The sequence below is a fragment of the Centroberyx gerrardi genome, chromosome 23 (genome assembly GCF_048128805.1).
Source record: "Centroberyx gerrardi isolate f3 chromosome 23, fCenGer3.hap1.cur.20231027, whole genome shotgun sequence".
Lineage (NCBI taxonomy): Eukaryota > Metazoa > Chordata > Actinopteri > Beryciformes > Berycidae > Centroberyx > Centroberyx gerrardi.
This window is the reverse complement of record NC_136019.1, coordinates 2866635-2938723: the sequence shown is the minus strand read 5'-3', so window position 1 is coordinate 2938723 and position 72089 is coordinate 2866635. Positions and strand designations below refer to the sequence as shown.

Sequence of the window (72089 nt, the reverse complement as noted above, 5' to 3'; positions counted from 1 at the left end):
TAGAAATTCATTTTGGAACATTTCTGCTACCTGAAAATGATCAGCCAATCTTTCAAAAACTCACAACTCTGTCCTTAAAAACGATTTTATAGGCAAAAATATTAAGATGACTCATAACTTTAATAGTAACCCATAATTTGCTGCACTTACACAGAATGTTATTTTGTGATTTTATTGTAATGTGTTGTAATTTACTGTTTTTGGTGAACCCACTTTCCCTTAACCTGCCTCGTCTACTTCTACTGCAGTTAGTGACTTCCTACGTTTCCCAGAATGCCGTTCGACAACCCCCAGAGAACGGGCCTGAGCTGCTTCCCTTCAGCTGTGGGTGATATGTGAAGGTGGAGAGAGCAACATTGACAGACTGAAGAAGAGTTTTTCCAGTCAAGAAAAAGCGAGAGTCTTCACCCCTTCCTCCAAATCCCAACCTGTCTCTCCTGCTGCATTGCATGCTGGTCTCTCTCCTGCTCCTGTGGGTGGAGAAACTGGTCTCTCTCCTGCTCCTGCGGGTGGAGAAACTGGTCTCTCTCCTGCTCCTGCGGGTGGAGAAACTGGTCTCTCTCCTGCTCCTGCGGGTGGAGAAACTGGTCTCTCTCCTCTTCTACGATGGATTTCTCCCTGTATGATTGTTGAACGTCTCTCGGTGCAAAAATGGCGGCTCTAGAAAGAAGCCCTCGCTCTTTGATTCTGAGGGACTGACACCAAAACCTGACGTTTACCGCTGATGTTTTACATCCTGAAACATTTCTTTATATCAAACTGTATTATTGTTACACTTTAAATATCTCAATGTGACGTCAGATTGTCTACATTTGGTCAGTTATCCACCAGGAAGAAGAAAAATACACTAAACAACAAAATGGACCCAGGAATACAAAGTTCATCACCAATAGCCGATTTCCCTCAACAGTCTGACTGAGACATCTTGTCCCGTCCTTCCTGTAATCAATGAGAACCAAATTAGTTTTGACAGGAGCAATTCAGCCCGTTAATTAGGGAGTTTTATTTAAAAGAAGATATCAAGTCAACACAGTTGGCAAAACCCAACACACATCTTTTAAAGCAGCGTTCGCATTCACAGCACTACTTTCCTGAAATGAACACAGTAAAAATAAATCATTACAGTGTCATGTGGGAATCCAGTTGTAACGCTGAAATGGGGAAAGTTTTTCTGACAGAACACATTTCTCCTTAACACCATAACAGCTGTGAACTTTCTTCAAGAGTTTTAAGATGCTCTGAGACTTCATTCTTCCGAGAGGCTTGTGATCCTCAGACTCCTGTGACAGCCTGTCAGGCGTCTCACTGTTGTTTGGATGAACGCTCATGCACAAATCATGCTGAACCAAGCAAAGATCGGCTTGAAAGAACTTCAGTTTGATGCTCCACTGGCAGTTTACATCTATCCCAATAAACAGAAGTTCCACCAAACTCACAAATTAGAAACTCTAGGCTTCAACTATTCAAAGGAGAAAAAACACGTTGAACACACAACAGCTCTGTCTCACTTTTTACAGTGTGCTGAGAATGTGATGCGACCAGAAGCGAACCCAACTACGAGAAGCATTGCACAGTATGGGCTGAATACACAGAGAATTAGAGACGATGATCCACTAATCCATCTGATCCATGTTTGTTCATCCCAGAAGAAGAACTACCAGGCAAATTAAACTAAAGTAATGGGTAACACTTTACAATAAAGGTCACTAAGTTAAGGGTTAGTTAATGCTTATTAAGTATTAACTAACCCTTAATTAACAGTTAACTAATGTGTCTGGTAATCATTTACTAATGGTGTTCATGTTAACTAAGGTATTAATTTATACATTATTTAATAGTCATCTTTATAAACTATTAAATAATGTATAAATTAATACCTTAGTTAACATGAACACCATTAGTAAATCACACATTAGTTAACTGTAAATTAAGGGTTAGTTAATGCTTATTAAGCATTAACTAACCCTTATTAGGCATTAACTAACCCTTAACTTAGTGTACCCTTATTGTAAAGTGTTACCAAGTAATGTAGTAAATTGAACTATTGATGGCAAGTGGGTGAAATCACTTTGCAGCTTCATTAAAGGTGCTACATTTAGCATTTTGTGTTTTCAAAATTAAGACCACATTTCCCATAAACCCCATCGCTTCCTGTTGCAAACAGGATGTTGTCTCCTCTCCCCCTCCTAACTGTTGCTCTGTTTGTTTTGAAGAGCAAAAAGAAGAAGAGGAAGAGCCCATATGCGTTCTGACCAGGTCAGCTAATGTCAAGTTGAAAGCATGCGGTTATAATACTGAAACTGAAATAAAGTTGTGTATTACTGCAAAGTAAAATGGTTTCTGTGCTGTGCAGTAAAGCGGTCTCCCTTTGTGCAGTAAAGCAGAGAAGGCCAGTAGAAGCTCTAAATCTTCTTGACAATGGTCTCACTTGTTTATGGTCATGTGGTTTTTTTGTGAGGAACATTTTTTATTGTTTTTCACAGAAAGAAGTCTGCAGTACAAAAGTGAAGTAAAAATAAGAAAAGGGTGGGGTTGTGGTAGGGAAGGGGGACAACAGACAATTACATATCACAGATGTTAAACTATTGCCTAGAAATAAATTAGGAAATAGATGTAATAAATTCCCATGCATCCACAGTTGAAGGTTTTGCCTTATTTAAAGGTCCCATATGGTGTAAAGCAGGACTCCCCTTGCCTCTGTGATGATAAAGGAGTTGGATGGTCTATCTAAACATGGTGAAAGTATCAAAACGCACGGTCGCCAACTAAATCCACACAATCCACATTAGAAAAGCGAGCCTCTAAACGAGCCGTTTGGACTTCCGTAACTTTGTGACGTCACAAAGTTTCGCTCATTATCATTTCTGTAAGAAATAATAGACTAACAAAGTGTTTTTTTCAAAGCGGTCGAGCGGTCGTCATCGTTTATTACCGGAGAGTTTTCCCTACCTGTAGCCGCCGGGCCGCGGCGTCTCACGTTTCACTCTCGAAACGGTTAGCCAATCGGAACAGAGGGGTCGTTAATATTAATGAGCCTTAAAGACACGGCGACAGAAACGGCCTGTTCTTGGTAAGGCTCAGAGAGATGCTGGAAAATGAACGTGGAGAAATGGATTGAGAGTGTTTTTGGTTCATGACACCACACACACAGCTTTGAATGGACCTCAAGACACAAAATAAAACACTGGAAAGTGAAGGATATGGGAACTTTAATCTAGCAGTCATACATTCAAGATTAACAATGTTTAGAAGAGAGTGTATCCAAATCATTTTCATGCAAATATCAGGCGTAAACCAGTTACTAATGATAGTCTTTTTAGCAGCTGTAAAGCCAGAAAACAAGATATTTTTTTTCTATGTTTTTTAACTTCAGGTCTTTGGTGTCACTGGTGCTGATTTATTGATGTTAAAATGCGATTATGTAGCACCTGTGCTTTGTTTGCATGAACTGTGCCGGCAAAATAAATCTGTATTTCATGCACACAGATGAATCAAAACAAAAGCACGGCGTCTATCTCATGCGTACAACACCGTTTTGTCCCCATGTAGTAAACGACGGCCTTGGAATGTGTTTGTTTTGTTTTGTACCGACAGGAAACGTACGGAGCGAACAGGAGCAGCCGATGCTTCCTCCGCTCTGCCGGGAGAAAATACGTGAACGCAAAACTCTGCAGCGCTCCGTGATCAGAGGAGGAAAAGTGGGAATTCAGACAGCAAACCTTGAAAACGAGAGAAAACCTTGGAAAAGAGAGGGGGAAGAAAGAGAGGGATGGAGACAGAGGGAGAGGGGGGAATGAGGTGAAAGAGGAGGGAGAGAGAGTGAGGTGAAGACAGAGAGAGGGAGACGGAGTAAAACGGCGAAGTGGGTGGGAAGGCGAAGAAGAAAAAACGTGAGAAGAAGAAAAGAGGAGGAGGCCTGAGTGTTAGAGGTGAGGTGAGGGAGAGGGATGAAGAGAGAGCAAGAGGGGGAAGGAGGAGAGGGAGAGGGAGGGAGGGGAGGAGAGACATGGGAAGAGGGGAGGAGAAGAAAGATAGAAGGGGCTGGGCAGAAAAGGAGAAAGAGTAAGGGGAAAGGTGAAAAAAGAGAAAGGGGAGGAGGATGAATAGCAAGAGGAGAGAGAGAGGATAAAGAAAAAGAAGGAAGAGAGTTAGGGATGGAGAGGAGAGGAGGAGCGAGAGAGGAGAAGGAGAAAGAGGAAGAAGAAAGCAAGAGGAATGAGAGAAGGAGCGAGTGAGAGAAACAGGAAGGATGGAGAGGGAAGTAGAGAGGAGTAAAAGAGGAGAAATCGAAGAGGAAAGAAGAGAAGGGAGTGAAGGGAGAGAGAACAGAGAGAAAGGCAGAAGGTGGTAAAAAAGAGGGGGATGGAGAAAGAGAGAGAGAGAGAATCAAGTCAGTTTATTTAGAAAATGAGTTTAACAAACAGAACTGTCATTTTACAGAGAAAGAGAGGAAGAGAAGACAGATGGAAACAAATTAATACAAGAATGGGAGGAATAATTCAGTTTGAGGAAAAGAAAACAAATTGGATGAAAGGAGGAGAGAGGGAGGTGAAGAGGAGACAACAGAATCTGGAGTTGGCCTCAACACCAAATTAGATCACTGTGCCAGAGTGTGTGTGTGTGTGTGTGTGTGTGTGTGTGTGTGTGTGTGTGTGTGTGTGTGTGTGTGTGAGAGAGAGAGAGAGAGAGAGAGAGAGAGAGAGAGAGAGAGAGAGAGAGAGAGAGAGAGAGAGAGAAGTCTTTCCTCCCTCCGGACACATCACATAATGAGGAGAGCTAATGAGCAACGCAACAGCGCCTATGGGATGCACACACACACACACACACACACAAACACACACACACACACACACACACACACACAAACACACACACACACACACACACACACACACACACACTCAATACTATTTTCTATTGTACTTGAGCTTTCTTTTCGTAGATGAGCCATATTTTATTCATGGTGCAGCGTTGCTATTGGCCGCTTCCCTCTCCTCCTCCATAAGTCAGAACCACAGTTATATTCACACAAACAAGATCTTTTGTCAAGACTTTAGAAACCTTTTCAAGTCATCAAAGTACAAGTCAGAGTCGAGTCCCAAGTCACCAGAACCCAAGTCAAGTCGAGTCTCAAGTCTTCTCTTCATGCATCAAGTAAGTCAAGCAATTAAAACTGTAACTCGAGTCCAAGTCATGTGACTCGAGTCCACACCAAATGGTTTTAATGACTTGGATTGAAAGTGCCGAGTCATGGGACTTGAGTCCAAGTCATGTGGCTCGGGTCCAAGTTATGTGACTCGGGTCCAAGTTATGTGACTCGAGTCCAAGTTATGTGACTCGGGTCCAAGTTATGTAATTTGAGTCCAAGTCACATGACTCGAGTCCAACTTATGTAATTCGAGTCCAAGTCACGTGACTCGAGTCCAAGTCATGTGACTCGAGTCCACACCAAATGGTTTTAATGACTTGGATTGAAAGTACCAAGTCATGGGACTCGAGTCCAAGTTATATCGCTCGGGTCCAAGTTATGTGACTCGGGTCCAAGTTATGTAATTCGAGTCCAAGTCACATGACTCAAGTCCGAGTTAGTTGACTCAAGTCTGAGTTAGTTGACTCTAGTCCAAATCACGTGACTCGAGTCACATGACTTGGACTCGAGTCTCCACCTCTGGCTACACAGGGAATGGAACCCTTCTGAACCCTGGCAGTTCGTGTCATGATCAAAGCAGGTTTGCTCCACAAAGTTTTTATTGCTGTAAACGTTTCAGCTGAGTTGGTCTTTGTAAGTGTGTTTTGATGAAGGTCAGCTTGGTCGAATCGTTCTTTCCCACAATAAAAAATGGATGGAGCGAGACTTTTGTGTGGACCTACTTTGATTTTTTGAAAGTTAGTCCTTGTGGAGCGCCAGTGGAAGATGTGCTTTAATTTATCCAACCCCCCGAACTATACAGCAACACATTGATTTCTCAGTATGGGTGGTCCCAGTAGGTGCCACCTCAATTATCCAGCTGGCTCTGTGAATCTGCTGCTTTGCTTTGCTGTGATTAGTTCATTTATAATGTAAAGGAGGCAAAGTGGAGCTTCCCGGTGTTTGAAATAAGTTTAAAGCTGCACTAAGAAGACATTAAAGGAAAACACCGGTTAGAGTTACAGCCCATTTACTTCTGTCTACTTTTCTAGTTTACATTTCCCCCAATCATTTTACAAAGCATGCTGTGTGTAATTAGATTTTTTTAACATTTGCTTTTGCATTGTTTTTAAAATCCAAACTTCACGGTGTCAAACTTGGCTTGAAATGAACCGCTGTCCCGGCTAACAAAGACGGCCAAAAATAAAAAAAGACATGGATGTGACAGTAAAGTGTTTTTGGAGGAAACTTCCATTTCTTCCTGTGGGTGTCAGCTGATGACAGCAAGCAGAGCGGAGCGTAACGCAGCCCTGAGATGAAAAACACTCAACTCAGCTCAGTGACATAATGATAAAACAGAAAACTTTGGCAAAACCTAATTAAGGCTTTGTGTTTGCTGTGAGGGATCATCTCGCCTGGGCGAATGTCAAATCTGTGGAAGTTGTTTCTCACGCTCTACAAGGATGAACGGCAGCAAACGGCTTCTTCTGAAGGAGGAAAACGAGCGCTGATATCTCCAACTATGCTGACTGTGTTTAGACACCAGCAAGAAGAATGGGAAGAAGGACCCCTTATTCAGTCCACATTAGAGCCACGGACCCCCATTTGATGAGATTTTGTCTCTCGGACCCAAATCTGAGAATATTTTTATTGTCAGATATGATTTTGTCCTGAATCCCATGACTGTCTGTATTGTAGGTAGAGAGATAACAGAGAAACTATGATCAAAACAGTCATTCGTCTACATTCTCTAATTGCGTTAACTTCTTATAAATGAAATAATGGTGAAGTTTAACGATTCATCAATTTGCTGGGGACCCCCTGGTGTGTCTGTCGAGAGAGACGAGAGCGTTCCACATTCACTTTCCCCGCTCAGCTGGTTCCAGTTCGTCGACATCATATAGAAACCAGTTATACATGATGCAGTGGGGAAAAGACGGGTCTTTGCATGTGAAATAATCGAGTTAATTAATTAAAAGCGTGCATACGAAAGAGATCAGTAAATGTAATTTCACAAGAACTTCAAAAATGTCCGCCTTCAAAACGAAAAAAATATCAAAGGGCTCAGCCTATGGATGTGTGTGTGTGTGTGTGTGTGTGTGTGTGTGTGTGTGTGTGTGTGTGTGTGTGTTGTTGCACGACTTATAATGATTGCACAAGTCTTGCCAATTTAGCCCGAGGAACCGCAGTGTGTCCATGCTGTACAAGGCTCAGAATTTATTCCATGCTTTTCCATCCCATTTTGTACAGCAGGGTCACGGTGTGTGTTGTCTTCAACGCATAGCAAACACACACACACACACACACACACACACACACACTGCTAGAGCGTCCGTCTCCACAGCTGCTGCTACACTGAAACCTTGCCATGCCGCCTCCACACACACACAGTGACTGAAAGAGGAGGAAGGGAGAGAGGGGAGGAGAGACAGAAGGAGAGGAAGAAGGAGAAGAGAAAAGAGGAAAAAGCATGAGAGAGAGAGAGAGAGGGAAAGAGAGACAACAAGAAGAACAAAGAGAAGAAAAAGGACGATGGGGGAGAGAGGAGGAGCGAGAGAGAGAGAGAGAGAAGGAGGGAGAAGAGAGAAGAACAGGGATGGAGAGATAGAACGAGAAGAAAGAGAAACAGGAAGAGAGGAAAAGGAGAAAGAGGGGAGAATGAGGGAGAGGGAGGGAGAGAGAAAGAGAAAAGAGAAGGAGGGAGAGAGGGAGAGAGGAGAACAAGAAGAAATATGAGCTATGTCTATATGTATAAATCTAAACAGGTCTTCCTCACACAGCTCTCCTCCTATTAATTAATCCCTGCAGTGTGTGTGTGTCTTACATTACTGAAAGTGTTCTCTTTTCATAAATTAGTGTATTAATTAAAATACAAAAAGACTTCTAAAGCATGTATGGAAAGCCTGAAATCCCCCAAAAACTGATCATGTAGCTCCCTCTAGTGGTGTTTAGAGAAGTGTTATGTAAAAAAAATTAAGTATAATCAATAACTTGATAGATACTTCTTAAGTGGTTGTATTAAATAGTTGAGGATATTTTGGTAACCCCATTCTTGCTATTTTAGAGGAGTTTTTATTGATTTGGCTGAATGAATGACTTCCACTGTACTTCCACTTTTCATACATGCATCCATACATACATATTTTACACATGGATATGAAAAGTTAATATTAAGGATCAAGCATCTTTACAGTGCTAATCATAAAGCATTCCCATGAACTGGTGGCCCAAAAGAGAAATGTGTCTGCTGAAACAGAAGAGAAACCCTACAACTGTGATAAAAAAAAAAAACCTTCAAAATCCACATGCAAGTCTGTATGGGGGAGAAACTCTACGACTGTGACCAGAAAACGTTACATCTGTTGTGTTAGTTGATGTCACAGAGATGAGTGCACACCGCAGAGAAACCCTACGATTGTGACAAATATGGGACACTTTAGTTATTATAGATAAGAATGGCGTGACGTTTCAAACAGGCCACGCCCACAAAGTGCGGTACAAGTGATATGCCGTGCTCTATTTCTATAGGCAAAACAAAAAATCTACGTTTTCTGTGGTTGCTTTTTATGCATTCTGATAATTTATGTGAAATGTATATGGTGTAAATAAGTTGCCGTTACCTTTTCACAGTTATCAAAGAACTCCATTATCATTAAAATGTTTTTTTCTGGAAGCCACAAAATGCTAACAAGCTAGTAAACTTCTGTGCAAACTTCCGTTCAAGAGCAGAGACATGTTAACATTTTGACACTACAAGAAAAAAACATGTTAATGATCTTGCTGAAAGCAACCGCAGAAAATGTGGATATATTGTGTTTTAGAAACTTAATAGGGTTTCGCACTTGTACCGCACTTTGCAGGCGTGGCCTTTATGCCGCGTCATCGCCATTCTCATCTGTATGGCAGGAGAAACCCTACAGTTGTGCCCAGCAGGCAGAGGGAGGCCACATTCATGTCATGCTGGAAGAAACAAAGGAACAGGATGACGTCTCATTGCTGCAGCATGGAAGCATTCACGAGTTTAACTCCAAATTCCAACTTTTATTTGTGAATTTAAAATCAACTATAAACAAACTGCAGCAGATATGACAGAGTTGATTCTATTGTTGTGAATCTTAACTGATTATTTGGATTTTGGACATCGGTGGGTTTGCCGCCTGTGTGTCAACACGTTCTGCAATTTGTGACGCCACATGGGAGAAATCGGAACCTACAAAAAATTCCCACAACTTGTAATTTCCCCCAGGTGGCTGACATGAACGTTTTTTCCCAGTCAGCAGCTGATATTTACGATAAATGTGACATGAGTTGAACGCAGCAGAAGCCTGCAATTGCGATAAAAATGCTTAAAATTAAAGTATTTTAACAGATACAGATTGTTGTTGATGCCCTTGTGATCTATAAGTTCTTGATTTATATAATTTCACGTAAGTGATTATTTTCATCTTTGACTTGTGATTCAATTTTTTCCTGATTTAGTAATCTCAAACTTCAATGTTTTTGTGTAAACTTTAATGTGAAAGTCAGTGAAGTCAGAATCATGTAAGTTTTCAAGTACAATAGATATACAACTATTTATCTTGGTGATGTTGGTGCAGAGACATATCAACATCTTACATATAGGGACATATGATAAAATAATAATTATATAAACTTTTTTTATATAGGCACTTTTCAAATCAGAAGTTACAAAGTGTTTAACAAACAGGTGGTAAAACGACACACGATACAAGAAACAGCAATAGAAAGGGAAACTAAAAAAAAGAGAGGTAGAGAGGGACATAAAGAGATTGAAGTCAGACAGGAAAAGCGATTATCTCTCCTTGTCTTGACTCACTGGACTATTGGAGGAGAAAATCAAGTGTCGTTCACGCAGCTGGACTGAAGCTTCAGATGACAAACTGAGCTCAGAGCGCCGCGAAACCAGAAACCAGAACATTTCTGTCCCAACAGAATTTATTAAGTGTAGTGTGTGTAGGCAGAAACACACAGGACAAAAGAACCACTACACAGCTGGCTGGACTGAGGTCATTAGTCCAATTAACCAATCACAGCATAGTCTTTTGAATCATTACTGTTGGTTACAAATGGTACACACCAATACCAGAAACTACAACATTACATTACAATTTTAAGGAAAGGTCTAAATGTTTATCCACATAACCAATCACAACATCATCTTTCAGATCATTAATATTGGTTACAGATACCAGACATCAATATAAAGAGTCTACAGCATTACATTGAGGAGAAATTCATCATTCAGACCCCTTGGCTGGATTGTTTTAAGAGTGAAAATTGTTGTTGTTTTTTTTTTATTTTAACTTAATAATAGATAATAGAGTGGACTAGAATTACTACAAAACTAAACCCCTTAATTTTAGCCCTGAAATGTCCCTTAATTTCTCCATTACATAAACATTAATTATCCATTTAAAATAACATAGCTTTAAAAAAGTAAGGTTAGTATCATGGGTTTATAAGGGATTTATTCATAGTTTTTTTTAAGGATTAATTAAGTTTTTTTTTTTCATGCCTTCTGTGCAGGTTTACAGAGTTATTAATGGAAAGTTCCTGTCTCCCTGAATTTTACGTTAAATTAGAAAGTAAGGAGTCAAACATTAAGGGCTGTTTAAAGTGGTTTTGATAGGGTCTCTTCCATTAATAACTCCCTTAACTCATTTTAAGGGGTGAATTAATGTAAATGTAAGGGTATTTTAAGGGATTACTGGTTCGTAGAAAATATAATAGAATGTAATGATTCATAGTGATGATACTAAAAGGCATTCTCGTGAGATTTTTATGCAAACCATACTCTAGACAGTTTGTAATTTTTCCTGATCATAGCTTAACATGATCTTTGAACATTTTTAAAGGGGCTTGTTAAGTAATCTAGGACTTTTAGTAATTGCATCGACAAGTCTTACAGTCTTACAGTTTTACTACGGTGGCCTGTAGTTGACAGAAATAAGAAAGTCACATTTTCACCCTAGAGAGCAGTAAGCTAACTGATTAGAGCAGAAACAGCTATCGTGACGTTAATGTCTCACCATGCTGAACACTGGAATAATAAAACTGCTTTGTCATTTGCTTTTTCAGCTTGAGAACGAGACTTTTTAGCCTTTGAAGGTGAAATGTGTTGCAATGCTGGTGACTTTCTCGTAGCACCGTCCTCCATTTTTGAGCAAGTGGAACTTCGAGGAGGGTTGGGAGTGTCTTGAAAGTCTGACGGGCGGGGAGTTTTTGTTCCAAAACAGGGCTGCTAAGTGATTTTTGGAAACCGGAAATCTCTAATTGACACGAACATTGAAGTCACATTTCACAATAGAGAGCAGTAAGCTAGCTTATTAGAGCATAGAGCCAGCAGAAGCGTCTAGTGAAGAGCTAATGTATCATCATAAATACTGGAATAATAAAACTGCTTTGTCATTTGTTTTTTTGTGGCTTGAGAACAAAGAATAAAAAAAACAACAACAATTTTCACTCTTAAAACAATCCAGCCAAGGGGTCTGAATGATGAATTTCTCCTCAATGTAATGCTGTAGACTCTTTATATTGATGTCTGGTATCTGTAACCAATATTAATGATCTGAAAGATGATGTTGTGATTGGTTATGTGGATAAACATTTAGACCTTTCCTTAAAATTGTAATGTAATGTTGTAGTTTCTGGTATTGGTGTGTACCATTTGTAACCAACAGTAATGATTCAAAAGACTATGCTGTGATTGGTTAATTGGACTAATGACCTCAGTCCAGCCTTTGTTTTGAAAGCTGAAAATCTCAGCAGCTGGCAAAGTGGTTGAGTCTTCAGTATTGATCAACAGCTCTATCAACCCCAAGATATATATTACAGTCTTTTTGTGCTGTGGGGCAGGAAAAACCTTTACCTATTGCACCTTTAATTGTCTCATATAAATGGTTAACATACAGGATGCTTAACATAAAGCCGTAAACAACATGACAAATGATCTGTGAAGCCTGGAATCACAGTTAGTGAAGCAAAAAAACAAGTTTCTGTTATGTTTATTGTTTCGTATGTAGTGTGTCTGCTTCACAGGCCTAAATTTGCTGTGACACCTACGTTATATGTGTGTGTTGTGCAACTGGGAGGAAAACAAGGAGTAAAATAAAAAAGTTCTTGATCATGTTTCCACAAGTAGGCTAGCTTTTAATTAACATATGGCCTGCCTCACAGACATGAATCTGACAACTTCATGGTTGCATGGTATTAAGCCGTAGGCCGGCTGCTACCTTTTGTTCAATGCAAGTTCATCAGTCCTTGGATTTAAAGTCTGATCTGGGGCCAGTTGCAGTGAAAACTGTGAAAACTTATTCGATGTACATGTTAGTAATCCACATTCTTTTCCCATTGTTCGAACCATGCATACACTTAATAGGCTATGTATTTACCTTGTCTCTGTCTCTGTCTAAAATACGTTTATAAAGCCCCACAATTGTTTAAATTTATCATTTTGCTTCATTGGTTTATACTATTTTACCAGTTTACTTCTTAGTCTATACACCAGTTGTGTGCTTGTAGTAATTTTGCTGGTAGTGCGTTTTACAAATTGCGTATCGTATTCGTAATGTCCTTAACGGGTTGCCGTCTCCTCTCAACCTAGCGACACAGTGATTGGTGCAGAAACTGCTATAGAGCCCGCCTCGTCCTTACACTCTCGGAGCCCATTGGTTTAAAACGCTCGCATTGAACTAACCCGGAAGAGCAACACTGGACTCTTGTTTCGTAAACTTTGCTTTGTTTCCATACGGCTCTTCCATCGACACATATCGTTTGAGAAATTAATCTTCAGACGAACAGGAATGTGTTGAGACTCCGCATCTGCATTTACTGTGTGGAAAGACCAGACCTCTATCCGCTGGTGAGGCAAACTGCCCATCGTGGACAATAAAGGTTTACTCTGTTCTATTCTAATCTACTGGTAAGCGCTGGTTGGATTATAGAAAGTTAAAATATCTTTTTATTTCCACTTCATGTCTAAAAATACATGCATACAGGCCAGATGTTTTCCAGGCCATGGAGAGGAGAGGGGTGGACAGAGCTGAAGTTAGCCGCAGGCAGCGGCTTGTCACACGGGACGCGGCAGCCGCATGCGGACTCGCACCGCCTCTCCGCGGCCGCAGCGCACAGCTGTGTAGTCTACAAGATGATGCTATATCGCCAGCTAGCTAGCTAACGTTTGCGTATGTTTACATAGCCATATACAAATACTGAACTGTAATGTACATGCCGAATACACCCAGTCTGCACCGACACTGTGGGCACTTCTCTCATTAATGTCCCGGTAGCTGCTTAGAAAGCAGTCATGAAGTTTTGGGAAATCACAGACTGCAGGAATGAAGTGTTCCTCCTCCTGTGTCCTGTTCAGAAACTGTGACTTTGACTCAATATATCTCCAAGGCGTGGGAAAGAAGGAAGAAATCCTTATTTATTTTGAATTGTGAATGAGATATTAGATACTACGAAACTGAATTTCATTGTAATGTAATTTGAAAGTGAATTGTTAAATTCAATCAATCAATCATATATGAGACAGGATGCTAATTGTCGCCTTTCTTTTAAATTTACATGTTAATCTGCTGTGTTTTTAGGACTCTTCTCCTTTGAGATTGACGCCCCGTTGATTGGCTGCAGTGGGGAAGATGACGTCACCCAGAAGCCCCTCGCTGCTGCGGCTGAAGGAGCTGTCCGTCCGCCTGGTGGACTGCATGAAGACACCAGAGGGGCTGAGAGGAGCCGTGAAGGAGGAGGCAGGAGGTGAGGAGGCATGAGGGGAGGAGGCAGGAGGTGAGGAGGCAGGAGGGGAGGAGGCAGGAGGGGAGGAGGCAGAAGGGGAGGAGGCATGAGGGGAGGAGGCAGGAGGTGAGGAGGCATGAGGGGAGGAGGCAGGAGGGGAGGAGGCAGGAGGTGAGGAGGCAGGAGGGGAGGAGGCAGGAGGGGAGGAGCTGGCAGGAACATACATCCTGGAACACACTTGATGACAGTATGTGTTAGTGGAGGGAGGATCACTTTACATTCACTTTCCCCCAGAGGTGTGACCAAGTCAATTTTGCTCGAGTCCCAAGTCAGTCTCAAGTCTTGAAGCACAAGTCTCAAGTCAAGTCATAAGTGTTAATATGGATCACCAAGTCAAGTCCAAGTCATTAATGTCAAGTCTCAAGTCTAAATGTAGAACAGCAAGTCAAGTCAGAACAAATCAAGAGTCCAGTATCAATTTAATATCTTAAAGAAAACTAAATATCTAGGACTTTTCAATGCAATATGGTTTTAATAGGATAAAAACTTGGTAAGAGCATCATGAGTTTGATTTCTATAATCAGTTTCAACTTCAATAAATTCAATCATTCCATACAAATTCAGAAAACAGAATTTAAATTCAGTCGTCCGCTGGAACAAATCTCATCACTTTCAATCTGAGTCATTTACACAAACACAAGATCTCAAGTCAAGACTTTAGAAACCTTTTCAAGTCATCAAAGTACAAGTCAGAGTCAAGTCCCAAGTCACCAGAACCCAAGTCAAGTCAAGTCTCAAGCAACTGAAACTGTGACTCGAGTGCAAGTCATGTGACTGGACTCCCCACCGCTGCTTTACTGTAACGCAGCCTTTAAGACCAGGAAGAAGTCACATTTTAGTTATTTCACAATCTAACAATAACCAAAAGTCTGATAACCCAGACGATATCTAGTCTCAAATCACAATATCGATAATATACAATATATTGCCCGGCGCTAATCTAAAGTGAACTGATATTCTCTGTTCAGCTTCCCCAGAGATTCATCAGAGAAGCCTCTCCCTCCTGGGTCTGAAGGAGCTGTCTGTCCGCCTGGTGGATTGCATGAAAACACCGGGACGGGACTGTCAGAAGAGGCCTCCGGACCGCACGGAGGCACCGGAGCGAAGCGCCGCCAGCATCAAAGTCGAGTTAGAAGAGGAGGAGGAGCGGTGGGAGGAAGACGGCTGCTTCGTGAAGCCGCCAGAGTCTCCGCCGCAGATCAAGATCACGTCCGTTTACGTGGTGAAACCCGGGCTAGACCAGCTGGAGTGGTGCGACGGCGGGATCGAAGCAGAGAAAGACTCGTACAGAGAAGAGGATGACCGCCTTCCGGAAGCCGAAAGTGAAGAAATGGGCGAGTCGCAGCTGAGTTACGCGGGGATCGATGTTGAGCTGGAAGCGTTCGAGGAGGACGGCGGTTGTTTGGACGCGATCACAGAGCTGATCCAGGACTACACTCTGTCCGAGTCCCTCAAAACGCCCCAGCTGAGCGACGCGGGCGATGAAGCTGATGCGGAGCCGGACCAGGAGGATGCAGGCCACTTGGATGCAAAATCAGCACCAAGTCCGGACACCTGTCGCTCCAATGGCGTCGAAACACCCGAACAAAGGGCTGCAGGAGCTGAAGCGGAGCCGGATGCAGATGAGGCGGCCGCAGATGCCGATGAACCTTTGTTGGGAGACGGAGGTACATTTCTGAACGAGTGTGCACTGGTAGGCAGTTAGGTCCTTGACACATAAAGTTAGGGTTAAACCTCTGTGTAACTCTGGTAGTATCTCGGGTTGTGTATCTTCCTCCATGATAAAACCCCAAAATCAGTGATTCTGTGATCTGTTCCTCCGGTAGAGCAGACTGGAGAATTGTGTTTTTTTTTTCTCTCTCCATTCACTGCCATTGTATGGAGGAACAGTCTGAAAATCACTTCTAGCACATAAAGGAACGCCGACAAAGCAGATTCTGACAATATATTAAAAAACTAGTACTGTCGCTGAATTGTTTTTAAATGAATTGCTTTCTTTACGTTTATTAAACCTTTAAGTTTGAACAAAAAATAGAGCGTTTACCAATAACTGTAGGTGAAAAAAAGTGAGAGACTAGTTTTTTTTATATATTGTCAGAATCTGCTTTGTTCGCGTTTGTTTATGTGCTAGAAGTGTGATTTTCAGACTTGTTCCCCCATACAATGACAATGAATGGAGAGTAAGTAAATAAGTATAGGCCTCATTGTTTTTGCTCAGATAATGCTTGTCTGGCTTTCTGGACACACACTCAACACATGTGCGCGCAAGCACACACACACACACACACACACACACACACACACACACACACAAACAAACATTGTTTCCTGCTTTTTCTGTTGTACAGATCCTCCCACCTAATATAGGTAGGGTTGTATGCGCTAAAGATATGACATTATCTATAACCTACAAAAAAACATGTCGTAAAAATTACTCTTTTTCTCCTTCTCTGTCCCTGTCTTCTTTCTCTCTCCTTTCTTTCGCTTTCCTTCCTCTCCTTATCTCTCTTTCCCTTTCTCTCTCTTCTAACCTCATCTGCCCATCCAAGCACAAACATGCATCATGAATGGTCATGAAGAAAAAAGAGTGAAATTTCAACTGTCCATGTCTCCCTTTCTTACTCTGTTTACCTTTATGTTTACCTTATCTTTCTTTTTTTTTGTCTCCAATGCCCTTTCTGTCCGCCTTCAACCACGGAAAATGCAACAGAGCAGAAGAGTGAGCGGGGGGGTGTGTCCAAATCCAAACTTCACTGCTGTGAGCAGTGTGGCAAAGCCTTTCCCAGGAGGAGCAACCTCATCAGACACCAGCGCTGCCACGCCGCACAGAAACCCCATCGCCGCAACCCTGACGGAGGCGACAAAAGCGCGAAGCGACACTCGTGCGACAAATGCAGCAAGACGTTTCGGACGGAAAACGGTCTGAAGCAGCATGTGCGTTCTCATACGGGGAATACTCGAAAGCAAGCGCACGCAGGAGCGGCCAAGAGCGCTCCACGGGAGAGGCGGTACTCTTGCGATCAATGCAGGAAGACGTTCTACGCGGTGTACCACCTCCAGCAGCACCTCCGCACGCACACAGCGGAGAAACCCTACAGCTGCGACGAGTGCGGGAAACGGTTCACGCGAGAAAGCAGCGTACGGGAACACCAGCTGATCCACACCGGGGAGAAACCGTTCCAGTGCGACCAGTGCGGCAAGAGCTGTGCCAGGAAGGGCGACCTCCGGATACACCAGCTCAGCCACTCGCAGGAGAAACCGTACAGCTGCACGCAGTGCAAGAAAAGCTTCAAGCAGCTGGGGAAACTGAAGCAGCATCAGCGGGTTCACACGGGGGAGAGACCGTACGAGTGCGACCGGTGCCACAAGCGGTTCAGTCACCAGAAAACGCTGGTGACGCACCTGTACAGCCACACCGGGGAGAAACCCTTCAAGTGCACCTGGTGCTCCAAGAGCTTCAGTGACAGATGCAACCTGAAGAAACACCAGACGATCCACTCCGGAGAGAGACCACACCGCTGCTCGCACTGTGGCAAGACCTTCCGTCTCCTGCAGCACATGACGGTCCACGAACGCATGCACACCGGGGAAAAACCGTACCAGTGTGGTAAGTGTGGGAAAGGTTTTGCCCAGTCATCGTCGCTGAAAGTACACCAGTCTACTCACAAGGGGACGATGGCGCTAAACTGCAACCTGTGCGGGAAGCAGTTCGGCGCGCTCTCGGACTTGGACGCGCACCAGTGCGGCCAGACGGTGGAGAAACCGTACCGCTGCCACCAGTGCGGCAAGTGCTTCGCTCACCGGGTCAACCTGAAGAAACACCGGTTCGTCCACTCGGGGGAGAAACCCTATGACTGTAAGGAATGTGGGAGGCAATTCAACGACAAGAGCAACCTCACCAAACACGAGCGCATTCACACCGGCGTCAAGCCCTTCGCCTGCGAACACTGTGAGAAACGCTTCAGGCTCTTCCAGCACCTGGCAAGCCACCGGCTAACACACAAGAAAGAAACTGTGTCAGTTGAGTCAGGGGAAGGAGCAATTCATGAATGAACTCATCAATTCTAATTCAGCTGAGGAATTGGAATTGGAATTTGAAAAATCCTACAGGAAACAGAATTGGAACTGAATTGGAATTTCAGGAAAGTGAATTTAATTCAATGAAATTCTGTGAAATTCCATGTTTTTTTGTTTTTTCTCACCACAGATCTGAGATTACACGTAGTGTTACATATTATCAATACTGAATATCATAACATGTTAAAGGAACCTGTCAGGTGATATTTGATGCAGAACATGTAATCATACTCCATACATTATGATTGAATGTATTTGATTTGTTGAACTGTCTTTTATTTGATTCATAATGTTTAGCGAGTCGGGACAAACTCTCTTAGAAGTGGAATTTCATGGAATTTAATGGAATTCAATTCTGTTTCCTGTCATTCCAATTCAATTCACATTCTGTTTCCTCACAGCTGGGAGACTTTCACATTCCAAGTCCGGAGGGGTATTCCAGAAAGTGATTTTTTTGGAAATTCCACGTTTTTGTTGGTTCCTATAGAATACATTTTGATTAATTCATAATGAGAACAGAACTGGTTAAAAATAATGTATAGCCATGTCTATACATGCCCAAATACAATGGGGGTCCAGCTGCTGTACCTCCAGGTAGAGCTGGGCGATATGGTTCAAATCAGTATCACCATAATCTTTAGGGTTTTTTTCCATATCAATATATATCACATTATGACTCACGTATGCAAAATCACATGTTAAGTAATCAAATTAATGTTCATCCCACTGAACCGAATGGTAATGTTTGGTGTGATGTCAACACTGAAATTTTCAAATAATATTCCTACCTCATTTTACCTCATTTTGTCAGAGTTTTTAAATAAAATGTGCTTGTTATCATCAGTTTAGACAGCAGAATTGTATGTCACAGTATGCCAAAATCACCACATTATGACGATCTAATTCCACTGAAAGATGATAAATGATAATATTGAATTATCGCCCAGCCCCACCTTCAGGTTTCTGGCCAAAAATCCAGTCATGTTGACATGTTGACATGGAACATGGATCAGTGTTGTCACTGTACTGAACCCCCAGCCAGAGGGAGCTCACACAGGTACACAAGGTATTTTTGTGCAACTAGGGACATCAATGGAAAGGATCCAGTCAAAATGTTCCCGGGTAAGGAAATATTGGCTTCTAATTCCTGGAGTCAAACCTAACAACACGTTAAATAAATAAAATTGCACCATAACCCTGTGCCTCTGCCATCATCGCTTAAATACAAATAAAACATAATTGTAGTAAATTTCTAAAGCAAATACTGCTAAAATAAGTAAGTACAGTACAATATGGATTCCATATCAAACATTGAGAGTAGGGTCTTCATTAAACTGTCAAAACAAACAACAGAACAAGAACAACAGTGTGTTCACTACCAGTCAAAGGATTGGACCACCTGACTGAATGTTCTATGTTTCTCATTCTCTTAAAGCCATTTTGATCTAAAGGCTTCTGCTTAAATGCTTGAAATTAGTCTCTTAGACAAATATAAACAGTGAAGTTGATCCTATGTATGAATTTCTTTCCAAAGCCTTTTGCCTTTCCATCAAGGCAAAGGGCGGCTGCTTTAAAGAATCTAAAATATAAGATAGTTTGGATTTGTTTAACACTTTTTTGGTCGCTGCATAATTCCATTTGTGTTATTTCATAGTTTTGATGTCTTTACTACTATTCTAAAATGTGGAAAATGATAAAAAATAAAGAAAAATGTGCAAACTTTTGACTGGTAGTGAACCTGACAGATTCTCGATGACTAGTTTAACTGTAGGTGGCGCTACAGCTGCGTCTTCCCCAGCAGTCGCCTTGCAACACGCTGCAAACCCACCCGGTCCAAACTCCAGATGTCCGTCACTGTCGGGAAAAGCCAGCTCACCTATCGAACCCTGACCAGCGCAAACATGGTTGCACCAGAATTTGGACATGTTTGCCTGTGTGAGTGTGTGTATGTGGGTGTGTGTGTGTGTGTGTACAAGGTAAAACTACATACAAGGTCCAAAAAATCCTGAGGAGGATAGCATGATTGCCTGGAAATGACTTGTGGGGACGTTTTGGCCAGGCTTCACAAGGGAAAAGCTTATTCTTGGGCTTTGAGTTAGAGAATTAAGGTTAGGCCTAGGATTAGGTTTAACACAAAAGAAATAAGTTACAGTTAAGGTTCGAGTCGAGCTAGAGGGAAATAATTGCATGTTATTGAAACGCCTTCATGATAATAATGCGAGTGTGTAAAAATTCATGTTGTTGCCGGTTCCCTGCTGCTGCCAATGTTGCCCAACCAAGATTGACTCAAAAAATTGCCAACGATGCCCTGAGATGTGTTGGCCTTACTGGTTTTTCTACATTTTAATCACTGGATTGATTAATTTTTTTTGTTTTGTTTTGTAAGAATTGTTTTTATATTTTTTTGCCATTTTTGCCTTCTCTAGTGAATAGAGACAGGAAAGATTGGAGAGAGAGAGGATTCAAACCCAGAACACCAAAATTATTCGTATTTTAAGTCAGTGCCTGAGTTATTAGATTGATAAAGTTTTTGGCCTCCTTTCATTGTTATTATCAATGTTTTTTGTCATCATTTGCTTTGAGAACACAATGATTTTAGGTAAATAAATCCTGTATGAATTGACAGTGTTTGCGTGTCTCTTTCTGTGTTTGTTGTCAGAGCTTTAGGACACTTAGCCCGAAAACAGCCTGTACATCGATCAATATTAGCAATTTGGCTTAGTCAACTAAAAGCTAACAGAGATAGAAGTTGCTCAACACTGATTACTCAGAGGGAGGAGAGGAGGAGAGGAGGGAGGAGGAGAGGAGGTTACCAAAACCTGATGAGTCAGAGTTTTTCTTCAAATTAACGGACACAGACAGGAGACAAACATTCACCAACAGACATTCACAGAGAGAGGAAGAGAGAAACAAAGATGGAGAGACAGAATACACTCGTCTTTCTCGGCTTGCTGTCTGTGGCTTCGACTCTGGTAAGTGACAATTCAGATTAAATGAGAATAAAATATCCACATTTTGGGAACAGTAACACCTTACAAAATGATGGTACACAAATTATGGCACTTTTGGGAGGGTTATGTGTGACTTCGACAAAATCATAACAAAATGATGACCGGATCCTCAAAATTTTCAAAGATATTGAACAATAAACTATTTTTTTTTTCCAAATGGGTATATAATATTTAGAAATGAATCCATTGGAATTAAACTTAATTTGGAATTAAAACAAAATTTAAATGGATTAGATTTGACAGAATTAAATTTGACATAACATCTATCATTTTTTTTAATACAAATTACAGTACAAGGTACTTTATTTATTTTTTAATGTGTGGACCCAGTGAGAATCACTGAAAAGAAAACTCATATCTGAAATGTAGATGTTTTTTTCATTCACTCTTTTCTTTTCTTCTAACTTTATTGTGGCTAAAGGTGATTTTGCAATGCCTCACCATTACAGAATCACTCAGGATAAAAAAAAACATAAAGGATAAGAGCCTCAAGTAATTATGGGTAATTAAGAGAAGTGAATTTTAACTCTCTCGCTCTCTCCCTCTCTCTCTCTTTGTCTCTCTCTCTCTCTCTCACTCTCTCTCCCTCTCTCTCTCTCTCTCTCTCTCTCTCTCTCTCTCTCTCTCTCTCTCTCCCTCCCTCTCTCTCCCTCTCTCTCTCCCTCTCTCTCTCTCCTCTCTCTCTCTCTCTCTCTCTCTCTCTCTCTCCCTCTCTCTCTCTCCCTCTCTCTCTCTCTCTCTCTCTCTCTCTCTCTCCCTCTCTCCCTCTCTCCCTCCCTCTCTCTCTCTCTCTCTCTCTCTCTCTCTCCAGGCCCAGTTGTCTGTCGACCCCAGAGGAGCTCGTCCCATCGAACACGGCTTCAAGGCAGATAAATGCGCCACGCAGAAGGAATGGCCTTTCTGCTCGGATGACGACTGGGTGTGTTTCTATGGTTTTTACCTCCTGCTCTACTCTCACTCCTTCTCTTCCTCCTCTTCACCTCTTTCTCTCTCTCTCTCTCTCTCTCTCTCTCACCTGGTTCAAATGGAATAGTGAGTTGGTAATTGCAGTCGGTAAAGCAGAGTTTACATAAGTGCTTTACATAAACATTAAAACAATAAAAACAATACACATATAAAAAGACAATTAATAAAAAGTACACAAAATAAAACAGTAAAATAAATAAATAAAAATACATAAATAACTACAATTATAAGAGGGTCAAGCATAATCAGACAGATAAAAGGGCAAGACAACTGATGATGATTCTAGCACAATAGTTTTAAGTATTTCTAATGTTACATTTGTACACTGTACTATACATACTATACTATTTTATTGTATGCAGCATTTGCATACTCAAAAATATTAGTAATAGTAGCAACAGTAGTAGTAACAGCAGTAATAGTAGTAGTATACTATATGTATCCATGAGCTTTCACTAGGGAGCCAGAAAAGGCAGTTTTCTAGAGATTTTTTAATAAATCAAATATTTTTTTATAAAAGTAAAAGTGCAGGAATTTGTCTTAGTGGTATTTGTGCCAAAACATATTGACAGCTGAGTGAGTAACACAAATACTCAAATTCTTTAGTAAAAGTAGCAATAACATAATGGAACAATACTTCATGAACTTTTACTAATAAGTTGCGGGCATTATGGAGCATGGACATTAAGTCCCGAGGCTAAAGTATCTATCTCTCTCCCTCCTTCCCTCCCCTCCTCCCTCTACATCTCTCTCTCTCTCCCTCCTTCCGTCTCTCCTCTCCTCCATCAGCGTCTTAAATGCCCGTCGGGCTGCAGGATCCAGGGCCTGATGGATAAATACGACCACACGGTGCTGAAGAAGATCAGAGACATCCGAGATGCCCTGACCAGGAACCAGGCCAAGCACCGCTCCGCCGACCTGACCAGCAAGCAGACCTACGACTACCTGAGGGACAAACTCACCACCGATGCAGGTGAGTGAGTGTGTGTGTGTGTGTGTGTGTGTGTGTGTGACCCTGGGTAACTCAAGGGTTGAGCAAGGCACTAACGCCAGGGTTAGGGGTTGGATTCTAGGGATGGGACGATATATCCAAAATCAATATATCACGAAACAAAAACATGACAATACGTATCGTGAATGGTGATATCAGCTCCATGTTATTCTGCTGTAGTAATCACAAATGAGACACTTGACCGTCACAGTTTCACAAACTCTCCATCCAAATTATATTATTTGCAGAGATTTTTTTTCTGATTCCAACGGCATCACTAGAAAGATTTGTGGCTCAGAAATGCAGACATTTGTTGTCCACCAAATAGCATAGGGGTCTGTGTGTGTGTGTGTGTGTGTGTGTGTATCTGTCTATCCTCCCATCAATCTTTTCCCCTGGTAACAATAACAGCTACCACTAGCTACCCAGCAAGCATTTGACGGACAAACAAGAACAAGATTTTACAATATGATATTATAGCAATAGTAAAAATTCATATTAAAACAGATTTGGAAACTGTTTTGATCTAGTTGATCTTGGCCTTTTATTAAAAATTAGGTATAATTGAGGTTAAGTATTTTCATATTTTTTTCAGTATGCTTTGCCACCATTCCCATGTTTTCATGGACTAGCTGGAAATTGGCACCACCCAACCAGAAGAAGGATATATGAGGAAGTGCACTTGCTGTACATTTTTCACTTCTTTTGAACTGAATTTAGAAAGATATTTAGGCCCCAATTTCACAAAACTTTCAACATTTCAACGTTGGTGCAAGCCATTGTATCAAAAACTGTTCACTACTGTCAATATGTTTGCTGGGTTTCTATCCATCTGCCTGCCTGCCTATCATTCCATCCATCCATCCATCCATCCATCCATCCATCCCTCCATCTATTCATTCCTCCATCCATTCATTCCTTCATCCTCTCTCCAGGTAACGACAACAGCTACTATGACTTGGCCCAGACTCTGCGTCAGCGCATCATAGACATGAAGATTAAGATCGACAGACAGCTGAGGGTCCTGGCAGAAATGAAGCAGCGGGTTAAAGACCAGGTCATCGACATGCAGAGGCTGGAGGTACGGAGGCATGTCATGGACAAAAAGCACAGGATGCACTTTTAAAATACATATATAGAGACTCAGGGTACAGCTAGTTTTCCAGCAGTACCACCAGTCTTTCTAATGCCTGTTTCAAAGTTACTGATTCTACTAATTCTAAGCAGACAGGCAAATATACAAAATCTGACATGGCATCAACATCATGATGGGCATCTTATGGCAAAAGATCTCCAGGTTTTGGAACTTCCAGGATTGGTTGATCTGAAAGTAGATTGATTGAAGTTCAATGTCAAACCAAACGAGCACAAAATATTCACAGTGTGATATTATAACCAGTTAAAATTTCATATTATACCAGCTTTCGAAACTGTTTTGAACTGATATCAGAAAGATATTTCTCAAAATGATGCAGGCAGCAGCTCTGGACTACAAACGTTGTCTCAGCATTCGTTTTGGTGCAAAATTTTCCTGGGTGTTAAACATTGGTGCAAGCTATCATATCAACGTCAAAATGTTTGCTGGGTGGTGCATGTGAACGCGCTCATTAGTAAACCAGAGAGCTTATTTCTAACCCTCTGCCTCCTTTCTGTGCTTTTTGTCAGGTGGATATTGACATCAAGCTGCGCTCCTGCAAGGGATCCTGCCAGGGCTACGCTGAGTACACTGTGGACCAGGACAGCTACGTGGGGCTGAACAAACAGGTGAGGACAAGCGTTGCACTTTGCAAAGACATTTTTAAATTGCTGTTTACATTCTAGCAAGCCAGTGCCACAGCTAGGAAGATTTGTGGCTCAGAAATAAACATAAATCTGCGTATAACTTTTATTTATTACATTGTATCGTGGTTGTATCGTATCGTGAACCCCATATCGCATATTGAATCGTATCGTGAGATAAGATCCCATCCCTAATTCTTAGTGATCTTGTGAGGGTTAAAAATATTAAGTAGCATACAGTGAATTGAAAAGAATAGATAGAAAGATTCTTTCTTTATTGTCCTCTTAGAGGAAATTGGTTTCCACAGCCTGTACACATACAAATATAAAATACAAAAAACAACATCCAGCAAATACAGAGACATGGGGGGGCACAGAGCCAGTCACAAAAAACAGAACAAAGCCCTACAGAGGGGGGACACAGGAAACAAGAGCATAAATCTGAAAATGACTGAAAGTGCCCTGAGTGCCCCGAGCCCTGAATACAGTTCTCTTTCTCTCTCTGTGCACGTTTACATGCACGGAGTAACCGTGACTATTGGCCATACTTATTCACTCTTAAGATCAGGTTAAGCTTTTCGCATGTGGCTTTGATACCCTGTGATTGAGTCTCTTTTTTACAATGAATAAACCAGATAACAGATAAAAAGATAACAGATACAAGTATGAAAAAGATGCAGCTGTCAGCTCCCCCCTTCCCTTCTAATACAGGGGAAAGAAATGACGATCCCGGTTGTAATAGTGGCAGTGAGTACTGTTTGCTGCCATGTTTTTTTGTTGACAACAAAATGTACCCACAATGCTGTGCCAGTGTGCACAGACGGTGAAAACCAGAAGTGAAAGGTGTCAGATGTTTACATGCTCCAATAACCTGTTAAATATGGGAGTAAGCCAGCTAGTGACAAGGTGGATTGGCCTTCCCTCTCACTTCCCTTTTGAATTATTTGTTGCTATTTTTCTGCAAGAAGTTGTAGTAGAACAGCGCAAGGTACAGTTGATGCTTTTATCACCATCCACCCCTCCATCCGTTCATCTCCGTTTCCCCCTCTTCCCATTTCCCAGGTTGACCAGCTGGACGCCCAATCAGCCCAGAGCATCGACACTGCGGGAACCCTCTATGTGATGAAGAGCAGGGTGCTGAAGGACGTGCTTGTGGACGACAGGTTCAAGTCCAAGCTGGACATCGACAGCGGAACAACAGGACAGGAGAGACAAGAATTGTTCGCTGATGTAAGGAAGCAGAGGATTGTGTAGTACTAGTAGTAGTGTCATTAGCTGTAGTAGTAGTAGAAGTGATAGTAGTTGTAGGACAGCAGTAGCAAAACCTCGTACTTCAGGTAATGAAGGAAGGGACTGCCAAGTGTCCATGTAATGTATTGTAATATAAATGTGAATGTATGCACACACACACACACTAAAGTTCTTCTTCTCTTTCTCTCTCAGGTGAATACCGTCCAGTTGGTCCTGGAGCAGGAAGGCTCCAGCGTCTCATCCCCAGCAACCATCTCCAAGGTCCCAGGTACCTACTCAACATCCTCCTCCTCCTCCTCCTCCTCCTCCTCCTCCTCCTCCTCCTCCTCCTCCTCTTTATCCTCGCCCGCACCCGGTGTTAACGGCGGGCCCACGAAGTCCCTCACTGAGCTCGGGGGACGCGGGGACGGCGATTTATTTCATGGTTTGGGCGGAGGGTTCGATGCCTTCAGCCAGCCGGCCACATCCCACACGTCCACCAGATCCACCTGCACTAAGAGAATCCGGACGACCGTCGTCCACACTAAGGACGGGCCAGTGGAGAAGACGGAGGAAGTGATGGAGGGAGGCCCCGAGTGTCAGAGGATGACAAGCCTCACCAGTGGAGGGTTGAGCTCCTTGTTCCCCTCCCTAGGCCACACTTCCTCCTCTTTGTCCTCCTCTTCGTCCTCCTCTTTGTCCTCCTCCTCTTCGTCCTCCTCTTCGTCCTCCAAGGCCGCGCACAGCAGCGGTACAAAGGGAAGCATCTTCGGTGATTCCAAGACCGGGTTTGGAGGTTTCAGCACTGACCTTGGGATGGACCTCGGGGGGTTCCTGACGGACCATGCCGAGGACGACGTTCCCGATTTCCACGCCCGGAGCGTGAAGAGCTCGCGCATCGAGCGCCAGGCCGATTATGTGGGAAAAGGTACCACAACATCAGACCTGGAATAAACAAAAAAAAACATCTACAAGGCCCATAAGCAGCCGTTCAGCTAGACAGCCTGCTAGCGTCAGCTAGCTCGCTAGCTAGCCATATGTACCGAAATGAGAAGTGAACAGAGTAATTGTTATTACTGTTTGTTGTTGGAAATAAAATACCTTTAGCATATTCAGGGTGTGATGTAATTGATTGCAGACATGTTAAGATCTACAATTTACAATTATTTAGACTGAATGTGTTCAAAAAAAAGATTTGACACAATATGCTCTTAGTTTAAATACATACAATACAAATAAGAAACTTTATGGAAACAAAATGAGGACATTTTGGGCTGTTTTTGCTTTATAGATCTAATCAGCTATTGCATCTTGTAATTAGGAAGAGAATTGATCAAATATTGACATGATATCCAAAAAACTGGATAGGAAAGGTCTTTCTCTTGTGCCACACATTCCAGCTGATTTTCCAAAGGCACATAGTCAAAAAGATTTGAAATTAGAAAGGGGGAAAATGGAGCAAACACTGGCATACTATTTAGCAGTTTTACAGGGAAAGTGACTTTGCCGCTAGCGCTCTTATCGCTGCAGTACATTTCAGCTCACCAAGCCAAACAACAAGCCCGTCCAAGCTAACTCGCGGCCCCCGGTGTGCCCCTCTCTGTTCGCAGATTGTGCCGACATCCAGCAGAAACACCTGAAAGGGGAAACGAACGGCCTGTTTAAGGTCAAACCTGGCGGCTTGGACTCCAGCAAGGTAGTGGAGGTTTACTGCCAGCAGGAGGGGCTTATGGGCGGGTGGCTGTTAGTCCAGCAGAGGGAGAGCGGGGCGCTGAGCTTCAACCGAACCTGGGCCGAATACCGCGACGGGTTCGGCTCGGTCGACGCGCAGGGCAAGGGGGAGGCGTGGCTGGGCAACCAGAACCTCCACCAGTTGACTAGTCAGGGCGAGACCATGCTGAAGGTGGAGCTCGAGGACTGGGAAGGGGGCGTGGCCAATGCCGAATACACGATCAGGGTCGGTTCCGAGGCTGAGGGGTTCCCGCTGAACGTTTCTGGGTACACGGGGGAAGCCGGGGACGCTCTGGTGAAGGGAGAGTCCAGTTTAGGGTCTTTCCTCTCCCACAACGGGATGAAATTCAGCAGCTTTGACAAAGACAACGATAAATGGGAGGAGAATTGCGCTGAGATGTACGGGGGCGGGTGGTGGTACAATAACTGCCAGTCGGCTAACCTGAACGGGATTTACTACAAAGGCCAGTATGACCCAGGCAGCAACACTCCTTACGAGATCGAGAATGGAGTCGTGTGGGTGACGTACAAACCAGCCGATTACAGCCTCAAGACGGTTAGGATGTTCATTCGATCCGCAGCTTTTTGACGGGACACGTGGAATGACGGAAAGATAGAGAAGGGAGATGGGAGAAAGGGGGAAATAATAAAATAACATACTATTTGGTGGACGCTTTTATCCAAATACCATCAGTCCATACTTTTTAGTGTGGGCGGAAAACGCAAAATTAGCAACAGGTGGAACATATTGAGAGGACGAAATAGGACTGAGGAAAAGAGAGGGGCTCATGATAACAGAGTAAAAAAAAGATAGAAGGAAAACAAGATCAAGGGTGATGAAAGAATTTACAGACCTTGGAGATTGTTGATCTGTTCGTAAATCATTGTGGGATTTCAAAAGCATGTCAAACAATGTCACTATGTCGCCATGTTGTTGATTCTTTTTTGTCAATACTGTCTGTAAACGACATTGACCTGACCTGATGTTCTAGAATTACCTAACCAGTGTTCTTAGAATGACCCGAGTGTTCCGGAATGTTCCGGAATGTTCTCCCTGTTGCTCAACCCAGGTAAACAACCACAGTGACCTCTGTACAAACCAATTATTCAGCTGCTCAGTCAATAAAGATTAAATGTTCACTTCAACTTCTGTGTTTTTTGGTTTTATTTCAGCATAATATTGAAATTAAAAAATAAAAAAAAAACTCAAAGAAAAGTAAGGGTCATTGTTGAAATTAAATGTAAACTTTTCTTAACATTTAGAGTTGCTCCAAAAAAACATATCCACAGTTTGAAAAAAAAAAAGAAAAAAAAATGACCCCTCCTTTTACAAAATAATAGGGCATGAAATAGCACATAGATGGATTATCTTACACCCTTTGCCTATAAAGTAGTTACGTCTTTGACTATAGAATCATTTGTGCTTTTGAAATATTTACTGATGAATTACAGGTTGGATTTTTTTTTCCCCAAAACCAGATATTATAGCATTTTAGGATGAAACAGTTTACATTCAGAATACGTTTGATTAATACGCCATACCTATAACACATACAGCTTTAAATGGTTTTCTCCTGGAAACAACACTCTGTAGATAGATAGAAAGCACAGATAGCATTTGATTCTTCACATATATAAGGAAATGAATATATATTAACTGAAACTTCATCGCTGGTGTGTTATATTATGTTGCCAGTAAATGTGCACATTTGTTAAATTTTGATATAAATTGTGTTCCTACTATCAAATACAAGTATCAACTTCTTTTGCATTTATATTTCAGGCATTTAGCTGATGCTTTCAGCCAGAGCAATGTACAGTGAGTGCAACAGTAGAATTAGATTCAATTTCTAGATCACTAACAACCAACAGTAGAAGTTGGAAGGCATGTTTTGATGACAACAGATTAATAAAGTGAGTAGGGGATGAAGATGTGGGAAAGGGAGGATGATAAAGTGATGAAAGGATGATCTTTCTTGAGGAAATTAGTTATCAGCCAACGACAGAAAATGTGATGTTATGTATTCATATCTGACTCTTGGTATTGATTTCAATGGGTTGTTTTAGTGTCACAAAGTCTAAATCTAAAGCTTACACTACCAGTCAAACATTTATTGAATGTGCTATGTTTTGCATTCTCTTAAAGCCATTTTGATCTAAAGGCTTCTGCTTAAATACTTGAAATATGTTTCTTAGACAAATAAAAATAGTGAAGTTGATCCTGTGTATGAATTTCTTTCTTCCTTTGCCTCCTTTGTTTAACACTTTTTTGGTCGCTGCATAATTCCATTTGTATTATTTCATAGTTTTGATGTCTTTACTATTATTATAAAATGTGGAAAAATTTCACTGGTAGCTTTTTAAACTGTCAAAAACACTGAATATTGAAAAATGTTTCCATGAGTCATCAATTAATACACAGTGATTACAAGAGAGTCTATTTACAAGTTGAATTAACAGAGCTGAATTGAACTGAGTGCTGCCCTGTTTTGTGTTTCCAGTGTGTTTGAAGCTGATGCAGCAGAATCAAGATGGCCGACACTCCCTCAGTCACACGGGAAGAGACGGGAGGAGACAGTGTTCTGCTAAATCAGACTACCCTCTGTGTTTAGATGACGACTGGGTGAGACACACACACACACACACACACACACGCACACACACACACACACTCATAATAAGCCTAAGCCAATTTACAAAGAGATTTACAGCCAAACCGTAAAATGTAAAAATGTACCTACACATATAGACATGCATAAAAACACAGAGATGGGCTAAAACACACTCACTCATGCACACACACACACACACACACACACACACACACACACACACACATTCACTTAGATGATGGAATTTAACGAGGGGTGTCACCCAATTTAAGAATTATTGTATGTTATTCCTAGCCAGCCTTCCAGCCTGAGTCAGTATATAAACACAACTGTATGTGTGATCGCACCCTAAGGCAGAGTGACCCACCACACCTAGTCAATGGTAGGTGAAACGTTAGGCCTTTCAATGAAGAATACATTTACAAATAACATTATTGAAGAATGACATGAAAAAATAAAATGTGCAAGAGAAATAAAATTTCACTGCAGGTTTTACAGACTTTTACGGAGGTTTTTCTGCAGCTGCGGCCAAGGAAGAACCTCCATCATATCGGAGGTGGACAACACAACACAACTATCCGTCCAATATTAGCAAACTGATATATCAGCAGTACCTGGTGGTACACACACTCACACATACACGAGTAAATGTTTCTATCCTCTCCCCTCCCAGGTCTCTAAATGCCCCTCCGGCTGCAGACTGCAGGGTTTGATAGGGCAGATGGAGAGACAGGTGGAGAGCAGACTGAGGAAGGTGTGTGAGAGAGCGAAGACGTTCGAAGATACAGCCGAGGCGTCCATGACAACGACGACACACGTCTACAACTCCAACCGACAATTCATAGTCAACACATACGGTGAGAGACACACCGACAATCTGACATCTGTGGGTTGGGTTTTATGAAAGAAAGAAAGAGAAAGAAAGAAAGAAAGAAAGAAAGAAAGAAAGAAAGGCAGGAGAATTGAAAGAAAAAATAAAGAAAGGCAATTGAAAGAAAGAAAGAGAAATGAAAGAAAGAGAATTGAAAGAAAGAAAGAAAGAAAGAAAGAGAATTGAAAGAAAGAGAAAGAAAGAAATAAAGAAAGAGAACTGAAAGAAAGAGAATTGAAAGAAAGAAAGAAAGAAAGATAATTGAAAGAAAGAGAAAGAAAGAGAAAGAGAATTGAAACAGAAAGAAAGAGAACTGACAGAAGGAAAGAAAAAAGGAAGAAAGACAGAAACAGAGAAAGAGGATTGAAAGAAAGATAGAAAGAAAGAAAGAAAGAAAGAAAGAAAGAGAATTGAAAGAAAAAGAAGAAAGAAAGAAAGAAAGAAAGAAAGAAAGACAGGAGAATTGAAAGAAAAAATAAAGAAAGACAATTGAAAGAAAGAAAGAGAAATGAAAGAAATAAAATTGAAAGAAAGAAAGAGAATTGAAAGAAAGAGAAATAAAGAAATAAAGAAAGAGAACTGAAAGAAAGAGAATTGAAAGAAAGAAAGAAAGAAAGAAAGAGAATTGAAAGAAAGAAAGAGAAAGAAAGAGAAAGAGAATTGAAACAGAAAGAAAGAGAACTGACAGAAGGAAAGAAAAAAGGAAGAAAGACAGAAACAGAGAAAGAGGATTTAAAGAAAGATAGAAAGAAAGAAAGAAAGAAAGAGAATTGAAAGAAAAAAAAGAAAGAAAGAAAGAAAGACAGGAGAATTGAAAGAAAAAAGAAAGACAATTGAAAGAAAGAAAGAGAAATGAAAGAAATAAAATTGAAAGAAAGAAAGAGAATTGAAAGAAAGAGAAATAAAGAAATAAAGAAAGAGAACTGAAAGAAAGAGAATTGAAAGAAAGAGAATTGAAAGAAAGAAAGAAAGAAAGAAAGACAGAAAGAAAGAAAGAAAGAAAGAGAATTGAAAGAAAGAAAGAGAAAGAAAGAGAAAGAGAATTGAAACAGAAAGAAAGAGAACTGACAGAAGGAAAGAAAAAAGGAAGAAAGACAGAAAGAAAGAAAGAAAGACAGGAGAATTGAAAGAAAAAAGAAAGGAAGACAATTGAAAGAAAGAAAGAGAATTGAAAAAGAAAGAAAGAAAGAAAGAAAGAAAGAAAGAGAATTAAAAGAAAGAAAGAAAGAAAATTGAAAGAAAGAATGAAAGGGAGAATTGAAAGAAAGAAAAAGAAAATTGAAAGAAAGAATGAAAGGGAGAATTGAAAGAAAGAAAGAAAGAAAGAAAGAGAATTGAAAGAGAAAGAAAGAAAGAAAGAAAGAAAGAAAGAAAGAAAGAAAGAAAGAAAGAAAGAAAGAAAGAAAAATAACAAATTAATGCAGTGTGTGTTCTCCAGTGTCAGAGCTCAGGTACGTGGAACAGGCCGAGGGTCTGGCCAGGAACCTCACGTCGCTACGGAAACGATCGGACACGTTGTCACGGCAACTCAAGGAGCTGCACGGGGAAGCCCAGAAACAGATAGAGGAAGTGTACCGAACAGAGGTGAGGAGTGAAACAGAAAGAGAAGAAGAGAAAGAGAGTCTGAACCGAGTAGAGATGAATAGAGCCCAGGAATCAGATAAAAAGCTCCTAAACATTTATCTCATGTAAAATAAAGGAACTTTTTCTAGAGACTCGACATAATTCTCCTGTTTACTCCATCAGTTAATATTAATATTAAGTTGTGGGCCTGCAAACAAATATTTTAGCTTATAAACCGATTCAGTTGAAAGTCCATTAAACCTGAACTTTGTGGTACGCTTTGTGGTACTTGGTTGTACTTTGTGGGTCTTTGTGGTTCTTTATGGGTCTTTGTGGTAGTTTGTGGTATTCTTTGTGGTAGTCTGTGGTATTCTTTGTGGTAGTTTGTGGTATGGTTTGTAGTAGTTTATGGCATGCCTTGTGGTACTTTATGGTAGTTTGTGGTATTCTTTGTGGTAGTTTGTGGTATTCTTTGTGGTAGTTTGTGGTATGCTTTGTGGTAGTCTGTGGTATTCTTTGTGGTAGTTTGTGGTATGGTTTGTAGTAGTTTATGGCATGCTTTGTGGTAGTTTGTGGTATTCTTTGTAGTAGTTTGTGGTATGGTTTGTAGTAGTTTATGTCATGCTTTGTGGTAGTTTGTGGTATTCTTTGTGGTAGTCTGTGGTATTCTTTGTGGTAGTTTGTGGTATGGTTTGTAGTAGTTTATGGCATGCTTTGTGGTAGTTTGTGGTATTCTTTGTGGTAGTCTGTGGTATTCTTTGTGGTAGTTTGTGGTATGGTTTGTAGTAGTTTATGGCATGCTTTGTGGTAGTTTGTGGTATTCTTTGTAGTAGTTTGTGGTATGGTTTGTAGTAGTTTATGGCATGCTTTGTGGTAGTTTGTGGTATTCTTTGTAGTAGTTTATGGCATGCCTTGTGGTACTTTGTGTCAGGTTGTGGCAGTTTATGGCATGCTTTGTGGTACTTTGTGGTAGTTTATGGCATGCTTTGTGGTACTTTGTGGCAGTTTATGGCAGTTTTTGGAACGCTTTGTGGTACTTTGTGGCTCTGTGGTACTTTTGTGATTAGTTGGACCCTCTGCAGATGGACATTAGTCCATTGTATTGATCACATCACTCTCTTGTTTACCCTACCAGGTGGACATTGACATCAAGTTACGGACGTGCCGTGGGTCCTGCCGGTCGGCCCTACCCTTCAGCATTGACCATCCCAGCTATCAGACACTTCAGACCCACATGGACCAGCTGGATAAGGCTTTGAACCAGAGAAGGAAGGCCGCTCCGCCTCCCGAAGGCATCCCGCACATCAAGCTGCAGCCTGTAGACGTTGGCCTGGTGCCGTCCGGAGAATATAAAACCATCCCGACGGTTCAGAGGGAACTGCTGACCCAGTTTGAGGACATTGGACAGAACCAGGTAGTTCTGGAGGAGCTGCTGGAGAATTCTTTAGATATGGAGCTTCTGGATCGCCCGGACCTGGAATGAAAGGAACGACTGAGGAAGATTTAGACAGAGTTTAGGGGATTAGTTTAGAGGACAGAAGGAAATCAGTTTGCTTGGATGAAACTACCTGTTCATCATAGTTTCAAAACAGTATAAGTTAAAAGGTACTGAATGGGATGAACAGGTAGTTTCATCCAGGCAATCTGATCGGGATTCCAATTGTGCTGATTATTTCCTATACAACGCATCTAACCATGCTTTTTCTAAACTCTTGTAACCAGGGAGCTAGCGATCTTGCTAGCTTGCTTTTTCCCATATTGTTTTGTGGCATAAAGCAGTTACTCTTAAACACTGATCATTACCATTATTACCATCATTCCCTTGTAATAGTACATGGCTAGGCCACCCTCACTTGTAGGTGTGAAGAAGCTCCCAAATACACTACACTAGTGACCATAAAATAAGTAAGTGGAATAAGAGGCAGATGTTACAAAAAGGCAAATGTTTATTGAGTTTCAACAAGGTAAAAACCTAGGATAGGATTGTTTGGTGCTGTGGCAATGAAGACTTACTCAAAACGAAGAAAACCAAAAAACAAATGGATGGGTACAGGAAGTAAACTTAGACTGCTTCACAGTCCCAACATGTAGTACTTAGCAAACAAGGCCCGATCCCTGCATTAAGGCCTGTCAACCCGGGTATCTCTTTGCCCAATAAACATAAAGCCCTTCACTGTCACTTTAAAACTGTTGTATATGGGAAAAACAGTGATAGGCAAATAACAGGTAGATTCAACACCTGTTGCTATGATAAAAATACACAAACATTCGTTTAAGAAGACATACACCAAAAGGTTCAACGATATAAATACCAAGGAATAAAACTGTTAACGTCACCAAAATTCAGAAAGCACAGTATACCTTTTTGTGTTTTTTCTTTTTGTCAACCAAGATGCCCTTAGAGTGGGTGCAGGCCAGTGACTGGAGGCTAGTGTGATTAAGAATAAGGGACATTAAGGGAGATTAAAAGTCAAAATATGGGGTAGGTACAATCATAGCGTACCGTGGTTGCAGCTTCAAGCAGCTTCTACCAGACATCCTCAAGAGTTGTCTCATGGACCAAACAGCAAACATTGCCCAAATGCATGGGCTTCCAAAAGCTCTTTCTCCCTCCCAAACACTGAAGTCAGGCTTGATGCACAGCATGGAAATATTATACTATCAATGCACACAGGAGGGACCAAGCCTCTACCTTCTTTCTTTCTGTATTCCCTCTCCTACTCCCCACGGTCCTGGAGGCTTACCTACTACATCTTTTTCTTAAATACATACACTGCTCTGAAGAAAACATTTCAGACAGTACACATGTATTGGTAACCATTGTATAAAAGCCATAATACTCTAGAAACGTAATGCTACGTTTACAAATTCCACTGAGAACACACTCCTCATTCTTCCTTTGGTACATTATTTATTTTGTTCATGTTTCTGATTCACCATGTCCATTTTCCTACAGTTATCTTGCCATCTGTAGATTTATAGACCAATAAATAAAAATGTGCTGTGTGTGAATGGTTGCAGAGTCTTTTAATAAATTGTAATATGTATAATTTCTCTTATGCTTGGCTTATTCATATCCTCCTTATGTGTAGTTTCTTATCACTATGTTTCTGCACTAAAATTTAATACAAGTTTGACTTTCTGTGATGAAAGGAAAACCTTTCAGTGATAATTTCATCTGTAGCGATCAGCTGCATTGTGGTCACCTCATATTTGTCTTTGACATATGAAGACAAGTAAGTATTGAAATCAAATGTGTTTCTTTGCATATTCCTCCATATGTTAATGTGTGCATTTCACAAGAAAGGTCAAAGTGCAGAGGCAGGTAGGGGTTCAGTGTCTTGTTCAAGGACTCTTAAACAGGGATGTAAATATCAGCTTTTGTAGATATATATGTATATCTTTTACCTTCCGGGTACTGGACAGTCTCTTTAATCAACAAGTACTACTCTAGCACTTGAAATATATTGAAATAACAACCAGACTGGACAGAAAGTAGGTTCCTCAATGTGTTTATTGAGTAGCAGAGGACAGGATCAACTCATCACACATAGCAAGAGGAGACAGATCACATCACATTCATTCACAACCACAGAGTTTCTCTCCTCATCTGCGGAGATTACAATTTTATCTCACATTACACCATCTTTTAAATACAGCATCTTCTCTTTTCTCTCTCTTTTCTTTTTTTTTATTAAGTTTCAAAGAGCTTCTTGCTGCTCAACGTCATAGCACTTTTCCCCAAAATTAAAAAAAAAAAAAAGCCAGTCAATTTAAAAATACGTCTGTTTTTCTTTTCTTATTTGCTGAAATGTTGACATATTGAAGATGCATGTTTTTGGTCCGTTTCATCACATTTTCTACATCTTCTTCCTTTCTTGATCTCTTTTTCCAGACCCCCTGTCAGTTGTGTGTGCGTGTGTGTGTGTATGTCCATCAACATACAGGTTACTGCCAAAATAAAGGAAAGGCTTGAGTAAATGATGAAATAAAAAGAATATTGAAAGCAGGTTTGGTCCCTAAGATAATGAAGAATTTAACATCCCATGATGCTTAGGGCCAGACATCCCTCCATTAGGATCTTTGACATGTTACGTTGGCGTTTCCTTTATTTTGGCCTGGTACCTGTATTTGTTACGTGTGTGTGTGCCTCGACTCGCTCCTACATCCTGCCTATTTGGAGGCGAAGTAAGGCCTGATCTTCATGCTAATGGTCTTGAGGGAATACCAGCTGCCCTTCCAGTTCATCCACACCATGCCGTCGTCCGTGCCGTGCTTGGCCATCTGACGCGTGTAGGCCCCGCCCATGTAGTATCGGCCGTTGGGATTGGCCGAGTGGCAGCGGTTGTACCACCAGCCGCCTCCGTCCTCCTTGGAGCACTGCTTGGCGGGATCACCGGGGGTCCTGGATCAGGCAAACAGAGGGAGAGGAGAGAGGCGTTAGAGATGTTTTGAGGTGGTTTCATGTTTGCCTGGTGAAGGTCTTATTGACCGAAACGCATTAAAACAATGCAAGTGTAGACAGTGTGTGCGACTATATTTCTTTCTCAGTTTGGTTTTAGTTTTTGTCCTACACACCTGTTACTCAAATACCTTTAGGTGTGCAAAAAAAAAAAAACATTATTTACATCCACTCTTACAAAATGACTGCATTAAAGTGAAGCACATCATGGGTGAACCTTCAGACTTTTGTTTACCTTTTGTTTACCACATTGTCATCCTGTTAAAGATGGAACTACGTGTCTGTTTGCAGTAATTAGAGATTAATTTCAGGCTGCAGTTTTTCCCTAAGAAGATGATTTTCTAATGAAACACTTCAAAAGTATCTATTTGCATTTGAAATGTGCTTCTGAATCACAGGACTACATTACCACTAACAACTGAATGCCTTTATGTGCAACCTAGGCCTATCGCTTTTCAGTTCTATCAAATGTTAAATTGTGAGGGCAGAACAGACTTTGACTTGTTAAAGCACACAATACACACACACACACACACACACACACTCACACCACATATACAGTACGCTCGGCCTTCGTCAAGTATTATCTGCAAAAAATTCTTCGCATTTGCTTGTTCTTTACCAGATGGGTGGGGTTTGTCACTGTATTACTGTAATCCTGTGTACGTGTTCACACATCACAAATACTCGTACCACACACACACACACACACACACACACACCGCAAACCCACCAGTTGTCGTTGTCTCTGTCGTAGGAGCTGAACATCATGCCGTTGTGAATGGTCATGGTGCGGTTTTCACCAAACAGTTCTGTGGATCCTTCCAGGAAAGTGTTGCCGGCGGTACCGGAGTAGCCGTCCACCGCCAGTATGTAGTTGGACGTCTCTGATTGGACGGTGAACTGGGTGTACTGTGCGTGCACCTAAACAACGGTGGTAATAATTTTACATGGAGTTTCAATCCAAAATGAGATCAAATGCTTTGCATATTGTTAAAGTCAACTAAGGGAAATTACTGATGATATTTGCTACATCGTCTTGTTGATATAATCTGTGCTATGCTTATTTTTAGGAACCTTGTATGTACATATACCTTTTTAAAATGGTCTTTTATGATTTCAGAATTTTTATGTAAAATTTTGCTCTGTCAAAGTCGATTAAAGACCTTTGCTTACCAAACTAACATTTTAGAAGGTATAGCGGTTGGAAGTAAATCCTTCACATGATGATAATCATTCTACATGAATGCATTAAAAATATTAATGCATAATGTTTTTCATTAAACTTCAAATTCATTAGACTTCTACTACTATTACTATTACAATCACTACAACTATTACTACCCCTATAACTACCAATACCACTACTACTACTACTACTAATACAACTACTACTACTACAAGTACTACTACAACTACTGCTACTATTATTATTAATAATAATAATAATAATAATAATAAATGGTGGTAGAAGGCCTTTAGATTGGCTAAAGTTAATAAAGAAAAGTCTAGTTCATAGGTTCTTGTGCAATAAAAGAAAACTCTTAAAACCCCATTGAGGGCTGAGGTGGAAACTTCGGGGACTCACCTTGGTTCCGGTCCAGTCACCCATCTCAATGAGGACCTCAGTGGGGCCCATCTTGCTCAGCTGACTGATGCGGTCGTTACCCAGCCAGTATTCACCTGTCACATGACGAGGGAGAGAGGCGAACTGTGAGTGTGAATATACAGGTAACTGCCAAAGTGATGGAAAAGCTCCAGCAAGATCGCTAAGACAGTGAAGCAATTACCGTCCCATCATGCTCAGGGTGTGGCGTTCTTCCAACAGAGTTCAGACACTTGTAATTTGATCCAATAAAGACGAATCTCCTGTTTCTTACCGGGAGTCTCACAGTGGCCCTTGCCCACGTCGAAGGCGATGTTGCCGAAACCGCGGCGATAGTCGTCCCAGCGACGGCCGAAGTCCACGCTGCCGTCCAGCCTGCTCTGGATGAGGAGCCATCCTGGGGAGGGGGCAGGGGGGGAGAGAGAGAGAGAGAGAGAGAGAGAGAGAGTTTAACTGAACTGCTTGTGTATGCTGCTGTTGTGCATCTGTTTTGGCAATGTAAGACAAGTCTTATGAATAAAGCTCTTTGCATAAAAACCCTATTTGCACAGAAGTAGCATTATGTGGGGATCTCATGTAACTAATGAATTACCCCCCCAAGCTCTGTGTTTCGTGAAATGCATTCGAATAGTGAAATTAAAATAGTGCCCCAAAAGCATTTAGCAAAGTTTGATTTGCATTGGGTTGGTATTTTCAAGGGACCTCTGTCTTCACCAAAATACAGTAGGTGATTTGCACTGGAATTTCTGCTTTCCACATGACAGATATGGCAGTTTCTCACGTAATTAAAATCACAAACGACCCACGCAGTCGTTACAAATCACTGGACGTTCCCAGGTAATATCAGTCCAGAGCGAGTAGGGCTCCAGAGACTGAGAGGGAGGGAAAGTTAAAGGTGCAGAAAGAGAGACAGACAGGATTCTTAGATTAGAAAAACATCTCGAGTGTCTTTGGTGGCTCACCTCCGTTCTTGGTGGTCTGATCGCAGAAGACCTTGTATGGAGGGTAGAAGGAGTCCGGCTGGACCATGTACATCTGGGAGTCTTTTCCTCCACGGCGGAAGATGTCCTCACACTCCTTACCTGGATCACAGAGGAGAAAAGGTAAAGACACGTGTGTAAAATGTATGAATATATGTCCTGAATGGGCTTCCATACAATTTAGTTAGTACATTGTATATCCTGTGATCTTGTGTCTTTTTATTGTGTTTTGTGTCAAGTTCTTTTGTCGAGGACCATAACAGAAAAGTGTTTTTCAAGTAATACTTTCATCTGTAGTCAAATATACATGAAGTGTTTATTATGATGCATTTTCTTTTTTTCTATTTCCCAAATCAAAACAAACCCCCACACTTACCAGACACCACTGGTATGGGACATGTGGTCTTGCACGGCTCCTTGCACTCCTCCCTCTGGGCCAGGATCGCCTTCTCCAGCTTCTGGATCTTCAGCCTGATCTTGTCCAGGACGCCCTGCGACCAGAAGACATTAAATCCTACATTAGATTCGGAAAGAGCTTCATCTATTGATCCCTCTCAATTCATAACAATGTTTTTTCATATTACATATTTAATTCTTCTTTTCTATTTCTGATGAGATCTTTGAGATATTTCAATGCTTAAAATCAAGATTGCCATTTATCAACTTCTGAATTCCTGGTGATTTTTCCAAGGTATTTTCAGCACTTTAAGTGGTAATGTGCAATTTTTGTATTTATTTTGAAGACGTCTTTGGTGCCAAAACAGTCATTTTTGTGGTGTTTTTGCACTGCACTTCCCAGACACGACTGAATCCCAGACTAATGAAATTCTCTTATAGTTTGCAGGTCTTTAAGGCGGGATGACCCACTGAACCTATTCACTGGTAGAGAAACTCTGGGATAAGCCTTTAAATTAAAAATAAATTGACAAAAAAACGAATAATTGAACATGAAAAGAGATAGATCATGGCCTCTAGTTGTGGAACATGCAAAATGTAAAAAATGGCCATTCTCAAAAAAATAATATCAAGGCACACTTTTTGCCATGATCTGTCTCTTTTCATGATCTTACTCCCTGGTTTCCAAGAGCAACTTTTTTGACACCAGCAACAGTTTTTTTATGGACAGTGCGGCGCTCTTTAAATCTTCTCTTCTATAACTAATAATTGAACAATTAAATTAATCTAGTGAATCTAGTGAATCTCTTTCACTGCAGGTGTTGCAGACTGTTTTTCTGTAGCTGTAGTCAGGGAGGAACCTCCATCGTATCAGCGTCATATCATGGCCGATATCTGATGTTTAATTAAAAGTCGGTATTGGCAAACTGATATAGCGGTCAGACCTCGACTCTATTTGACACTGGCCTGCGCTGCGTTCACTTAACAGATAGATATTTACCTGCAGCACTCTGATGCTGGAAGGGAAGGCTGTGTCCACTGTCTCCTTGATGTAGGCGTGTTGCTCCTCCACAGTGCCGGTGTACTGACTCACCACCCTGTTGTTGCCTAGGGGAAGGGGAGAGAGGGAGAGAGAGAAGAGGGAGGTCAGAGAAGATCCAGAGGGGAAAACTGTAAAGCTTTATACAAGTTTAAATTGCAGAAACATAATGTACTGTAGGTACCAGAGGTGTGACCGAGTCAACTCTGCTCAAGTCCCAAATCAGTCTTAAGTCTAAATGTAGATTACCAAGTCAAGTCCATGTCATTAATGTCAAGTCCCAAGTCTAAATGTAGAACAGCAAGTCAAGTCAGAACAAATCAAGAGTCCAGTATCAATTTAATATCTTAAAGAAAACTAAATATCTAGGACTTTTCAATGCAATATGGTTTTAATAGGATAAAAACTTGGTAAGAGCATCATGAGTTTGATTTCTATAATCAGTTTCAACTTCAATAAATTCAATCATTCCATACAAATTCAGAAAACAGAATTTAAATTCAGTCATCCGCTGGAACAAATCTCATCACTTTCAATCTGAGTCATTTACACAAACACAAGATCTCAAGTCAAGACTTTAGAAACCTTTTCAAGTCATCAGAGTACAAGTCAGAGTCGAGTCCCAAGTCACCAGAACCCAAGTCAAGTCGAGCCTCAAGTCTTCTCTTCATGCATCAAGTCATAAACTGTGACGTCTGAACTAAACTAAACTCTCAATTTTATCATCCTCTTTCTTTTCCAGTTCTTATTCAGTCCCTGCTTATGATTTGTGGAACAAAGCTCCTCAGTTCAGTTTCCTTTCTGTGTGTGCATCGCTCTTACCGTTGACGATCCTCTGCCTCTCCCTCAGCGAGTTGGACATGCTGTCGACGTAGTTGTAGATGTTGTTGGAGGATCGGGACAAATCGTCCACCTGAGACCTGAGTTCGTTCACAGACTGCGTGACACAGATGAAGAAACAGATGCTCAGTCAACTGCAAATGTTTTCTCAGTGACTATGCTGCTTATCACCGCTGATTAGAAGTAGGGAATTAACACCAGCTGCTATCCAAATGCAGGTACATTTTGTCTGTGGTTTAAAATGGAACATAAATTAACTATTACCTATGGGTTTTCCCTCAATAGTTAAATAATTTCTCTCAATAATATGTGATACTAGCACCTTATAAGCCCCATACTGAGCAAAGCAGACTAAAAGCCCAATTCATTCCTTACTGACTGCTATATGCACTAATTAGGAGGCTATTGAGAGAAAACCCATAGTTAGTGCAAAATAAGGTGCTAATAAGTGGTTTGTAATGACTAATAATGAACCAATATACTACTAATATGCATGTTAATAAGAAACGTATTAATAGTTAATATGTGTTCCCTAGTCTAAAGTGTTACCAAAATCATTTGTGGATGGTAAAGCTATAAAATGATGATATTTGGCTGATAAAATAGTGAAAATGGCTGGCGTAATTTGTAATCCATTAGCCCAAGTCAGTTCTCTGCCCTGCTGATAATCATTGATTAGATCTATACTCAGTATTCACATGTATGACGTTTCTCCAGTGCATGCAGTTGCCTGTTTGGTGTTCTTCCAGTGTATATGACCCTTGGGCTCCCTACAATTGCTGCGTGTTCACTCCGGATTTGCAGCTAGTTAACTAATATGAAATGTAAATCATTGCAATCATTGATTACTGATCGGTGGCATTTACCTGCTTGACGTTCCTCTCTTGTTTAATCAGTGTGGTCTTCAGCTCGCAGCCAGTGGGACACAAAACACCCTGGTGAATGGGAGAAATACTGGTTAGTTTTATGTAGGCTACTGTTTTTTCAAAGTATCTTACAATCTCTTCTTATAGTATTTGCTCCAGTGTTTCCCTCTGAATAATTTGATCACTGATTGAAGAGACATTTGAAACTTTTCTTTCTCCTTGTCTTCCATCTCTATAGCTTCCTCAGAGTCGGCATTATGTGCTTGTCTGGGACCTTCAGGCATGCTGAATGTGTAAAAAGAATAACTTAACCCTTACAGATTAGTCAGAAATGTGCTTTTTTCTTGTAGTTATCCAATCATTACTTAAACAGGCAGTGACAAACCAATAGGCAACTGCCACGGCCCCTTTAAAGAGACCTTTGATGGTACCTTGGGTTGTGTAGCTTCCTGGCAAAAAAAAAGTGAGAGACTTGTTTTTTATATATTGGCAGAATCTGCTTTGTCAAAGTCCTGTCTGTCTGTCCTGTTGTTTTTATGCCTATTTACAATTATTGATAAACATATTATTTTCTTCGTTCCATCGGCGCAAGTTTCCTTCGACCGGATTTCAGTGTTACCCTTGTTCAAACTGAAAGGTTTAATAAACATAAAGAAAGAGATTCACTTCAAAACAATACAGCAGCAAGACTTGGGGTTTTTTATATATATTGTCAAAATCTGCTTTGTTCGTGTTCCTTTATGTGCTAGAAGTATGATTTTCAGACTGTTCCTCCATACAATGGCAGTGAATGGAGACAGAAAAAAAAAAACGCAATTCTCCAATTATCTCTACCGGAGCAACAGATAACAGAGAATCACCGATTTTATTATGGAGAAAGATACATAACCCGAGACACTACCAGAGTTCAGAGAGCAGTGTGGAAGTTTCCTCCTACCATCTGCTCCGAGGCGTGGGTGCATCCTCCGGCCTCCGGTTGCTCCTCCTTCTCCTGCACCTGCGCTCCTCTGGCCGGGGCTGCGGTGGGACGGCCGCGGTACCTGGACCGAGAGCAGCGGGAGACACTTAACCCACGTGTTCGACAGACCGCAAATCCCATTTTCCCACTAGGCAGGCAGTTAGTTTGCTTATTTGTGTGTTAGTTTGTTTGCAGTGGGACCTACAGGAACGAATGGGAGGCCGAATCCACCAATATGAGTCTGAGAGTCTGTAGTTTTGTTGTTCCTTAGTCTCAGAGGACTTTTAATTGTTTGTTCAACAACGCAATCTTACATTTCAAGCAATTTCAATGTGTCAATCAGAGTTAAACAGCCAATGACGTACAAGAAAATTTGGGGTGGCACCAAGGGTGGCCAACCAGATTTCACGGGTAGCCAGTGCCAGCCGTTTGGCTCCGCCCCTGATTGCTGGGTATTCTTTCTTTCTTTCTTTCTTTCTTTCTTTCTCTCATCTATGTATCCATTTACCTGCCGCCGCCGCTGATAGGGGGCGGGGCGTTGCGTCTCGGGGTGTAGGTGTCCCGGCCTCTTGATGTCGGACGGTGACCGCGGGCGTCTACTGTACTGACCTGAGGGGAGAGAAAGAAAAAGAGGACATGACGAATGAAATAAAAGAAAATAAATGAAATTAAATAAATGATGAGGTAAAAAAAATATATATATATATATTATTATTATTATATTATATATTAGCAGATGTTTATACATACCGTTACATTGTTTCCTGCCTGTAAAAAGAAAATCAATGAAGAAATATTGTCAATGCATCTTCAAGAATAATAAATTGCAGTAGTTTACACACAGAAAAATAAAGGTGCCGAAAATGGTTCTTTGGAGTGATGTCATAGAAGAAACATTTTAAGAACCTTTTAATATCCCAAAGAACCATATGGTTCTTTCGCACCTTTCAGGTTCATGGTTCAGTTCGCACCTTTATTTTTCTGAGTGTAGTATTAGTTAGTACCACTACTACTCCTATTGCTTCCATATTATTATTGATATTGCTAATACCATCAATAACTAATACTGCTACTATGACTATACTACTACTACTACTACTAGTACGACTACTAGCTTACTACTAGTACTATTACGACTACTGCTATTAATAATATGAGTTGTAGCAGTTGTAGATCAACTTTAAAACAATCATAATAGAGCAATACACTATTGCAATAAAATAAAATGAAATAAAACTATTATTAAAATCAATTTACTATAATTAAATTGATCCATTTCTATGCAGAGTTACAGTGGAACTTACCTGTGTGGTATCTGTACCCTGTGGAGGACAAAGAGAAATTTGTTAGGAATATATTGTCAGAATTAAAATGATTATTGTCTGCTTGTTATGTTTGAGATTTGGGAATTTAACTCATCTAACTTATTCTAGTGTTGCATTCATCGTAACTCACTCTGCTGGATAAGACTGTCAGCTAAATGGCAAAAAACTAAATGCACAAAAAAAAAAAAAAAATGGAAATTTTGAATGGGTAATTTCAGCTAAGCAATTTGATTGGTCAAAGACAAGTTCCAACCTTGCTGATGTGTATTTTATTGGTTGCTATTCCAATAATTCTTGTGTGACTAGGGAGATATTTAGCGATCTTTTTTGATTCCTCCTGTATGTATGCTACTTTTTGTATAAATATAATAAGCCATAATGCCTCTGAAGACACTCTGTAATGCGAATATAGATACTTTGGTGCTCCAGATGGTGCTCAACATGAATAAAAATACTGTGTCTACTATTGGAAGGAATATCTACTTTGAATTTTTGGGGTAGAAAAAAATTAAAATAACCTAAAAGTCACATGTTCACAGTTATATTATATTTACAATTTAGGCATTTAGGCGACACTCCAGAGTGACTGACACTAGGCTCAAATTTTGAATTACCTTAAATTTTTAGATAATAATAATAATAACAATAATAATAATAATAATAATAATAATAATAATAATAATAATAATAAACTTTATTTATATAGCACCTTTCAAAACATGGTTACAAAGTGCTTTACAATAAAAACAGAACACATTAGAATTTTTCACACAATTAGAATGAACTAAAAGCCATAAAAATAGACACATTATAAACACAAAGGGAGTAAAAACACAAAATTAAAAAATTTAATTTAATTTAAATAATAGATATGAAATTAAAAACAAATAAAAATCAAGTAAAATAAGGAGGCAGCTTCTTATTTTACTTGATTTTACTTGATATTTCATTTCAAGCAGCCAATTGTAAGGAGTGCTAGGTGCCCACACACACACACACACACACACACACACACACACACTCACCAAGTCATAGTCGTCATATGCCAAGTCCTGAGCCCAGGCGACGTACACACACACAGACAGCAGCAGCAGCAGCAGTGTCCTCATCTTCCACTGTCGATAAAGTTTCCCCTCTTCAAAACACAAAACTTGTGTGTGCTCCTTCGCACCTCTTCTGTCCACGGAGCAGAGAGGCACAGATATTTATCCTCTGTCCCAGTGTCCGCAAGCCCTCCCACTCCCACTCTTATTGATCTGGTAACAAAATGGTCAATAACTGTTTGGACAGTTTACCCAAACCTGAGTCACTGCCTTGCAGGGTCAGTATGGAGGGACAAAAGGGCAGCTTTGCTAAAGAAAAAAAAAAACAGAAACCCTGCAGGAAAAGACCAAATATGTTGAACCTGGAATTGGGAAAACAGTTTCCAGTGACATTTCAGGGCATTTGTTATCCAGAGCAACAAAATCGCTGTTGTCCTGTGAAAACCTTCTATATCCAAAAGTGGCCTTGTCTTCCCACTGAGCAATTTAATGTTGATTAGCTGTTTAAAAGACGTCTAAATGGTTATAGACGTCAAGGCTAAAATGAGGCTCCATAGGGTTTAAAAGTGAAAGTTTTATCTTGTCCTTCTCTGGTGCATATGTTTTATATTTACAGCTGTTTATGCATTGTTTTAATATGTAATAATGTATTTACAGCTTGGTAAAACTGGGTTATGCATATCCAAAAACATCGGTTGGTTGGTTTTGAAAAGGTTTCATAAACCCAAGGGTGGCAGAATTTTCTCAACCCAGAGGAGGATGTAATCTTTCAGTTGAAGTTAAAACATGAAACAGTAAACTATAACATGTATTTTAACTGTGACATCAACCTGATGAAAATTAGCCTGGTGGCTAAATCTGGCATAATTACAAATTTTGTTTTAAATGTTCATTAATATGCACTGTCCCTATTAAATAAATAAAATAATTGAAAGCAAGAAAACAAAACAAAACAAAACAATGATGGCACTTTCTCAATAATAGTTGATAACACCGTCATACTTTATTGAAGCCCAAAGGGAAATGTAGATGGTATGAGGCTTGAGCTACAAGAGGTTGAATCTAAAAATAGGAGAAGTAGTATTTCTCCCTGTAGGGATGTTTTCTCTTGCCCCCCTCCACAGGGAGGTCAGAGGTCAGAGGTCAGAGGTCAGTAGGGATTCACTGCCTTGCTCAGGGACACTTCAGCAGAATGGGGATTTGAACTCTGGTTTAAAGTCAGTCTTTTTAACCAACAGGCCACCCTGCTTCCCCCAGCTCTACTCCTTGGTTGACAAAACAGTTTTACAGATATTTAGAGATGTTTTGATTATTTTTCACTAAAATGGCTACAGTAGTGTTCTGGAAACTTTTCCATTGGTTTAAATTTTAAATGAAGTGAAGATTAATTTCATGGTTAGCGCTTTTGTTTAGTGAGCGGTTGCTGTCGGAAAATTAGGACGATGGAGCAACCGCTGTCTGTTTGAGTCCAAAAGGGTACATGGTGCTAGGTTATGAAATCACACACACACACACACACACACACACACACACACACACACACACACAGTAAAACACTCATACAAAGAAGGCATACAGCACATATGCTAACGCAGATGCTCACAAACACATATACACAGTGATACACGCTAAAACACACACACACACGGACACACACAAATATGCTAACACACATATACACACACATACACACAGTAACACACACACACACACACACATATACACATGCATACACACACACATGCAGTCCGACACTAATGAACGCTGACAAAGGCACGCTAATGCACAGGCACATTAACACACACTCATACACATACAAATACACACACACACACACACATAGTGACACACCACTAAAACTGTAGTGTGTGAGTGTGTATTACACGATTGTACGTGGAATATTGTTTGTTAAGGTTAAGCAAGAAGGTACATATGAACCATCCAGCTTCCTACTCACACCACACACACACAAACACACACACAGATGCGTTAGACTCACAAGCGTGGCATGCCACAAACACATGCATGTGTGTGTTTATGAGTGTGTACTTCCAGTAACAGGAGTGTGTAACAGCTCAGAGGAGGAAGAGAGTGAGTCAACATTGTTGTCAAACAGAAATCACCTGACTCATCATTTCCAAAACTAAAATGCCTCACTTCTGCAGGTCAAACTTTATTGATTCGCCTGCGTTAACTGCACACAAATGTAGGCTGTCGTCCACTTACTTCTCCTACATGTATTTATCATCCCTTGTGCTATTACCTCTTGTTTTTCTGTTTAGTTGTGTGCTTTGTTTCCTCTAAAGTGCTTTGTGACAAACCTGTTTTGTTAAAAAGTTTGTTAATTTTGATTTGACTTGACAAATGACTACATAGTTCATATCTGCAGTTTAGAAGAACAAAAATCCCCTCTCGGATCTTCTTACCCTGTTGTATGTCATCAGGCTGTGATGAAGTGTTGTAATTACTTTTTCAGAGAAACCCACTTCCCCTCAACCTGCCTCGTCTAATTTACACCTCAGACAGTTATAGTTCCTATGTTTCCCAGAATGCCGTTTGACAAACCCCTGAGAACGGGCGTGAACCAGCTGCTTTCCGATGGATTTCTCCCTGTATGATTGTTGAACGTCTCTCGGTGCAAAAATGGCGGCTCTAGAAAGAAGCCCTCGCTCTTTGATTCTGAGGGACTGACACCAAAACCTGACGTTTACCGCTGATGTTTTAGATCGCTGAAACATTTTCTGCTGTCAAACTCTGTTGTAGCTGCTGGAAATATCTCAACATAACAAAAACAAAAGTGTGTTTGTTCACCTCAAAATGCAAGTCATGTTCTGGCCTTTTTGCCTGATGATAACTAGAACACTTTCAAGTACTTGCATACAATTATTGTGTCCTTAGAATACTTTTAAATCTTAACACAGGTTATTTAGCCCTGTATACACATTTCATACACTGCAGAAATAGTTTGCAATAAAAAAAATAATTCCAAGAGATATCCACCATTTTAAAATGCAGAATTTATTTGATCATATAAAGTTAAAAAAATATTTAGCTTGAAGGAATACTGATAATTTCAATAATTAATAATCCAACAATGGTAATTTAACTTCAAACACAATTACTATGTAAACCTAGGAATGAAGAAATAACTTCACCACAACTGAAACTTAGTCAGTACAGCAAATAAATCATAAACTACTAAAGCTGCTATAAATGCATTTCAAACCAAAGGAAACGTGCATATCATATACACAGATCAAACTATTGGAGGGATGAGGCCTCCACATGCAGGTGAGCTGGCTGCCTGTATTGATTCTAAGGCTCCGCCCATCCAGGAAGCAGTGAGGCAGGTAGAGGAAGGTTAAAGTGGGAGGGGATTTTCCACATGTGTGTGTAAACTTGATGTAGTAATACAAAAACTGTTTTTGTTCATAAAGAAAGGGAAAGAAAGGAAAAATTAAAATAATGATTTGTGGTAATCAAAAACAAGATATTTAATGAATACTTGGAATATTAAAGGATGAAATGAATTGATTTTAAAAGATATAGCAAAGAAACACTCAGCCATGCATGAAATAACACAGGAAATTAATATGGGTCATTTTTGACCCATGTGTGTAAACTTGATGTAGTAATACAAAAACTATTTTTGTTCATAAAGTAAGAAAGGAAAAATGAAAATAAGGATTTGTGATGATCAAAAACAAGTTAATTGAGAAATACCTGGAATACTGAATGATGAAATTAATTTATTGCAAAGATATAGAAAATTAAAACTCAGTCGGGTCACTTTTGACCCATGTTGTGCATCAAAGGGTTAAGACAGTCACGTTGAATGTTGATGATATCATGACCTGAAGAGGCCTTAGGGCGAGACACCATTTTTTTTGTTTGCCAACCACTTGTTTTGTTTGTTTTTTTGAATAGATGAAATAAACAAGTGAATGTTTGTTAGGATATCCATGATATCCATGATATCCAGGTTATTCATGTGAGCATGGATCCTATTTTCTTCAGTATAAAAGACCAAGAAAATCTTCTTAGGTCGCACAATAGGAAACATCAGATCTGTGTCACTTGAGAAAAAAATCAGAATTGGGACACTTTCAGCTTAGCCAAACATGACAGAATAGAATAGAATAGAATAGAATAGAATAGAACAGAATAGAATAATGGAGAGAAAAAACAACAGGTGGGATAAATAGCCTTGTCCAGCTTATCAAGAGTGTCCATAGTGAGTACTTGGTTGGATAATTTTTGAAATATTGCTCCTTTGCATTATTGATTAATTTGGAGATGATTGTTCTTCATAGTTGTCTGCACTTTGTGAATTTAGTCTACAGCTTATTTCAGTTCTTCAGTTCAATCTGTTGCCAGATCATTTAAAGTTTATTAAACTGAGATTTGTGTCGAGTATGGACAATTTTGAGATCAAGATGAATTATTTTGACTTTTGTTTGAATTATTGATTGAGTTTGATACAACGAGCTTTCTGTTTGTGTCATTCAATACAGGAAGACACCACTTGAATTGGAAAAAAGGAATGCTCAAGAGGAAAATAAATGTCACCTTTGTGAAATATTGGAACTTGGTCTTGCTCTCCATCTCTCATCAATCGCTCACATTATGAATATCTCTAGGATGCTCCAGCCCCAATGCCAATAGGCCCTTTACCTAAAAAACCTTTAGACATAGATCAGGGACGTCAAACCATGAAGCCATAGAAGGAGGAAAGTCTGCAAGCTACAGAAAGAATTTGCCATAAAAATGCTATTCCAAAAGTTATCCACCATTTTAAAATGCAGAATTTATTTGATCATATAAAGTTTAGGTATATTGACATAGATTATTAAAGAGATTGGCATTGTACATCAAAATACAGACCTGCTTAATTTAAATCTTGGAAAACAAAACATACGTATACAGCATGAAAGACATTCTGTCAGACCTCATATCAAAAAGCTCTGTCAAAGAAATCCAATAAATCAAATCACACACAAAATCAGTAGTGACGCAAAAGTGCTTCAGCTGGAGGCAGCGCACCTCAATTGTAGCCAGGGAACTTTGAAGCTCTTCAAGATGTGACATCAGGGGTGTGATGTCATCAGGTCGGAGTTCAGATCTTCTTGGCGCAAACAAAAGGGAAACCGTAACCGCAGGGTTTGTCGTCCCAGTGCAACTCGACTGTGAAATGGAGGACAGACCCATTATTTTCTACTTCATACTAGGGTTAGCCCGATTTTGTGACCTGACCACAGCTAGTAATATGTTTTTATTATTATTGTTATTTTTATAGCAGATGTCTACCCAGAGAAATCATTCCAGTGTGGTGTGAGAGAATTTCACTCAACAGTTTCAGGGGTGTCAGTCTGTAATAACTGCCTCACCTTGTCTGAAAGAGGTGCTAGCCCTAAAAGAATTTCATTAGAATGGCTTTCAGTGGAGGATTTCAGTGGACTGTCTAAAATCGGTGGTTCTCAATCCTGAGGGGTTTTCCAGAAAGCAGGATTGGCAAGTTATCGAGATCTGTTAATTCAGAATTCACTGAAATCCAGGATTTTCTGTTCCAAAAACAGAGATCAGAGTAAATCTTTATAAGTCTTGAATCTGAGTCTTGAGTCTCTGAATTATGTTCTTATACTTTTTTTTTTATTCGGTGCCAAGTGGATTTCATGCCGCCTGGATTACACCTAAATTAAATATAAAAAAATAATTAAGAGTGTACAATTCAGGCAATATGTTGCACCCCTCCTATTAATTAAACATTAGTTTACAGAGGTCTGTTCGATGTTGAATGACTAAAACAAACATTAAACTTGATAGTTAACTCATGTATTAAAATCTACAATTTTTGACATGCCAAGTCTTGCAAATGTTGCAAGATATATGCTGAAATTCACTGTAAGCTGTCATTAATATTTAATGTTTGGCTGGAGTGAAATACGACGCTCTGCTCTGCTTGTCGCCTCTGAATCTATGATTAATCCTATTTTCAGTCCTCAATTGATGATGGCTTTATAAATTCACTATGAACGTACATAGTTCAGTCTCAACCCAGCCGGAGTTGATCAAGCCCGATCACTGAAATCTGAATTAGTTGTTGGAACCGAAAATTCCCGCTATGCCATGTCTAGCTCACTCAAGTCAGAATTCAGGATTTACTTTAGTTTTCTTAAACTGTCTTTCTGGAATACCCCTCTGGTCTTCAGCAGCCAGAGCCCTGCTGTTTTTTTGTTTGTTTTGTTTTTATGCAAGATCAGGTGGGGTGATGCCATAGCGCCCTCTATTGATTGACTGCCACTGAGGTGTATGTGTATAAATGTGTGTCTGTGTCTGCATGCATAATTGTCTGTGCATGCATGCATGCATATATGTGGATTATTACCTCCACTGTTAATTTCCAGACACTGCTCACTTGTGCTGTGCGACAGCCCCGGGTACCAGTTCACATAGTCAAACCTAGAGCCATCTGCCCACATCCAAAGACCGTTCTATAGATAGATAAAGAGACATACATACATACATGGATGTTAGGTCCTTGCTAAAGGCTGGGGATGCACTAGAAGACTTTTATAATCCATTTTTTCTCAGAGAGGTTGGGTGGGGTGTTAGAGAAGGCTCCACCTACTGACTCCCACTGGGAGACTTCAATGTAAGTAACATTTTATCTATACAGCACTTTTTAAAACACACGTTACAAAGTGCTGTACCTAATAAAACAGGGTTAACCCTAACCCTAACCCTAACCCTAACCACCCTAACCCTAACCAAAACCCTAACCCTAACCCAACAAAAACAAAAAAAAACAAAAAACGAGATAAATGCAAAAATAGGCCGACATGCACAAGAAACGTGAATGTGAGACAAGAAGCAAATATACAAACAAAACATCAGAGAACGAAAGGCAATCAAACAAACACTTGAGAAACAAAACATCATCTACTGCAGGGCGAATTATAAAAAGGCTAACCTATACAAATGCATTTTAAGGTGTTGCTTAAAGCAATCTACAGATTTGGCTGATCGGATAGCTTGGGGGAGACTGTTCCAGAGTGAAGGGGCCAATGCTCATGTTGGCAACGGTGATACCTGGAGGGGAGTGTTTGGGAGGAATGGCCTCCCCGATCTGAACCTTAGTGGTTTGTTTATGTTCGATTTCTGTACTAGTCATGGATCATCCATAACAAGCACCATGTTCGAACACAAGGAGGCTCTAAAGTGCACATGGTGCCACAGAACCTTGGGCTAAAGGTTGATGGTAAACTTTGTAGTTGTTTCATCAGACCAGAGGCCATATGTTCTGGACTCATAAGTGAAGACAGGGACTCAGCTGTCAACTGGTAGAAACATGTAGTGAGGGTTTGCTGGGAACAAATGGTGGAGGACTTTGTCCAGAATGATTTTAACTCAAACCTCTGAGCTAACGTTCTTGTATCCAGGTGGAGGTTAAGGACAGTGAGTTGGAATGGACCTTGTTCAAAACCTCTGTCATGGAAAAGGCTACCAGGAGATGTGGCCATAAGGTGGTCAGTGCTTGTCATTGTGGCAACCCAATAACCCACTGGTGGACTCCAGCATTGACAGAGGCTGTCAAGCTGAAGAAGGTGGCCTTCTGGGCCTGGTTGGCACAGGTTACTCCTGACTCAGTGGAGAGGTATCAGTAGGACAGAAAGGATGCAGCTGTGGTAGCTGCAGAAACAAAAGCCTCAAAGAGGTCCTGGAAGGGGGAGAGCAATGTTGACCTCAAATGGGTATATTGTTGGAAGGTGGAAAGAGCACTTGAAGGTACTCCTAAACCCAACAGACATGCCCTACGGGCATGAGGGAGAGCTAGACATTTTTGGGGATCAGAGCCCATCTCTTTGGCAGAGATCAACTGGGTAGTCCGCAAGATCCTCAGTGATTCATCCTGAAATGCTGAAGGCTCCGAATATTGTTGGGCTGTCGTGGTTGATACGTCTCTTCAATGTCGCATGGATTTCCAGAACTGTGCCCTTGGATTGGCAGACATGAGTGGTGGTGCCCAATTTCAAAACAGGGGACCAGAGCGTTTGTTCCAACTATTGTGGAGTCACACTGCTTAGCCTCCCTGGGAAAGCCTATGCCAAGGTGCTGGAAAGATTCTGTCCTGGTCACGGAACAGTACATGCTTTGTACCCTCTTGCAGATAATCAAGGGGTCACGGAATTTGCTAATCTTGTCTACATGTGTTTGTGTCGTGGATTTGGAAAAGGTTTACAACCATGTTCTCCAAGGTGTCCTGTGAGAGTATGGGGTGCCAGGGTCACTGCTGCGAGCTGTGTTCTCATTCTTGACATTAAGTCAAGCACGATCAAGGTGGACATCAACTTCAACAAGGGTTCACTGACAAGGGCGCACCTTGTTCCTTCTTCTGTTTGTGATATCCATGGACAGGATGTCAAGGTGCAGCTGAGGTCTAGAGAGTGTTCAAGTCAGTGACATTTGAGTGGAATTTTTGTTATTGCGTATGATGTTGTCCTGGCTTCGTCGGACCATGATCTCAAATGTGCACTGGAGCAGTTTGCAGGTGAGTATGATGTGGTCGGGATGAGAGCCAGCACTTCCAAGTCTGAGGCCATGGTTGTCTCCTGGAAAAAGGTGGCCTGCCCCATTCAGGTGAGGGGGAAGCAGCTGCTCCAAATGAAAGAGTTCAGGTATCTTGGGGTCTTACTGTGAATAAGACCCCAAGATACCTAAACTCTTTAGTAGAGACAATAATTGAGATTATCCTGCTGATTCCTGAAATTTCACTGACGTCAGGACCTCTAATCTCACAGGAATTTATGCTATTCAACGTGGCTCTCATTGGCTGTTGGCGGTTTACACTCGTGGAATGAATCTGTGATTCTCACACACTATAGGACTTGTTCAGGACCCAGCAGATTGTAAATATCAAACATGTTTGATATTATTGGGGCGGCTCAGATCAGTCTGCAAGACGAGTGGTTAAGATTGAATCTGTAATCTCACATTACCAGGTAATCTTTACCGACCATCGGTCCTGATCAAGCCTCCAATCGGGATTTCTCCTCTGACTGTCAGGATGGGAAGATGTGGTTGAAATTGTCCTGATAATCCTGTAGTGTGTCCCCAGCCATTAATGGAATGATAGATGGACGAAAGTTGTATGGAAAGAGCTCCTTACCTGTATGGCATCCTGGCCTCCAATCCAGGTGCTGGGGAAGTTGTGGGTGTCTCCCCTGGTCAAGGCCTGGATGAAGCGATTCTCCTCCTCACTGTGGATCGACGCCAGGGTGGCCCCTTCAAATATACAATAAGTCTGATAGGGAAGGGGGAGAGAGAAGGAGGGCAGGAGAAAGGAAACAAAGGATGAGAGAAGGAAGAAGAGGATGGACAAGCCTTTAGACAAGTCATTAGCCCCTTTTCACTGGTTCTTTGCTTCCAACCTTTGAGGTTTAACTCAACCAATGAGACTATTTGTGCCTCCGGAGCAGCTCTGCCGTTGAGAAATGTTTGTGTACCTAAAACGGCAATCTGCAAGTTAAAGATGCACTATGCGATTTTCAGACCACTAGAGGGTGACAGAAACCGCAATACATTTGTATATTAAGCACAGCAAAGCTGCTGGACTACGGAAGCCCCTAACCCGTGCATAAAGGCTAAAAGCTAAGATAAACGTACGGAGAAATGTCGCCGGTTGCTAGTCTCGCTTTACCAGCTTTTTCTCCCGCTGAAGGTTACATGTCCTACAATGACAAGTGAAGAGGTACGTAGCAAGTTTACTAGTTCATATGGGAGGGTTCTCTATTATTTTCTACAGTATTTGTTTCTTCTTTTTTGACATAGGGAGGGCATTGTAAAATGGGAAAAAAGTGCATACTTGTGAACATACTGTTTCATATTGTTAATACATTCTTGATTTGTGCACTCTTTCATAAATACAATAAAAAAAAAGTTTACTACTTCATCAAGTTTACTTGCTCACTTCTACGGTTCCGCCATTACGAGAAGTTTTTTTCATTGATGTGAGGGGATGAGTGCCGCTTTTAAACAGCGAGGGAGGAGACAAGCTAGTTTTAAAAAAAATTAAAAGCTACTGAATGGGCCGGGAGGAGCTTCAAGTCGGGCCGTGTTTTGACAACAAGCTTTAGTAAAGAGGGGGAAACAGCAACACAGCTGGCACGTGTGTGGATATTGGTTTATATCATTACGTCTCAAGGAAATCTCCACATAGCACACAGTTTCAGGATTGGTTATAGGGTCTGAAATCGCTTAGTGCAGGTTTAAATGAGGATAGGGTCTTGCAAAGGGGAAAAAGCATAAATTGATGTTTTTCTGAAAACACAATTGATTTGTATTGGTGATTGTTTTCCTCATGATGATTGCTGAGTAGAGGTCAGAGTTTACCCACTTTTTATGTAGTTCTACAGCGGTGGATGAAACAAAATGTTCTTGTGACAGTAGAATGATCATGTATGATAGAGAAGTGCTAAGTGAGGGAAAAAGTTGTATTTTTCCCTCTTTTTTCCTCCATCTCTCCTGTACCCTCTATCCACCCTCACCTCAGCTTCAGCCCATGTCTTGGTGGTTTCAATGAAGATGAAACACCGTGTGCCGTACCGGGACCAGCCGGAGGGACAGTAGTTTTCCTTTTCTATATTCTGCCCGATCTCTTGATATGCATGGGGCTCTGAGACAGACACAGCAAAAAACACACAGGAGCTTAAAGTGTAAATTAAAGATTTACTGTCATTTACTTTAGCTTTAGCTGTACTTTAGCATGCACACACACACACACACACACACACATACACGTCATCCCTCACCACAGTTGACAGCCATGCTTCCCGGCGGTGTCAACGTCCCTGGTATCTCCACTCCGCTGAGGATGTTGACACACCAGCAGTAACCGGATGACGCCCAGCACTGCTGGGGGAGGAAATTCCCATCAGTGTCACACTGTGGGATGTAAGCTCCGATAATATTAGCAGAGTATTGGGTCTGGTACTCGCAGGGGCCGTGCTGTATTCTGACGGACGAGTTGAGAGAGGCAGCTTGACTCAGGACCATGATGGCACAGAAAGGTAGAGACACACAGAACATCATCATGGTGATGGTGGTGGTGAGGGAGTCTGGTCTGTGAAACAGTAGAGTAGTAGTTAAAAAGTAGTCAAAAATAGTGCCCTTGCAACACCCCTAGGTTACAGATTAGAGTCTTAGATATACAAGCACTTATCAGAGGTACAACTCCCCTAGAGGTAGAAATAATCTCGCTGGTTGAGCTAAATCTATATGGGTGGAGCCAAAGAAGCATTTTTTCAGAGTGCAAGTTAGCTAACTGGCAAGCATGAATGGCAAAAAATGAACTCTTCTCAGTGAAATAGTTTGAAACCAATTTGATATAATTAATACCACTCATCTAGCATATAGGCTTACCTTAGGCAACAAGCAGGAAAATACAGCATGGGAGCACAGCCACAAACCAACTTGCCCCACACTGATCTCAAGCCTTATGTACTCTCTATGATGAGGGGAGGAAATGAAGCCCCAAAAAGAGCAGAAGAAGAACTAGCTAGTTAGCCTAGCTGACCTTCCAAGTTCAAACTAGTCATACTAGCCTATAGCTATCTAGGTAAGATAGTTAATGAGCCGCTGACCTTCCAACATCATGAATGCCATGGTTATCAATTAATAAAAAACATGTCATTGCATTTATATTTTCCATTTATATTTGGACAATTAGCAAATTGATTTGATACAATAATTCTAGCAAACAAACAAGTTGTGTGTGTGTGTTTTTTTTATTTTATTTTTTTTTTTTCTAGGGATGCGAGAGTTTAACCCACTAATTATACTCAACTGTCGTGCTAGTCGACGTCAAAACACACTAGTCGTTTAATCTTTAATCATGTCTGTTAGGCTGCCTCCTCTGCAGGACTCACTGTAACAGGCCGGACCCGTCTCCCACCTGAGCATGTGGATATGCTCCCTAACAAAAATGGACCATTCAAGTGAAAGGCTGAAAATTTGTGGAGGCTAAATTGATATGATTTGATCAGACGAGCCTACTTTTACTTATCTTATTGTTTCAGGTGAGCTGCTGCAGCATTCAAACGGTCAATTGCAGTCTACTTGAGGTGAGGGAGAACTGCAAAAATCAAACCTAGGTTGATTTGTTTCAAGAAGGCAAAACTACAATGAACGTAATCTTGAATCTACTGGATGTATAAATGCTGTTGTTTTGAAATGATATCTCACAATAATCATCCACATAATGTTTATTGCTGCAGGTGTCAGGCTTCACCACAGATTTGGGTTTGGGGTTTAGTTACTCTTTAAGCTTGTGAAGAGTGTTCTAACAAAGTGTTTTTTTCTGTTTAAGGCACTATATAATTAAACTTGGCATGACTAGTAAGAATGACTATTCAGTACAGTTGTAGATACCTGAAAGGACATTCTTTATTGTGACTATGGATGCAAATTCTTACAAATACAATATTTTATTTTATTAAAAAATGTTGTTAACTACGTAGTCCTCTTTTGAGGGAGACCTGGCCAAGAGAGCATCATCATTAAGAATTTTGTAATTGATATTTTATGTGGACCCCAGTGAAGCTTAGCCTGTCACCTGTGTGTTGGCTAATCGGGTCTTTAATAAACAAATCAAGTCATGACAATCATCATATTTGAACTGTATTCCAGTCAATTCAGTTCAGTTACAGGCAATTCACTAAGTAAACTGACAATTAAATAAAAACAAAATTGTAAATTAATAATTCTCAATAATTTATTATTTGATAATCTGTGTATAATAAATTAATAACAGGTGTGACATCAATAATAATAATCATCATCATTATCAATCATTGTTATATTATGTTGTTTATTGTTATATCATCCTTAATAATTACAATATAATTTTAATAATTTTAACTTGCCAAATGAAAATTTTTTGTTGTTTTTCCTAAGACTAAGAGACTCACCTTTTTCAGGATGTAATAGTTGTGTTCTCCCAAGTCTGGCAGATTCTGGGTGTTGCTGCTGCCTTTTTATCCTGTTGAGGTGAAAAGTTATCAGAGCAGTTTTTACATAGTTGGCAGAGCTCCTATATCTCCCTGTTGTGTCTCAGACTATTGTAATCATGATTCCCTTTGGGTCACATAACTTCCACATGGGACCAAATATAATACACTCAAGGAAGCAACCTTCACTGTTATCTTGTGGCTGTTTTTACAAACTTTGCAGATTATTACTTTAACATGCTTATGCCACATTGTACTTGCAACTTTCTCCAAGAATTCTTGATACTTTTTTCAGAACAATGTGGCTCATTTTAAGATGTGATAATAACGCAGGGAAGAAAAACTTTGAAGCAAGAAGCTAAATATATTCTGTCGAAATATATTACGTGTTGTCTTGTAACAAAAGAGAAAAAAAGCATCGCTGTGCACAGGGCACCTGAAACCTATAGGATCTACCAGACGAAATCACTTGGAAAGCATTTAATTGTTTACAGTGCAGCGCTGAGATCTTGGCTTCCCAGACTGTCTCCTCCCCTTTCTTCTCCTAGTGTTTCGGTTGTATCCCCATGGTATTCGACTAGGCGCAATAGAAGTCTAAAATGGAAAGTATCATAAAAACTAACCGCTATCTGATTTCAAGATTTTGTTATTTTACCCTCTTGTTTTGTGTACATCTAGGTTGCATCTTTTATGTTTGCAAGTGAAAGAATAGCCACATAATAGTGTTTCCTTTATTTTCGCAGTTACCTGTAATACACTACTGCCTCTTCTGTTTTGTGGCATCACAATTACACCATGTATGTTCTGGGTCAAAAGTGATCCATACTGACCGATCTGAGTTGCAATCCAATTGTTAAAACATGGCAGGCTCACTTAGGCTTTTGTTTGACATTTAATCGGACCAACTGACCCAATTGACTCAAGAACTACTCTTATGCAATATGGGTGGGAACCAGCAGCCATTTTGACTGGGGTGGCCAAGTTGGGGCACAGACTCATGCAAGGGTGGCACTGAGCGCAGCATTTAGGAAGGATGTAGGCAGGTCCCATTGCTGTGTGGGTGTTTTTGTGTTGAAAGGACGTGTTTTAATCGCTGTTTGGATTCAGCTGTTGGAGATTGTGCTTACCCTGTGTGTTTAAAGACAACCTCTTAGACAGCAGCGCTCCCGGCTATCTGGAGCTATGAACGTTCTACAGTGAGAAATTGAAAGTGATGAAATTTTGAACCCAAGGCCCAGGTTGAAAATAACCTGAAGAATAATCCATAACGTTTACAAGTGTGATGGCTGCTACCCTAGGTAGAGGGCACTGCCTTTAGTAGGCGGGTCATTGGAACTGATTAGCAGTCCATTCCCCTCATAAGGACAGGTGTGTCAGCCAGCCTTCCTTTGTTTGAGCCTGACAAAGGTTCGGTGTGTAGGGTACCTCTCCTTCTTCTGCAATACAGTTCATGCAGGTAATGCAAGTCTAGGATTGAGAATGAGAAATTGTAATATTTAGTTCATAGTTTAATATTGTTTTGGTCATTCAGATTTTAGGGTGGCTTTGTCCATCGATGATTCCTGTGTGGCCTGTGCTGTAGCCCAGTGGTTATGAGGTAGGCTGTGAGTTTACTAGACCTGCCCCTCCATAACATTCATACATGAATTTGTTACCAATATGCACATGTTCAATACTGTAGGTGTGCTCCTATGGTGAGGATTCAGACTGGTCCCGTGCTGTGGGCCTATGACAGAAGTTCCAGGCAGTGATAGGCCAATCACCCTTCCCTGTGTCACACCAAGCATAGCCTACGCTCCATGCAGGTAACCCATTGGTAATGGTAACGGTAGGAGCGTTAATCCCTCCGAGATAATGTATAAACATCATCCCTCCAATATAGAGGATTGATACCTGAATTATTTTCCCCTAGGATCCAGTGCCAGGCTGCTGTTTTGCCTAGTGTGGCTTTGTCTAGTGACTTATCTGATCGAGTGTTTTATTCAAACTGTTTTACCTGAATAGCATTGGAAATGATATGTTCTTATTCTGTGTGCTAAACCATTCCTGCTTTAGTGCTGGATTTTTATACTGTTGAAGACTGTTTGTATTGTTAAAAATAAGCTTGCCCATGAACCAACTGTTTCATAACATTGTACTAGACATTGCATTTGTATATCTGCATTTGTATATCTTTCCCCGTTTCTACTCCCCGTGCTGCGGGGAGTAGACTGGGTCTTAATTTGTGTTCACTGCATGCGGTGTGGTAAACTTTCAGTATGGTGAGCTTTAAAGTCTGCAGTTAACCATCTTCACCTAGCGATCTGCCGTGTACTAGTGTGTATTGGTGTATCGTGCACGTGTGTTGTTATTGGGGTTGTAGTATCTCCCTGCAGTATGTGCCCTTGTCTCACTCTGCCCCCTAGTGGTGTCTTTCCTAAATTATTGCTCTCTGCTGTTACAACCTGCATCAGGCTAGTCAAATATTTTATCCATATTTATTATTTGTAATAAAGAGATTATTGTGGGACTAACCTGTTTTCCTTTTAGTTTCTTTGCAGCAGTTTTCTCTTTCCCTACAGCAAATTAAATAAACATTTTGTGTGTACCGAATGCACGTCCCCCGCTCTGTCTGTAACCTTTTAAATCTAACATTGTGGTAAGGCCTAAGTATTTGGTTGGGTCCGTACATCCTAGGCCATAGGTGGTACAGGACAATTTCCTGTTCCTACTGGGCCCGGTCACACAAGCATCACTGCCTACTATATCCATATAAAACAAATTTAGGTTACTAACATTACCTCTTGGTTTTTATCTTCAGGTGCGTGCTGCGTTTATCTTTGCCATTTAGTCTGGTCAGACATACTTTTTTTTTTTTTGTCCCGTTAAAAAATCCCTGGTTTAGTCTTCTCTTTGCTCCCCATGGCTGGAAGGCATGTTTCTTGGTTTCTTGGAACACACCGTAGTTTTGAAAAAACAAAACAGAAAAAAACGCTGGCTTGATGGTCCCACCTCTAACATGGCCATCAGCCAATCATGACTCAGGATTTTGGGGTGGCATCTGGGGTGGCCAATCAGATTCCACCCCCTAGACATGCCCCTGGCGGGAACGCCTAATTCCACGCACATGGCGTTTTGATTCCTGTTCTTTAAGACAGTCACGTTGAATGTTGTTGATATCATGACCTGAAGAGGCCTTAGGGGAGACACCGTTTTTTAGGTTTGCCAACCACTTGTTTTGTTTGTTTTTTTGAATAGATGAAATAAACAAGTGAATGTTTGTTAGGATATCCACGATATCCATGATATCCAGGTTATTCATGTGAGCATGGATCCTATTTTCTTCAGTATAAAAGACCAAGAAAATCTTCTTAGGTCGCACAATAGGAAACATCAGATCTGTGTCACTTGGGAAAAAAATCAGAATTGGGACACTTTCAGCTTAGCCAAACATGACAGAATAGAATAGAATAGAATAATGGAGAGAAAAAACAGGTAGGATAAATAGCCTTGTCCAGCTTATCAAGAGTGTCCATAGTGAGTACTTGGTTGGATAATTTTTGAAATATTGCTCCTTTGCATTATTGATTAATTTGGAGGTGACTGTTCTTCATAGTTGTCTGCACTTTGTGAATTTAGTCTACAGCTTATTTCAGTTCTTCAGTTTAATCTGTTGCTAGATCATTTAAAGTTTATTAAACTGAGATTTGTGTCGAGTATGGACAATTTTGAGATCAAGATGAATTATTTTGACTTTTGTTGAATTAGTGATTGAGTTTGATACAACGAGCTTTCTGTTTGTGTCATTCAATACAGGAAGACACCACTTGAATTGGAAAAAAGGAATGCTCAAGAGGAAAATAAATGTCACCTTTGTGAAATATTCGTCTTGCTCTCCATCTCTCATCAATCGCTCACATTATAAATGTCTCTAGGATGCTCCAGCCCCAATGCCAATAGGCCCTTTACCTAAAAAACCTTTAGGCATAGCTCAGGGACGTCAAACCATAAAGCCATAGAAGGAGGAAAGTCTGCAAGCTACAGAAAGAATTTGCAATAAAAATGCTATTCCAAAAGTTATCCACCATTTTAAAATGCAGAATTTATTTCATCATATAAAGTTTAGGTATATTGACATAGATTATTAAAGAGATTGGCATTGTACATCAAAATACAGACCTGCTTAATTTAAATCTTGGAAAACAAAACATACGTATACAGCATGAAAGACATTCTGTCAGACCTCATATCAAAAAGCTCTGTCAAAGAAATCCAATAAATCAAATCACACACAAAATCAGTAGTGACACAAAAGTGCTTCAGCTGGAGGCAGCGCACCTCAATTGTAGCCAGGGAACTTTGAAGCTCTTCAAGATGTGACATCAGGGGTGTGATGTCATCAGGTCGGAGTTCAGATCCTCTTGGCGCAAACAAAAGGGGAATAGTGACCGCAGGGTTTGTCGTCCCAGTGCAACTCGACTGTGAAATGGAGAACAGACCCATTATTTTCTACTTCATACTAGGGTTAGCCCGATTTTGTGACCAGGGGGGTATTCCAGAAAGCAGGATTGGCAAGTTATCCAGATCTGTTAACTCAGAATTCACAGAAATCCAGGATTTTCTGTTCCAAAAACTGAGATCAAAGTAAATCTAGATCAGTTACTATGGCAACTTATGTTCTCAAGCTAACCTGCTCTGTGGCAGGTTTACTTGAGGCTTACTTGAGTTAAACCTGAGCCTGCAGCATTTAAGCATCACACAAGTCAGTTTGTTCAACTTGGGAAACTCTGGCAAATGGCTTTAAACCTGTCATGGAAGATCCCGTCCACATGGAAGCTCAAATTATTTGCAGGGCTTTACATCGAGAGACGGTGACCGCGATATACTGTATTTTATCACACCCACCTGTAGCATATCATCGCGAACATTACCGTTTTTCAAAAGAAAAACCGTCCATTATCGGAGACCCGGCTTTTAATTGACTACCGGCCACTATTAGAGGAAATACGGTACCCTTTATGTAGGCGTGTGTGTCCTGGGGGTAGTTGCTCTGATGAGCTCCTTCATGCCATCAGTTATCTACCACTGTCAGAGTAAACTCTGCTGATGTGAAAGGTGGTGGTGTGACCCTCACCTACTTTACAGGCCTCAACTTTTTTCCAATCAGCTACAGAGTGGAAGTCAAATAAGTCTAAGCCTAATTAATTAATTAATTAATTAATTAATTAATTAATTAATTAAAACATTAAACTTGATAGTTAACTCATGTATTAAAATCTAAAAATTTTTGACATGCCAAGTCTTGCAAATGTTGCAAGATATATGCTGAAATTCACTGTAAGCTGTCATTAATATTTAATGTTCGGCTGGAGTGAAATATGACGCTCTGCTCTGCTTGTCGCCTCTGAATCTATGATTAATCCTATTTTCAGTCCTCAATTGAGGATGGCTTTATAAATTCACTGTGAACGTGCATAGTTCAGTCTCAACCCAGCCGGAGTTGATCAAGCCCGATCACTGAAATCTGAATTAGTTGTTATGGAACCGAAAATTCCTGCTATGCCATGTCTTGCTCACTCAAGTCAGAATTCAGGATTTACTTTAGTTTTCTTAAACTGTCTTTGTGGAATACCCCTCTGGTCTTCAGCAGCCAGAGCCCTGCTGTTTTTTTGTTTGTTTTGTTTTTATGCAAGATCAGGTGGGGTGATGCCATAGCGCCCCCTATTGATTGACTGCCACTGAGGTGTATGTGTATAAATGTGTGTCTGTGTCAGTGTCTGCATGCATGCATATATGTGGATTATTACCTCCACTGTTGATTTCCAGACAATGCTCACTTGTGCTGTGCGACAGCCCCGGGTACCAGTTCACATAGTCAAACCTAGAGCCATCTGTCCACATCCAAAGACCGTTCTATAGATAGATAAAGAGACATACATACATACATGCATGGATGTTAGGTCCTTGCTAAAGGCTGGGGATGCACTAGAAGACTTTTATAATCCAATTTTTCTCAGACAGGTTGGGTGGGGTGTGACTCCCACTGGGAGACTTCAATGTAAGTAAGTAACATTTTATTTATATAGCACTTTTTAAAACACATGTTACAAAGTGCTGTACCTAATAAAACAGGGTTAACCCTAACCCTAACCCTAACCCAACAAAAAAACAAAAAAAAAACAAGATAAATGCAAAAATAGGCCGACATGCACAAGAAACGTGAATGTGAGACAAGAAGTAAATATACAAACAAAACATCAGAGAAAGAAAGGCAATCAAACAAACACTTGAGAAACAAAACATCATCTACTGCAGGGCTAATTATAAAAAGACTAACCTATACAAATGCATTTTTAAAGCAATCTACAGATTTGGCTGATCGGATAGCTTGGGGGAGACTGTTCCAGAGTGAAGGGGCCAGTGCTCATGTTGGCAACGGTGATACCTGGAGGGGAGTGTTAGTGGTTTGTTTTTGTTCGATTTCTGTACTACTCATGGATCATCCATAACAAGCACCATGTTCAAACACAAGGAGGCTCTAAAGTGCACATGGTGCCACAGAACCTTGGGCTAAAGGTTGATGGTAAACTTTGTAGTTGTTTCATCAGACCAGAGGCCATATGTTCTGGAACTGGTTTGCTGGGAACAACTGGTGGAGGACTTTGTCCAGAATGATTTTAACTCAAACCTCTGAGCTAACGTTCTTGTTTCCAGGTGGAGGTTAAGGACAGTGAGTTGGAATGGACCTTGTTCAAAACCTCTGTCATGGAAAAGGCTACCAGGAGATATGGCCATAAGGTGGTCAGTGCTTGTCATTGTGGCAACCCAATAACCCACTGGTGGACTCCAGCATTGACAGAGGCTGTCAAGCTGAAGAAGGCCTTCTGGGCCTGGTTGGCACAGGTGACTCCTGACTCAGTGGAGAGGTATCGGTAGGACAGAAAGGCTGCAGCTGTGGTAGCTGCAGAAGCAAAAGCCTCAAAGAGGTCCTGGAAGGGGGAGAGCAATGTTGACCTCAAATGGGTATATTGTTGGAAGGTGGAAAGAGCACTTGAAGGTACTCCTAAACCCAACAGACATGCGGGAGAGCTAGACATTTTTGGGGATCAGAGCCCATCTCTTTGGCAGAGATCAACTGGGTAGTCCGCAAGATCCTCAGTGATTCATCCTGAAATGCTGAAGGCTCCAAATATTGTTGGGCTGTCGTGGTTGATACGTCTCTTTAATGTCGCATGGATTTCCAGAACTGTGCCCTTGGATTGGCAGACATGAGTGGTGGTGCCCAATTTCAAAACAGGGGACCAGAGCGTGTGTTCCAACTATTGTGGAGTCACACTGCTTAGCCTCCCTGGGAAGCCTATGCCAAGGTGCTGGAAAGATTCTGTCCTGGTCACAGAACAGTACATGCTTTGTACCCTCTTGCAGATAATCAAGGGGTCATGGAATTTGCTAATCTTGTCTACATGTGTTTGTGTAGTGGATTTGGAAAAGGTTTACAACCATGTTCTCCAAGGTGTCCTGTGAAAGTATGGGGTGCCAGGGTCACTGCTGTGAGCTGTGTTCTCATTCTTGGCATTAAGTCAAGCACGATCAAGGTGGACATCAACTCCAACAAGGGTTCACTGACAAGGGCGCACCTTGTTCCTTCTTCTGTTTGTGATATCCATGGACAGGATGTCAAGGTGCAGCTGAGGTCTAGAGAGTGTTCAAGTCAGTGACATTTGAGTGGAATTTTTGTTATTGCGTATGATGTTGTCCTGGCTTCGTCGGGCCATGATCTCAGATGTGCACTGGAGCAGTTTGCAGGTGAGTATGATGTGGTCGGGATGAGAGCCAGCACTTCCAAGTCTGAGGCCATGGTTGTGTCCTGGAAAAAGGTGGCCTGCCCCATTCAGGTGAGGGGGAAGCAGCTGCTCCAAGTGAAAGAGTTCAGGTATCTTGGGGTCTTATTGTGAATAAGACCCCAAGATACCTGAACTCTTTAGTAGAGACAATAATTGAAATTATCCTGCTGATTCCTGAAACTTCACTGACGTCAGGACCTGTGATCTCACAGGAACTTATGCTATTCAACGTGGCTCTCATTGGCTGTTGACGGTTTACACTCGTGGAATGAATCTGTGATTCTCACACACTATAGGACTTGTTCAGGACCCAGCAGGTTGTAAATATCAAACATGTTTGATATTATTGGGGCGGCTCAGATCAGTCTGCAAGACGAGTGGTTAAGATTGAATCTGTAATCTCACATTACCAGGTAATCTTTACCGACCATCGGTCCTGACCAAGCCTCCAATCGGGATTTCTCCTCTTACTGTCAAGATGGGAAAACGTGGTTGAAATTGTCCTGATAATCCTGTAGTGTGTCCCCAGCCATTAATGGAATGATAGATGGATGGAAGTTGTATGGAAAGAGCTCCTTACCTGTACGGCATCCTGGCCTCCAATCCAGGTGCTGGGGAAGTTGTGGGTGTCTCCCCTGGTCAAGGCCTGGATGAAGTGATTCTCCTCCTCACTGTGGATCGACGCCAGGGTGGCCCCTTCAAATATACAATAAGTCTGATAGGGAAGGGGGAGAGAGAAGGAGAGCAGGAAACAAAGGACGAGAGAAGGAAGAAGAGGATGGACAAGCCTTTAGACAAGTCATTAGCCCCTTTTCACTGGTTCTTTGCTTCCAACCTTTGAGGTTTAACTCAACCAATGAGACTATTTGTGCCTCTGGAGCAGCTCTGCCTATGAGAAATGTTTGTGTAACTAAAACGCCAATCTGCAAGTTAAAGCTGCACTATGCGATTTTCAGACCACTAGAGGGTGACAGAAACTGCAATACATTTGTATATTAAGCACAGCAATGCTGCTGGTGCATAAAGGCTAATAGCTAAGATAAACGTACGGAGAAATGTCGCCGGTTGCTAGTCTCGCTTTACCAGCTTTTTCTCCCGCTGAAGGTTACATGTCATACAATGACAAGTGAAGAGGTACGTAGCAAGTTTACTAGTTCATATGGGAGGGTTCTCTATTATTTCCTACAGTATTTGTTTCTTACTTCTTTTTTGACATAGGGAGGGCATTGTAAACTGGGGAAAAAAGTGCATACTTGTGAACATACTGTTTCATATTGTTAATACATTCTTGATTTGTGCACTTTTTCATAAATACAATAAAAAAAAAAAGTTTACTAGTTCATCAAGTTTACTTGCTCACTTCTACGGTTCCGCCATTACGAGAAGTTTTTTTCATTGATGTGAGGGGATGAGTGCCGCTTTTAAACAGCGAGGGAGGAGACAAGCTGGTTTTAAAAAAATTAAAAGCTACTGAATGGGCCGGGAGGAGCTTCGAGTCAGGTCGGGTTTTGACAACAAGCTTTAGTAAAGAGGGGGAAACAGCAACACAGCTGGCACGTGTGTGGATATTGGTTTATATCATTACGTCTCAAGGAAATCTCCACATAGCACACAGTTTCAGGATTGGTTATAGGGTCTGAAATCGCTTAGTGCAGGTTTAAATGAGGATAGGGTCTTGCAAAGGGGAAAAAGCATAAATTCATGTTTTTCTGAAAACACAATTGATTTGTATTGGTGATTGTTTTCCTCATGATGATCGCTGAGTAGAGGTCAGAGTTTACCCACTTTTTATGTAGTTCTACAGCGGTGAATGAAGCAAAATGTTCTTGTGACAGTAGAATGATCATGTATGATAGAGAAGTGCTAAGTGAGGGAAAAAGTTGTATTTTTCCCTCTTTTTTCCTCCATCTCTCCTGTACCCTCTATCCACCCTCACCTCAGCTTCAACCCATGTCTTGGTGGTTTCAATGAAGATGAAACACCGTGTGCCGTACCGGGACCAGCCGGAGGGACAGTAGTTTTCCTTTTCTATATTCTGCCCGATCTCTTCATTTGCATGGGGCTCTGAGACAGACACAGCAAAAAAACACAGGAGCTCAAAGTGTAAATTAAAGATTTACTGTCCCGTAAGGAAGCATGGGTTTGCAGACAGAGTTTAAATTCATTCAAACCCCATTTACTTTAACTGTACTTTAGCACACACACACACACATACACGTCATCCCTCACCACAGTTAACAGGCATCGTTCCTGGCGGTGTCCTCGTCCCTGGTATCTCCACTCCGGTGAGGACGTTGACACACCAGCAGTAACCGGATGATGCCCAGCACTGCTGGGGGAGGAAATTCCCATCAGCGTCGCACTGTGGCATGTAAGCTCCAATAATATTAGCAGAGTATTGGGCCTTGTACTCGCAGGAGCCGTGATATATTCTGACGGACGAGTTGAGAGAGGCAGCTTGACTCAGGACCATGATGGCACAGAGAGGTAGAGACACACAGAACATCATCATGGTGATGGTGGTGGTGAGGGAGTCTGGTTTGAAACACAGGAGTTGTCGTCAAAAAGTAGTCAAAAATAGTCCTGCACTTAGTATATTCCTGAACTTTTGTGCCCTTGCAATAGGTTTGCAAGGGAAAACAAATTTGAGCCGCCCAGATAATAACAAATCAAAAGTCATGACAATCATCATCGTTAAACTGTATTCCAAAACCAGTCAATTCAGTTTAGTTACAGGTAATTCACTCAGTAAACTGACAACAATTAAATATAAACAAATTTGTAAAAGTAATTTCTCAATAATTTATCTGATAATCCATGTATAATAAATTAGTAATAGGTGTAATATTATAAATAATAACAATAATCCTCATCATCAATCATTGTGATATTATGTTGTTTATTATTGTTGTTGTATCATTCTTAAAATAATTGTAATAATTTTAACGTGCCAAATGAACATTTTTTGTTGTTTCTCCTAAGACTCAGAGACTCACCTTTTTCAGGATGTAATAGTTGTGTTCGCCCAAGTCTGGCAGATTCTGGGTGTTGCAGCTGCCTTTTTATCCTGTTGAGGTGAAAGGTTATCAGTACAATTTTTACATAGTTGGCAGATGTCCCATATCTCCCTGTTGTGTCTCAGACTATTGTAATCATGATACCTTTTGGGTCACATAACTTTCACACGGCATCATATAATGCAATATACACACAAGAAAGCAACCTAAACCTTATTAAATGACTGTTTTTGGGAACTCTTGTGCCTGTTAAAAAATAGGCAATATACTGTATATAGCACACGCTCTGTAAAAAATGTTGGTGATTAACTTTATCTTGTGTTCATACTTAAATGGTAATCCACAAGAGTTTTAACTTTTTTTTTTGTCTCTCTCCTTGGTGCTAAGTGCTCATGGCTGTGGTGTTTCTGTACCGCACTTTTGGTTCTGTACTTCCCAGAGATCACCTGTCAATCAAACAGTGTGGGCGGTACTGTGACATCTTTTTCCTTCGATTTCCTGTTGATGCAGTTTGAGTTTCTCTTTTCTTTCTCTGTTCAGCCATGGTGGCTATCGCAGCTCATGCTAACTACCCAGTTCTTCTTCTTCCGTTTATTCCAAACAAAACGGAAACATAAAACGCATCACTTCCTGTGCGGCAGAGGTGTTTTTTAACCAGCTACCGGACACCAGCTGTTTAGAACAGACAACGGAAAAGATTTCATGAACTGGACATAGGTTGAATTACTGTTGTGTTATATGAATCAGAGATAGAGAGTAGCAAAACGGAAATTTATTTATATGAAAAAGTTACAGATTATTACTTTAACCTGCTTATGGCAAGATATTCTGAATGAAATTGTTACATTATACTTGCAATTCTTTTTTAAAACCACTGTTATAGAACAATGTTACAACCCGGCTCGGAAGTAACAATGAGGGAGCCATACGCCAAAGTAAAAGATAGTAAAAGTAAAAGACACTTTTGTTTTTGCTCCCATTTTTCATGAGTTGAAATAAAAGATCTAAGACTTTTTCTATGCACATAAAAGGCTTATTTCTCTCAAATTTTGTTCACAAATTTGTTTAAATCCGTGTTAGTGAGCACTTCTCCTTTGCCAAGATAATCCATCCACCTGACAGGTGTGGCATATCAAGATGCTGATTAAACAGCATGATTATTGCACAGGTGTGCCTTGGGCTGGTCACAATAAAAGGCCACTCTAAAATGTGCAGTTTTATCTTGAAAAAATACATTTATTAGGCACTGAACTATGGATCTCACATGACTAGGGCTACAGATATGCATTTTTTGAAAACCAGTCAGTATCTGGTGTGACCACCATTTGCCTCATTCAGTGCGACACATCTCCTTCACATAGAGTTGATCAGGTTGATTGTGGCCTGTGGAGTGTCGGTCCACTCCTCTTCAATGGCTGTGTGAAGTTGCTGGATATCGGCAGGAAGTGGAACACGCTGTCGTACACGCCGATCCAGAGCATCCCAAACATGCTCAATGGGTGACATGTCTGGTGAGTATGCAGGCCGTGCAAGAACTGGGATGTTTTCAGCTTCCAGGAATTGTGTACAGATCCTTGCAACATGGGGCTGTGCATCATCATGCTGCAACATGAGCTCTGGTGGACATTCCTGCAGTCGGCATGCCAAGTGCACGCTCCCTCAAAACTTGCGACATCTGTGGCATTGTGTTGTGTGATAAAAACTGCACATTTTAGAGTGGCCTTTTATTGTGACCAGCCCAAGGCACACCTGTGCAATAATCATGCTGTTTAATCAGCATCTTGATATGCCACACCTGTCAGGTGGATGGATTATCTTGGCAAAGGAGAAGTGCTCACTGACACTGATTTAAACAAATTTGAGAGAAATAAGCCTTTTGTGTGCATAGAAAAAGTCTTAGATATTTTATTTCAACTCATGAAAAATGGGAGCAAAAACAAAAGTGTTGCATTTA

The 72089-nt window shown here is 40.9% G+C and overlaps 3 protein-coding genes across 3 annotated transcripts; 1 reads left to right on the top strand and 2 right to left on the bottom strand.

Moving 5' to 3' along the window:
- The first annotated feature begins 20937 nt into the window (after window positions 1-20937).
- On the top strand, window positions 20938-28319 carry fga (fibrinogen alpha chain). The gene is made up of 8 exons (XM_071897793.2): window positions 20938-20994; window positions 21845-21952; window positions 22789-22972; window positions 23926-24071; window positions 24656-24754; window positions 25832-25999; window positions 26213-26927; window positions 27610-28319. The coding sequence occupies exons 1-8, from the start codon at window positions 20938-20940 to the stop codon at window positions 28317-28319; spliced, it is 2187 nt and encodes a 728-aa protein (XP_071753894.2).
- An 8630-nt stretch (window positions 28320-36949) lies between these two features.
- Window positions 36950-46357, bottom strand: fgb (fibrinogen beta chain). Its single transcript, XM_078281757.1, has 13 exons — window positions 46274-46357; window positions 45228-45245; window positions 44432-44532; window positions 43903-44005; window positions 42966-43034; window positions 42082-42196; window positions 41221-41327; window positions 40201-40315; window positions 39807-39926; window positions 39119-39241; window positions 38827-38921; window positions 37972-38162; window positions 36950-37181 (listed from the first exon to the last, which is right to left on the bottom strand). The coding sequence occupies exons 1-13, from the start codon at window positions 46355-46357 to the stop codon at window positions 36950-36952; spliced, it is 1473 nt and encodes a 490-aa protein (XP_078137883.1).
- A 17299-nt stretch (window positions 46358-63656) lies between these two features.
- eslec (eosinophil lineage-specific marker) lies at window positions 63657-69591 on the bottom strand. Its single transcript, XM_078281756.1, has 5 exons — window positions 69348-69591; window positions 69055-69182; window positions 67699-67833; window positions 65112-65187; window positions 63657-63694 (listed from the first exon to the last, which is right to left on the bottom strand). The coding sequence occupies exons 1-5, from the start codon at window positions 69589-69591 to the stop codon at window positions 63657-63659; spliced, it is 621 nt and encodes a 206-aa protein (XP_078137882.1).
- Window positions 69592-72089: the final 2498 nt, after the last annotated feature.

What these genes read in the sequence shown, in the direction of transcription:
- fga (XM_071897793.2), top strand. Translation starts at nt 20,938, where the DNA reads ATGGAGAGACAGAATACACTCGTCTTTCTCGGCTTGCTGTCTGTGGCT. An exon ending in ACGTGGGGCTGAACAAACAG is followed by an intron (nt 24,755 to 25,831) that starts GTGAGGACAAGC and finishes CCCATTTCCCAG; the next exon opens with GTTGACCAGCTGGACGCCCA. An exon ending in GACAAGAATTGTTCGCTGAT is followed by an intron (nt 26,000 to 26,212) that starts GTAAGGAAGCAG and finishes TTTCTCTCTCAG; the next exon opens with GTGAATACCGTCCAGTTGGT.
- fgb (XM_078281757.1), bottom strand. Translation starts at nt 46,357, where the DNA reads ATGAGGACACTGCTGCTGCTGCTGCTGTCTGTGTGTGTGTACGTCGCC. An exon ending in CCCACGCCTCGGAGCAGATG is followed by an intron (nt 43,035 to 43,902) that starts GTAGGAGGAAAC and finishes CCCATTCACCAG; the next exon opens with GGTGTTTTGTGTCCCACTGG. An exon ending in GAGGCAGAGGATCGTCAACG is followed by an intron (nt 41,328 to 42,081) that starts GTAAGAGCGATG and finishes CCCTTCCCCTAG; the next exon opens with GCAACAACAGGGTGGTGAGT.
- eslec (XM_078281756.1), bottom strand. Translation starts at nt 69,591, where the DNA reads ATGGTCCTGAGTCAAGCTGCCTCTCTCAACTCGTCCGTCAGAATATAT. An exon ending in AACGATGCCTGTTAACTGTG is followed by an intron (nt 69,183 to 69,347) that starts GTGAGGGATGAC and finishes TGTCTGTCTCAG; the next exon opens with AGCCCCATGCAAATGAAGAG. An exon ending in GGGGCTGTCGCACAGCACAA is followed by an intron (nt 63,695 to 65,111) that starts GTGAGCATTGTC and finishes GTTTGCGCCAAG; the next exon opens with AGGATCTGAACTCCGACCTG.